Here is a 67579-nt window from a genome sequence, read left to right on the forward strand (position 1 = left end):
CACTGTCACTATTCCTTGTGCCAATTTTGTTTGTGTGTGGCAGTGGGATTGTTTGAGAGCAATATATTTTGTGGTTTTATATTTTGATATTGTTCTGTGAACCGCCCTGAGACCTCCAGGTATAGGGCAGTTCATATATAAATTCAATGATAAAATAATATAAACCAGGGATGTCCAACTTCCAATAGACCGTGATCTACTCACAGTATTAAAAAACTGGCAGTGATCTACCCATTGTCGTAAAACAACAACAACAACCTAGCAGTGATCTACCCAAATTTTTGAGCTTTTTTGGGGACGCAAAAGTTGTTGAGCTTTTTTAGGAAACCAAAGTTGTGGAGCTTTTTTTGGAGAAAGCCAAAGTTATTTTTTTGTTTGTTTGTTGTTTGTTTGCTTTTTTCTAAGGAGATCGCTGGGGGGCCAGAGATCAACCAGGATCTACCAGGAACACCCCGTGATCTACCAGTAGATCACGATTTACCTGTTGGACATGCCTGATATAAACAAACAAACAAACAAACAAATGCTGCTCTAGACAAGCAGAAGCCCTTACGAGTTGCTTCCATTTCTAGAATTGGCACATGCCTACAAGGTGACGCCTGCAGAAAAACAAAGAATTGTTTTATTTAATTTATTTTATTCATTTTTAAATTCTGAACTTCCTGCCATCCTCATCCTCCAAGGTGGGAAACAATGGGGATGGGAAGCCGAACCCAGAGCAGCCTCCCCGCAGAAGTACATGTTGGCACAAATAACTTTGCCATTCAAGAAATGGCCGCACCCAAAGTAAGGGGAGAAGTTGGTAGCAGGGTGGAGTGAGCTAAGCAAAGGCCTGGGGCCCCGGGGGGGGGGAGGAGGATGTGTCTCTTCTAGGGATACGCAGATGGCTTCTGTGCTTTGTGGAGAAGAGAGGAAGCAGGGCAGGGGTAGGCTGAAAGTGCACTGGTCCTCTGGTGAACTACTGGAAACTGCTAGTTTACGAGATTCTTGCAAAAAAATGCTGCAATGGATAGCTCTTACGCTCTTAAGAAAGAGTGTTCGGTACTCAGGATAACTTAAAACAGAGAATAAAGGTAGTTCTGCTGGCCCATAAGGGGGGAAAAAATCCAAGGTCCATGTTAGAGCAAGGCCTTTGTTAGACCAACCAAAATGCCATAAAGTAATGTGTCAGCTTTGGATTTCCCCAGAACTCTTTTGGTTGGCTTAATGAAGGCATTGCCCCAATATGGACTTTGGAATTAATACAGGGGAAACTATGCACTAACCGTTAAAAGAGCCCGAGTACAGTACAAAATTAGAATACAGCGGTGCATTTGAACAGGACAAAGTGGGCACATGAAGTGCACCACACATGCCTGAAATGAGCCCTCTTTCTCTCGCATGCGCACACCATAAATCTTTGATCTTCACAGGAACACACTTTGGGGAAGGCAACTACTGCGAAAAGGATTTATGACTGAGGTCCAGGACTGCTGGGCAGCACAGAGTATGTGACTCAGCGCTGGACTGAAAGACCAAAGGAGGCACCTACGGGACGGGGCTCAAGGCAGCCTCTGAAGACTCTGGCTCTTTGCAGCCGGCCCCAAGCCTGCGCAAGGCCCTTCAAGATGCTGTCCATAAATAGAGAGCGTTTGGTGAAGGAATTGCAGGGAGGCCGCTGGGGGCAACAGTGCAGGTAGGGGTGTAAAGAGAGAGGCACCAGAAGTTGGACAGAACAAGTGACATTTCATGAGCATTTTGAAATATTTGGTACTCATCCTAAAGGCGATGGCCACAGTTTTATCCTTGGTGTGGGAACACAGCACTTTTGGCACTGAACTTGGGTTCCTCTGTGCTGTTTTCAATGGATGTTTTAACAGGAGGTTGGGGTGGGAAATGGCATGGTGGAGAGACACAGGATTTGGGGTAGGGGTTGAACATACCGTAGAGGTGCACCAACACACTTTTTGCTCTGATTCTGTTTTTGTTTATACGGTAAAAGGTAAAGGTAAAGGGGCCCCTGACCATCAGGTCCAGTCGTGTCCGACTCTGGGGTTGCGACGCTCATCTCGCTCTATAGGCCAAGGGAGCCGGCGTTTGTCTGCAGACAGCTTCCGGGTCATGTAGCCAGCATGACAAAGCTACTTCTGGTGAACCAGAGCAGCGCATGGAAACGCCGTTTACCTTCCCGCCGGAGTGGTCTCTATTTATCTACTTGCACTTTGATGTGCTTTCGAACTGCTAGGCGGGCAGGAGCTGGGACCGAGCAACGGCAGCTCACCCCGTTGCAGGGATTCGAACCGCCAACCTTCTGATCAGCAAGCCCTAGACTCTGTGGTTTAACCCACAGTGCCACCTGGGTCCCTTTGTTTATACGGTACATCAGTTTAACTCCCCCGGCTTCCCTCAAAGAATCCTGAGAATTGTAGTTTGGTGATGGTGCTGAAAATTATCTGTTTGAGATCCCAGCCTTTCAATGGCCTGCACATCCCAGAACAGGCCTCTAGTACTGTAGAGATTTGTAAGGAAGAGAAATTTCTGCAAGTGTAGCCTCATCATTCTACAGGGCTGAGAAAAGCTGCATTTGCTGAAACTCTTGTTGTTAGCCAGGCTAGTGGTTCTTTTTGCTGTCCTGCATGAACCAACACACTGCATGAACCTCCCCTTGTATCTAATTCTATAGTGAGAAGCATAACAATATAGCACATTGTCTGACCTGAGAATTAACTAGTTGGTTGGCATCCATCTGTCTCCGGAGACAATGGAGGAGTGTGCCTTTGGAGGTGAAGTCAAACCATTGGAGAGTTACCAGGCCTGCTGTGCCTGTACACACCAATAAGGGAGAGACATGTTTTGTTGCAGGTGAGGCAGATGAAGGCATTGGATTGTGCCGATACATGTTACCAAGGCATTTCTTCTTTCTGTACTCCTTCCATGGTCATTCCCCCTCTGGTCATTGTTGTGGCTACATGACCTGCCTGTGTCCAGGCACTGCAGATGTCTGCAAGGTATTTCCACAAGGCAGGGTTAATGTTACCAGCCTTCATGGCATCTTTGTAATTTAGACTAGGTGTCTGCCAACAGGCCTGGGGCCTGAAGCCAGCACATCCTTTGGGTCCTGCCATCTTCCCTTCTGTGGACATGACCAAGCCAGCAGAGACATCACTGAGACAGGGGTGTGAACATGCTGGAAATGTGGCTTGGGACAGCACATCTTTGTTTGAGACTCTGTCCTGTTGTGTGATGCAGCACATGTGAAAGCCGTTGAAGCATTGCTCCAGGCAGGTATAAGTTGCCCACATCTCATTCCCATAAAGCAGCATGTTCAATACACAAGACTGGTAGATCTTCATTGTGGTCGATAGCATCACAGTCTCCCATACCGTTTTGGAGAGGCAAGTCATTGCTGTAGCTGCCTTGCCAACATGCTTGTCCAGCTCAGAGTCGATGGATAGGTTGCTAGTTATGGTGGAGCCCAGGTAGACAAGATCACCTACCACCTCAAGCATGTGGTCACCAATGCTGATGCGTGGAGTGATGGTGACATCTTGACCCAGGATGTTGGTCTTCATCAAGCTGATGGTGAGGCCAAACTCCATGCAGGCTTGGGCAGAACAGCTGGTGAGTCTCTGTAGAGCTTCCTCAGAGCACGCTGTCAAGGCTGCATCATCTGCAGACAACATCTCACAGGGCCCACCGCACTTTTGTCTTGGGTGGAGACGTGCCAGGTTGAACAGGCCTCCATTGCTCTTCGAATGGATGTACACACTGTCTTCTGTTGAGCTGAAGGCATCTGAGAGCAACAGGGAGAAGAACATGCCAAAGAGAGTTGGAGTGAGAACACAGCTCTTTATAAGGAAGGCGTCCAAGGATGAGCCATCATACTTGGTGCCGTGCATGTTTTCGTGGAAGGGCATGATCATCTCATGGGGTTTAGGTGGGCATCCTATCTTATTGAGCAGGAGCAGTGTGAAGAGTCTTTTTCAGCTGATGAGGTCAAAGCCCTGTGTCAGGTCTATGAAGGTGATTTACAAGGGGCGTCTCTGCTCTTGGCACTTCTCCTGCAGCTGATACAGTGATCAAATCATGTCAACTGTTGACCTCAGAGCTCAAAAGCTGCCTTGTGACTTGCACAGGAGCCAACTCCTAGGAGCCAAGGTCCCTTCGCCCCCCCATAAAATATTTGAGGGACCCTGCCCCCCAAAGTTAATGGCCATTGCCATTCAAATTGTGTGTGTGACATATTGTGATTAATTATTTTTATTATTATTGATATTTTATTCAAGTTGGCACCCCTGGTGACTCAGGATAGACCCTGTCAGCGAGTGAATGTAATCTGTTGAGAACTACATGGGTTAAGGCTTTCCCCACAGTACTCAGCAGGGAGATTCCATAGTGGTTGTTACATGCTAGTAACCTTTCTTCTGGAAGAGGACCACAAGCTGGAGTCGAGCATGTCTTGTGGCATGGATTTTGCCTCTCAACACTGTAAGAGAAGGCTGTGGAGCTGAGAATTGACTGGAATATTATTTTCTCATTTTCATTTTAAACTTCCTTCCCTTTTGCAGCTGAGTTTGGGCTCCGGGTGGAGATCAGAAGGTTCTTGGCGATGACCCTTGAAATATGGGAAGAAGCGCTGTGAATTTGTCACGATCACAGCTTGCCAGACCCTGGGAGACCTTTGAAATTCCTGACACTAGGGATACTGGGATGCAAGACTCACAACTTTGTCAAAAACTATCAATTTGTGACGGTTTCATTTGGTAACGACCACAAGGAAACAGCAGTTCACAACTTTTCTCAGACTTGCTACTGATGTCTTGGAACGAAACTAGGGGTGCTGCCTCCAAGCTGTGGGCCCTACAAACTGATTCTGAAGTAACACAACAGAGCTCTCAGGGTCAAAGGCAGAAAAGATTGTTCACAAAGATCCGTATCTGACTCATGAACCTGAACTTGTTTCAGCTCTACATCCTCTTGCCTGTACCCAACCCCAAAAGTACATGCCAGATGGCTTCAACCAAAGGCGGCTCTTTGGATTGACTCTCTGAACAGCCAAAATACGTACAACCAAGGGAGCACATAATCCAGTAAGAACTGGTTCTGCACAAGCTTCTTTGAAATGACTCAGAGGTGGGGCTGCACCCATAATTAGCGCCAATCCTTAACTTTGCATCTTGATGACCCAGAAGAGCAGTAAATTCCACGAAATATGAACTGGTTTTGTTCATATTGCAGCTGCTGAGTCCTGGGGAGCAAATTAGTCTCGCTACACTGGACCATACCAGGGGAAGCATGTCTTGGTTACCTCTAGCCTTCCTTATCTACACAATACTGAGGCTCTGGTAGGAATTCAGTATGGGCTGGAAAATGTCTTTAACCGTCATTAGAAAACAATCAGACCAAGTAAAGTCAAAAACTGGAAAACTTAACTTTTTGACAATCTACTCGCAGAGTTCCTCAGGACAAGCAAGCAAGGCATATTAAACGCACATTTCTCAGGACGCACCAATCATTGGTCCCAGAAGTGGCTGAGACCTGGTTCCCACAGAAATGGTAAACCAGTAGCTAATCTTTATCCCCTTTAGATTAGGCATCCCCAAACTTCGGCCCTCCAGATGTTTTGGACTACAATTCCCATCTTTCCCGACCACTGGTCCTGTTAGCTAGGGATCATGGGAGTTGTAGGCCAAAACATCTGGAGGGCCGCAGTTTGGGGATGCCTGCTTTAGATTGTCCAGATGGCAGAATTATTTTTGTATTGACACACACAGTCCTTGCACATGGAGAACTAACATGTCAGGGAGGAGGTTAGGCTAGAAGTGAACCGTTTCCTCTCACATCGAATTTTGTACATGCAGACAATTTTTTGAACAGTGAAACCATTTGAGGCATGTGAACCCCCAATGGCAGCCAAAAGTGCAGGCCAGGCCCAGATCGACGGCCTCTGTGAGAACCAGGCCTGAAAGACAGGATATGCAAAATTGCGTTCTGTCCCAGGTCAAAAACGATCCTTTCTGGGTTTCAAAAGGAAACACGGTGGAAAAGAGAAAACAATACAGTCGGCACCCAGTCGTTTTGGGATGAGAATCCAGCTCCAAACAGCATATGCTACGTTCCAGCAGTCCACCCTAGAGACCGGCAAGTCTCCGTGTGTCCTAGAATAACCTTGATTTCCCCCTCCCCTTGAAACCCAGAATCATTTTGACTCCCTAAATACCGACGGCCTCAGCCCCAAATACCATGAAGCAGGAATGTTGGCTGCCAGTTTGCAGACATGAAAGGGTGTTATTCCTATTCCACACACACACACATTACAGTAAAGAGGCCCCTCCTACGTCCTGTCTCATCTGTCTGCCCTCACAATTACTGGCCTGGGAGGGGCTAAGGTTTTAAAAAGGATTTCCCTTCTTTGACTAAAAGTCAGTGACTTTCGGTGGTAAGTTCCCAGCTCAGACTCTTGGCAGCTGGATACTCTCTCTCTCCCTCTCTCTCTCTCCCTCTCCCTCTCTCTTATCTTCTTGCCCTTTCTCTCTCTCTCTCTCTCTTTCAAGGAGGAATTATACAGCAACTGGGACCTTCCTACCAGGAACATTCAGATTGCTAGGTAAGCGCTAACTTTTTTGTGGTTTTCTCTGTGTTTTGCAAACTGGCTCTTCAGCTACAATTTGAAAAAAAAAAGTATTTCAGCATGTGTTGTGTGTCATCTAGAAATTGCTCCCCACGGCGGCAAAATGTTCTTGGATGGTGTTTGGTTTCATAATGAAGGGGATTTGCGTCATAAATCTCATTCACTTTCTTTAAAAACTGTAATTCAGAAGGCAGCTCGGGGAAAATACGGTGGGGGAATTCTTCTACTGGGGGCCACGTTTAGGACTTGCTGCTGGTGAAAAGCGGGAGTTTATCACAGTTCTGGGGTCTTCCTTTGACCGTGGACTGGCGTAGTTGAGAACCATGCCTGACACACCCCAAATCCCCTTGAAGTGTTTCATTAGGGAGAAAGAAAGAAAGAAAGAAAGAAAGAAAGAAAGAAAGAAAGAAAGAAAGAAAGAAAGAAAGAAAGAAAGAAAGAAAGAAAGAAAGAAAGAAAGATGGTTAAACTGCATTCTTGATCTTTAAATCCTAACCGAAGCCCCTTCAGGAAGAATGACTTTAGCAAGTGCAAGTTTCCTCTGCTAGGCGCGTATGTGAATTTGCTTAACCCCACATTGTCAATTGCAAGTACAGCTGGTATAGGCAGAAGGCACCTGCCCCTTTTTACAGCAGGCCTTTCTGGCCACTTCCAAGTGTGCTCTGGCTTTTGTAAGGCTTTTGTAAGTGCCTGTCCAGAGCAGGCATGCAGCAGAATGTTCGTCCTGCAGGAAGATTCTGCCTGGGCGGAAATCTGCATTGATGATATGATTGATACGGTACAATTTCCCCTTAACCCGGCGTGGCAAAATACAGTAGGGGGTTGATGCGGACGTTCCAGACACCGTTTGAGAGGACAGACCTTCTCCTGGAACATGCTAGTTCCCAGAACGCGCATGGTCCTTGTCTCAGTGATAAGCTCCTTTCCCGTGCGTATGTGCATGAGATGTGGGGAATTGTGGTATGTTGAGAAAACTTCATGAAGAGACGTGGTAACACGTCCCCCCACAAGCAGCAGGGTGCAGGTAAACAATTCTTGGTGAATCTGGCAAACAAAGACAAAAGAGAGAGAGAGAGAGAGAGACATAACTTTGGCTGGGAATGTTGAGTGGCTTCCCCCTCTGTTGAGTCTCCTTTGAGGTTGTATAACCGCCCACAGCTAAGTTATATAAGGACAACTGGAACATGATGAGACATCATTTTTGGGTGGGGACACTTCCTCGTCAGTGGTACCCTCAAAATGGCACCAGTAGCACACTCTGCCTGGCTCACACACATCGGGGGGGAATGATTCATTCTTTCCCTTGTAGATTTTACTTCTCCATTTTCCGCGTGAAATCGCTTCTGCCGGGACGGACGTTCCTTTGCAAATTTCAGGGCCACTCCCTTTCATATTTTCCATTCTTGAAGCCCAGACATGCTTGTTGATAGTAGACTTGTGGCATTGCTGGTGTTTGCCCGGGGACAGGCAGAGAAGTTTCACAGAATGGCGAGTTTATATATCGACGCTTTTCTTCCTTTCGTTTTGGTCTGCAGTTAGTCACATAACGAGGATCCCCCAACTTTTCACTATTAAGGGTGGCCAAAGACATTTGGTGCCTGGAGGGAGGAATTGCAAGCTTGAGCAAAATGACTTCCCATCAGGCTTGCGTAGGGGAAAGTGTGCCCCATTGGGAGACAGATGTGTATCAGATCTTTCTGCCACCCCCCACTTGCCTCATTGAAAGACTCCATTTGTTCCGTTTAAGATTATTTCATTACCCCTCTCTCTCTTATTTATATAAAAGCTGCCTTCCTTTATATAAAAAAGCCTTCCTTTGCACAAATTCAGTTTGGGGTAGAGTAGCTGTACTGGAGGGGAGGGCTGTTTAACCCTTTCCCTCTGGGCTAGCATCCCTAGGCAAATATATATATACAAGTACGTTTTAAATTGTGAGCTTTAAAACGATGGCGGGACATCCATTCATGGCTCTTACTGCGTCACATGCGTTCTGGCCCTAAGCATCTTGGAGATGATTCCTGGCCGCTCGGGTCACTTCTTACCGCTAATTCACATTCCTAGGGAGTCTAGTTTCAGAGGTAGAAGCTACAGCCAGGTTGGAATATGGAAGAAATCTAGGATTCCCCTCCTAAAAGAGGGGGAAAGGAATAGGTGAAACCCTACAAGCCCTTGTGGAAACTTGTGAGCATGTCAGGATGTGAGCATGATGTACTTCGATGGAGGCTGAAGCGAGGAAGCGGATTTTAGCAGTGGGGACACCTGCCATGCCGTCCCTTTTCCAATTGATCGGCCCTCCTCCCATCACCACTGCTAATCGAATAACACAACATTGTGACCGGCCGGATCCTTGTCTTCTGAGCTGCATGTGTTTAATGTCTCTTGAGTTTTCCGATCATGGGGGAATTATTAATGGACAGTATATGTGAAGGGCCTTCTCTTTTGCAAGAGGGTAAGGATTCAGGCATCAACACAAGAGGTGCCGTTCCTCTCTCAAGGCACAACACTTTATAAAAGGAGGAAGGGAGGGGGATAAGTGTTTGCCCCCTGGTTGCCCATTCCTTTCCCCTGATGGTTAACAAGTAAAGTGTAGCACTATTATTCTTACTATTGCCAACAATTACTTACTTATTGATTCGTCCATTTATTTTCAAGTGCCCATACCCACAAGGCACTATGCAAAGTTCTTTTTGCATTTTATATAGTGTTAAACTCCAGTGCAATGCTGTGGCAAACGCGACACCCGTATAATTCTAAAGCGGCATATCCTCAAAGTTTCAGGCTAGAGGAACAATTGCTAGCCAATGAATGCAAGGCAGGGCTGCAAGCTTTGCTCAGGTTAATTGGTAGCTTCCCCGTCAGCTTGAGCTTTTGTCAATTAACTGGTGGAGGACAATTTACATTGGTGAGGGTCAAATTTTAATTGGCGGGGCAAAGGATTATTGGCAATTCTCCCCCCCCAAAAAGCCCCACACTTTTTATTTTTCAAGTTTTACACTACAGCTTGGACAAATAAATACATTGCAAACTGTACAAAGAGATGAAAAATTACTATATATAGGTTCGGAGTGGTGGGAAATTACAGCAATTATATTTAAAATGACATTGTTCACAATTTTAAACTGATTAAAAAGATTTCAGAATAATGTTTTTGAGATTTTGATTCTGGTGTATTAATGTAATAGGGCATAAAAAAATTGGTCTTTGTCTGGTTGATTACATTGTAAATTATGTCACAATTCCTTCAAAATCCCCAAAGGAAGATTTTATTAAAATACAAGTTGATTTGAATTTACTGAATCGATTGGTTTTAAATGACAAATAAACAGTCATCTACAAATTCTTTTAATGACTGGACAGCCCCCATACAAGGGTACCGACCACATTGTCATGCCGAAGGATGGAAGTCCGGCCCCTGCTGGCAAAGGGCTCGCGTTTGCCACCCCAAATTGTTTCTGCTCTTGGGAACAGAATTTTCACGTCCCGCCCTGCTTGCTAACATCAAAGTGTCGAAACAAGCATGTACGTCGAGAACCCAGGCCGCGGCTGTTGCGGAATCACCATGTATGGGTGTGTTGCACATGGCGGAACGGCTTGTGTGCGTTGTGGTGCCGTTGTTGTTGATGATGTTTGATTCCAGACACCATGTGGAACCACAGTGGGACAGCATTTCTGTCATCTGTTTGATGCCACCCTAAATACCTTATATGGTATTGAATATTACAAGAAAAACATGGACTTGAGAATATGCCTTTCCTCCCAATAATTCCCCTTCCCTTTGCCCTGCTCCTAACCTCTCCAACGTATCCCCTCTTCTCTTGATGCCTGGGAGGTGTTTGCAAGATAAGCTACTCATTCACCTATTTGCTCTGGAAGCTAGGGTGTTACCTTGAGATACCACAGCGACTGGCACCATTAATAACATATAGGTCAGCGTACCAAGATCATTTGCCCGCATTTGTCTGCATTTCTTCCTCTGACCCTCTCCTCCGGCCATAACCTTTCTCTGCAGTCCGTTAGATGGGCTGTGTGTGTGTGTGTGTAGACTGCTTTTTGACACGGGTGCTTCATATTTAGAACCAGGGCCTCTCTGTGTGAAGGGGGACAAAGGAACCCCTGCATAGACCTTCAGATCGTGTTGGAAAGTTGATCCAGTAGGCTGACAATTGGTGCTTTTAATATACCACTGCCCAGCTTATGTGTCTGTCTTATTGCTAAAATCTTCAAATTGGTCATGCCAATCAGAGAGGGGAAAACCAGGCATGGGTGCAAAGAAGGAAGCTAGTGGAGGAGAGCTGTACATGCGTGACCCAAGTAGTACTCGATGACTGTAGAGAATCTTTCAACGGCCCTTATCCATGGCAGAGATGGGCCATTGCAGAGACGCCAGGATTAACTGAGCATTCACAGATGTACAGGCCGGTTCCTGCAACTGGCCAGCCTTGGGTTGCAGAGGTAGTACAGTATAGGCAATAGGCAAAATGAGGTTTCAAAATCAGGGCAGGCTGGGAGGCAGGTTTCAGTGGGAAAATAAACCACAGGGAAAATTTCTTGCAAGCTCCATAGAAGTAGACCGCAGCTGGGCAAGAGCACAGCAGTTCACTCCAGTGGGGCTTGGGAAGGAGAACTCCGCCATGGTTTCTACCCCATTGTCAGTTCGTGGGAAGGGATTTTTTTGGATTTGGATTTTTTTGTTCCAGGCACTTAAACGCTTTCGCTTGTCCTTGTGCATATGAAGTGGCCTAGTGGTCTCTATGCAGACCTTGGGTGTGGCAGATCTGGTATTTTCCACTGGCTTTGGCACTCAGCGAGAGCATGAATGAATCACCACGGCCCTGCCTTCGATGGCTGTTTCCCCCTCCCTACTCCCAGTTAATTCCTGCTTTGCATAATATCATTGAGAACGGGTGTTATACAACACGCTATAGACGCAGACTTGCCCATGTAAGGTTCACAGCCCAAGGGCTCGGGGTGGGCAAAAACTAGCAGCGCCCCACCGAAGCCATGCTCAAGTCTACAGCAGCACCAGAGGTGTGGCTCTCCATGTTGGCATCCATCTGTCTCAAGAGACAATGGAGTGCGCCTCCGGAGATGCAGTCAAACGGCAGTGTGTATGGAGGTCCTGGGCTGCCCAGGGGACAATACCCAACTCTCGGCGTTGTTGATGTGGTCCAAAGGCAAGTGTCGAGTTTTGCTGCTTTTCTTTTGAGGAAAATTTATGTTGGTGGATCCTCACCCCCTTCCCAAGTCAGTTTCGACAAGACCCTCTCTCCCTAACACCCATCATTTTGTTAGCAATGGTAGAGCAAATTCCTTCCCTTTTCTACTACTTAATGACTGCATTCAGCCAAAATCTGGGCAAAATCTTTAAGGGATCTTCAGAAGTCCAGGAAAGGGTGGGAAGAATGGTGGGAAGACCTTCTTTGTGCTGAGCTCTGTGTGTCTTTGCTTACTGTTGTACATTGCTGCTGGCACAGATTTGTGGGGTTGTTTTTTTGGGGGGAGGGTGTAAGATAGCCGCCACCATCTTAGCTGATATCTGCTTGTTGAAAAATGATGGAGGTTATCGGAGTTTTGAATCTGTTTTTATTTTCACGAATTTTGTTTATTTGTTGGTTTTAGTAATACCATTTTTAAAAATATACTTACGGTTTTTATTGTTGTTAAGTCACTTTGTGAGGCTTTCCTCGGAGCAGCGGCACATAGATATTTTAAGATAAATGCAAAATAAAAATAGGCAAAGGGAAGCACAAATCATTGACTCGCTTGTCCCTTGCCGAGTCCCTTTTGGGCTCAGCGGGGATTGTAACTTGAAGAGGGTGATCGTCTCATCTGCTAAAAAAATGTCAAAAAAAATGTCCTTTTCTGGTTTCCCATTCATCCCAGCATTTGCCGATTGCCCAAGCGTGTGCACCCCCACCCCGACCCCCAAAGCTGGACACCTCACAGCCACCAACCAGGCTATTAGAAATACAGGGAAGTCCCAGAGAGAGTTTGGGTAAAGATTAGGGTTGCCAGACTCAATAGAGGACAGGACTTCTGTGCCTTTAATTGCCCTGCTCTCTTTTGAGTCTGGAAACCTTAAAGAGAAACCAGCAGACCCTTTGCATGGAAATTAAACAAAGGGTCTGCTGGTTTCTCTTTAAGGTTTCCAGACTCAAAAGAGAGCAGGGCAATGAAAGGCACAGAAGTCCTGTCCTCTATTGAGTCTGGCAACCCTACTAAAGATTGGGAAAATGTGGGGATGAGCAAACAGCTCTCGTTTGGGAGATCCCAATTGTGTGGCCCTGAACACCTCAGACAAGCACGTGGTGCTGCTCATACAGCTGTTAGGGGTTTAGAGAGGGGTTGTAGCATATCAGTCGAGTGCAGGCTTTGTGTGCAGAACGCCCTGGGGCTCACCCCCCCCCCCCCCCGCTGGCTCCAGCTGAAAGGATCTCAGGCAGCAAGGCTGGAAAGACCCCTAAAGAATAATAGCTGCCAGTCAGAACAGACAGTACTGGGCTTGATGGCATAATGGCATCTGTCCATGTGCACAGGACCAGCCAGTTCTATTTAGTATACAAAGCTGGCTCTCTGCACCCTTGGTTGTGAGTTTTAGTGCCCAGCTCTAGTAAACGCCACTCGTAGTTAGGGGTGCGGGCTGAATAATTTGCACTTTCAAAAAACAACGCAGGAACTGAAGCACAACCAACCCTTCTCTCGCCTCCAGATTTTGCTGTGCAGTTCTTCATCCATTTAATCAATAAACTAGGGGAAAGTGTCCATAAAAGAAATCCACATTAAATGCTAATGCAGTTTCATTAGGACTTTAAAAACAACAGCAACTAACTCACAAACTGATTTGGAGGAAGGAATTTAAGATTGGAGAAGGGAGTAGCGGAATGAGAACTGACAGATCGGTTCCTCCCTCTTCTCAATGTCCCTGAATCTGCTTTGGGGGTGATTTATGGCTTCCAGTCTCTTGCCCCCGCATGCTTGGTGCTTCACTGGTTGCTACGTCTAAAATAAGGTCTGTCCTTACGGTTGCCAGACCCAATTTCAGGTGGCTTTTCAAGATTCAGAATAGCACAGGAAATTCAGAAATGAATCATTCGAGACATTTTCGGCCTTCTTTTTGATCATGTCAGTAGTTTTCTCTGCCTTGCCCTGTTTGTGAAAGGAGAACATTAAAGATAATACTTGAGATAAACGTTGGCAAGAGGGACTAAGAGCCAGGGTTCCATCCTTCCTTCTTTTCAATAATGAGGCTACTTCTGACTTGTGAAGAAATGTCTGAAGATGTAAAACCCAAAAGCTGTAAGACACATCCAAAAAAAACCCCAAAAACTGAAATGGACAAAAATGAAAAAGAATGTAGGTTATAAAATTAAAAGGGTTTTTTTTTTAATAGTTCCATAATATTTGGAAGCAAGAAGAGCTTGTGTATGCGAGCCTCATTAAGCATTATAATGAAAGCACGTTTAGTTCCTGCCATTTCAGCAGCTATGTCTTAGAAGCCCCACCTAAAATGGCGTGTCTTGTGTGTGAGCGACTACAATTATTTATTTCTCGAATGATTCAAAGCAGGGGCTGGATTCGGCTGAATGTGCGCAAGCGTGCAAGTGCGCCATGCGAGATTGACCGCTTGAAGAAATCAAGAGGTCAAGTTCATGGGGGAATTCGGGCATTTTATGGCAGTTTTGTGGTGAAAGTGAAAAACAATGAGTTGGTTCCTTGGGCGATGCGGCAGACGGATCTAGCAAATAAATGCTCCAACATGAGGGCGGTGACTCACTATAGCCTGGAAAACCTGCAAAGTGTGGCTTGAAGCAGGAGGAAGCCAGTGGAAGCACATGTTGAAGTTTGTCTGAGCTTTCATAACTGTCCTAGGGTGAAAAACAACACCCTCAACCACTGCATAACCATGGGTCAGGTGACAGTCTAGGAGAAAAATGTGGGGGAGAAGGAAAGCAAGAAGAAAATATGGTTTGTTCCCAAACTGTAAAACAGAAGGCATTGCATTTAAATGGAAGAAGGGGTTTAAAATGCTGACCTGCTGTCAATGAATTTCTTCTAAAAGTGGGTGGCTGTTTGTGAGTCCTGTAGATGGTTGTGCTCTTTCAAGAAAAAGATGTGATTTTCTTAGTAAGCATTATCCTTTATACATGCACACATAATTTTATTTGTGTGCCGTCTTTCCACACTTCAAACCATGTTCAAGGCGGCTTACAGCACAAGAAGAATAGCATAGCTACAACATAGTGAAAGTAGTTACAAACAATAAATGAAACATTTAAAAATGCACAACCAAACTGAACAATTTCCACATAAATCCCAACAAGATCTAAAATAAAGATACCAAAAAAACCCAACAGCAACAATCCCTCACCCCAATACCCCAGCTCAAGAAATATAAGAAATAGTCTCTGCTTTGGTGATATATAGCTCATCCGCAGCCTCCTATCTCTCTGTTCTCTCAATTCACTGCATAGCCTGAAATTGGGGAGTAATCAGTTTAAAAGCTGGTTTCGGGTGAACATGGCGATTGGTCAGTTTTCTTCACTGTAGTCAAATGCCAAAAGGTGACAGCAGTCGTCACCACAATGGCTTTCTTATGTATCGGCTCATAAAGTGTCTCTCTGTGGTGTTGGTGACGGCGTATGAGGCAGGAAAGAAAGAAAAGTATCCAATGGGAAAGAACATGGGATTTGAAGATGAGTCGTTTCACTCCGCTTCTCCCACACATGTCCTGTGCTGTAAAAATTAGATGCCACCCCCTCACTTAGTAGATTAACTGGACAGGTGCATTTCAGACCCTCCAAGTGCCCCTATTTTCCAGGGACGCCCCTGATTTAGAGAAGCCGTCCTGGTTTCTGATTTGATCCCACTTTTCCTTAGCCTGTCCTTATTTTCAATGGAGAAATGTTGGAGGGTATGGTGTTAACCGACCCCCTGAGCCGTCTGAAGGCAATCCTGTATAGGGAAGGGTGGTTTTTTTAACGTTTTATGGTGTTTTTATATATGTTGGAAGCTGCCCAGAGTGCCTGAGGCAACCCAAGAAAGATGTGTGGGGTATAAATAGTGAAATTATCATTTTGGAAGGGGAGAAATGTTGGAGGGTATGGCATTTACATGGCTGCTGTCGCTGTTAGATCTTATTTTGACCCTCGGATGCTAGGCACAGGAAGAATTGACACTGACAAAAGCCTCTGCGCTAACTGGAGAGTGTGGCGTACGGAAACAGGCAAATTCACATGCCCTTTGCATATGTGGAAGCCTCCATTTTGATAAGCTGTTTGTGCCCGTGGGTCTCGGAAGTAAAAAGGTAAAGGTAAAGGACCCCTGAAAGTTAAGTCCAGTTGCTAAAGACTCTGGGGTTGCGGAGATAATCTTGCTTTACAGGCTGAGGGAGCTGGCGTTTGTCCACAGTTTTTCTGGGTCATGTGGCCAGCATGACTAAGCCGCTTCTGGCAAAACCAGAGCAGCACACGGAAATGCTGTTTACCTTCCCACCGGAGCAGTCCCTATTTATCTACTTGCATTTTGACGTGCTTTCGAACTGCTAGGTTGGCAGGAGCTGGGACCGAGCAACGGGAGCTCACCCTGTTGCGGGGATTCGAACCGCCGGCCTTCCGACCAGCAAGCCCAAGAGGCTCAGTGGTTTAGACCACAGCACCACCCGCTTTTAAGCAAATGTACCAGGTGGCGCTGTGGGTTAAACCACTAAGCCTAGAGCTTGCTGATCAGAAGGTCGGCGGTTCGAATCCCTGTGACGGGGTGAGCTCCCGTTGCTTGGTCCCAGCTCCTGCCAACCTAGCAGTTCGAAAGCACGTCAAAATGCAAGTAGATAAATAGGAACCGCTACAGCGGGAAGGTAAACGGCGTTTCCATGTGCTGCTCTGGTTTGCCAGAAGCGGCTTTGTCATGCTGGCCACATGACCTGGAAGCTGTACGCCGGCTCCCTTGGCCAATAATGCGAGATGAGCGCGCAACCCCAGAGTCGGTCACGACTGGACCTAATGGTCAGGGGTCCCTTTACCTTTACCTAGCAGTGGCAAAAGCTAGAGTTGGGCAGGGAAAGTATTTGCGGGAAACTTATCAGTGGCTTTTCAACTGTACAGCCAGGTTCTAGAAGTGTGTGCCGAACTTGTAGCAGGAATCAGATCTCCAGCCAGGTCACTAAGCAGCAGCATTCACCTTGTGGTTCAGGGCTAGGGATGGGGCAGGAATCGTTTCTGTTTTCATTTAAATTAGAGACCACCTAATTCACACTTTGTGAACCCGTATGAATGTGTCTGCCTGTGAATTTTGTACTGCAGTTCTCCCAAATATGTACGAATATGCATAAAATGCATAAAAATGCATGTATTGCTGAAAATAAAAGTAAAAGGCACCTGGGGAAGTTGCTGCAAAATGATGTACAGCTGTCAAAATTGCATACGAAAGTGGTGTATGTTAGGGGGGGGAATGTACTAAAATGTTGAGGAATTTTCATGAGGATTTTTTAAAATTGCCAACAACTGTGGAAATGTGAACAGCTGAATTTGAGATTGGGAAACTGATTGGAAACTGAAAAGGACATAGTTGTCCATCCCTATTCAGCGCCCTCCTGAAGTGCCCCTCCCCCCATCTTCACCTCATTGCTTGCCCTTTTGTGCAATCGCCATTCATTGCAGCCAGGTACATGCAAGGGCATTGCTACTAGCTGTTTGCACTTCTGATTGGGATGAAACCTTTCTCCCTAGTCATCCTTTCCAGAGACTTTGGGAGGCTGGCAGGAATTGGGTAGCATTGTTTTCAGCTCCCAGGTCCTAGAGTGGGAGGACCCATGGAACTATGCATAAGAATCACACATCTGATTCTCACTTGGCATACTCCAGCTTTGTGGTGTGTCACTTTTTATATATATATAAAAAAGCAACTCAAATGTATTTAAAATAACCAGGAACAATCGGCAAGGCTGATCATCCTATCACGCATGCAGTTTGTAGAATTAAGGTGACAGATCTGAAATGAAGCATATTGACTGTGCAGTTGGCACACTACACACTATCCCAGGGGTCCCCAAACTACGGCCCCCGGGCCGGATGCGGCCCAATCGGCCTTCCAATCCGGCCCGCGACGACTCCCGCCGCCCGCTGCCACCGCCCGCTCTCACGGCGCGCGGCGCAGCGACGATCTAAAAAATCGGCAAAAAATCGCCGAAAATCCTTTGTGCGCATGCGTATGGGCCTCTCCCGACCCGGAAGAGGTCATTTCTGGTGCACTTCCGGGTCGGGGGAGGCCCATACGCATGCGCACAAGCGATTTTTGGCGATTTTTTCCCGCCCATGTGCGTGTGCGCATGCGCACGGGCGCGCACTCCCCCGCCCTCCGGCCCGCTGCGCGCGCACTCCCCTGCCCTCCGGCCCACCGCGCGGCCGGCGCGGCGGGCACCGGCCCGCCGCGCAGAAAGTCTGGGGACCCCTGCACTATCCAAACCTGGGGTTACGGTTAAAGATCTGTCCACCTTAACTACAACCTAAACCATAGAACCCCTATTATCCCTGATTTGGACAACATGCTAAGTCAAAGTCCGGCTTAGCTGCCATGGTGTGCTGACTTTGGGAGCCAGTGTGTTCACACTAAGCCAATGGTTCCCAAACTTCTTCTCTGGGTCACACTTTCAGAATAAAAATTTGCTCGCACCACACTGGTTGATGATGATGATTATGATGATGATGAAGAAGAAGAAATACATTGGAAAACAAAAAGAAACAACTTCTAGCAGTGCTTGAATTATAACATAGAACACAACTACAGTACTTTGTAATATGTAATGTGACATCCAGAAAGTGTAAAAAAACAACACAGCTACATAAGAACATGAATCATTCCTAAAATATAATTATAAATGAGTCTTCTCCAGCACTCTGTTTGAATGGTGATTCTGGATCTCAACTAGGATTGTCCTCAGTATCACTAGATGCTCTTGCTGTCATTTTGAAAAGGTATCTGTAAACACAGGGACCCAGGTGGCACTGTGGGTTGAACCACAGAGCCTAGGGCTTGCTGATCAGGAGGTCGGCGGTTCGAATCCCTGCAACGGGGTGAGCTCCCGTTGCTCGGTCCCAGCTCCTGCCCACCTAGCAGTTCGAAAGCACATCAAAAAAGTGCAAGTAGATAAATAGGGACCGCTCTGGCGGGAAGGTAAACGGCGTTTCCGTGCGCTGCTCTGGTTCGCCAGAAGCAGCTTTGTCATGCTGGCCACATGACCCAGAAGCTGTCTGCGGACAAACGCCGGCTCCCTCGGCCTATAGAGCGAGATGAGCGCCGCAACCCGAGAGTCAGACACGACTGGACCTGATGGTCAGGGGCCCCTTTACCTTTACCTTTTATCTGTAAACAACAACAACAATTTATACTATAATATACTACACTGAAATGTTTAGACGTTTCTTTGTCTTTGAATCTTCCCACAAAACTCGCCATCCTCTCCTGCCGCACCACCCTTGAGAACCGCACCACAAAACCATGACTTGGGTTAGTTTAACGCTATGTGCAAATGGGCCAAGGTCAGAATCTGACTGTTGCCCAGTCCAGTGTGTGTAGCTAGGCCATCCCACAATGGGTTGTCTTGATGGGTTGGTGCAAGAGAGAGAGAGAGAGAGAGAGAGAGAGAGAGAGAGAGAGAGAGAGAGAGAGAGAGAACAAATTATTGGAGAGCAATACAGTTGTTTTGGCCTTCTCTCTCCATCTCAGACTGGCTTGCAGTCAGGAGCAATAGAAAATAAATCAAGACACCCCAGCTCTAGTTCCCTTGCTTGGATTGATGTGAATTTAACACGTATCTGTTCTGGGCTGTGATATTTCCCCAGTCTGCATTCAGTTACTAGGCCAGCCCCTGAATTTTTGTAATTAAAACCTTCCAATGCTGAAAAGAGCTTTGCTTCTTCTGGCGTAAAAGGTGTCGCAGGCAGAAATGTTGTATTAACTGCAGGGCTCTGGCCGCTGTGGTTGTTGCATGTGCACAATCTTGTGGATTGGTTTAAGGCTTAAACCATTTCACAGCGTTGGGTGTAGTAAGGCTTTTACAAAGGGTTTCCAAATGTGTTTCTAGAATGAATGTGATGGAAGCCAGTGAGCAGGGGCTCACTTAAGGACTTTAAAGAGAGAGCACTCTCTGTGGGCAGAGAGGGAGAGGGAGTTGATTGAGAAAGTCTTGCCAGCAGCCTGGACAAAGCAAGTCCAAATATTCCTAAATGTATGTGTTGGGACATGTTTCTGTGAGGTTTTCCCCTAGCCGTGCAATCTGTCTGGAGAAGAGTAATTAATGTAACATTTTTAAAAGATGGCAGTGTCTGGGCAGAAATCGCTGAAATGTCTGGGGAAATCCGGACGTACGGCAGCCCATGTTGGTAGTGTAGATTTTGACGATTTCCATTAAAAATAGCTCAAAAACTTTTGTTGTTGCTGCTGTTGAGATTTCACCAACTTTTGTGTCCGGATTTCCACATTTTGAAATATGGCAACCCTAGTTAAAACAGCTCCACTAGCTACCAGTATGTTTCCAGACACAATTCAAAGGGCTGGTTATGAGCTATAAAGCCCTGCATGGCTTACATCCAATCTATTTGAAAGAGCGTATTCTCTTCTTTGAAACTGCCCGGTTCTTGAGGCCCTTCTCAGTCCTGCCACCCTCTCTCCAGGAGACGACCTACTCGGTGGCTGCTCCCAAGCTTTGGAAGTCCCTCCCTAGAGAAGTTAGACTGGCTCCCTCTTTGTTGTCCTCCACTGGCCAGTGAAGAGCTTCTTATTCTAACAGGTTATTGGGAATTGACTGCTTTATAATGAAAGGGTTGGTGTCGTGCTGGTTTTTTATTGTAATTTTTTTCTCTGTTTTAAACAGATTTTATATATGTACATAATTTTAATTCTGTTAATGCATTTTAATGATTGGTTTTTCTATTATTTTAGTGGCCGTCTTAGCCACCTTGAGTCCCGTCAGAGTAAAAGGCAGGGTATAAATTGCCTTAATCCTACTAATATTAAGAATAATAACACTGGAGCACAACTTCATTTGTCCAAACTGAAAAACCGCCCATGCCACTGTGAGCTGTTTAGTTCTATAAATGTATCTATAATAAAGTCATACATACACAGTTCTAACAATTAATTAAATCAAATACCTAATCTGAAAAGGAGGCCGACCCGACACTCTCAGTGGGGGTGGTGATTGTTCCAATTTGTTCCTCTTTAAACACACACACACACACACACACACACACACACACACACTTTTCCCTTCTGAGAATAAAGAGTTTGCTAGTGTATACCACATGTGGATTGATAGAGAAGGAAGCATAGTTCCAAGATGTTCAGACAATCCCTTTAGCGACTCAGATGCTTATTAAAGGAAGTGGGGGGAAACCTTGTATCCATATCCCAAGAGTAGCTTTAGACATTTTTAAATTGCAAAATATCAAAAGCATTACAAAAAAATACACTTTTAAATAATGGACATAATGCGCATAATGCGCATTGGACACTTCAGTGAGTGAGGAATGGCCATCAAACCCTTCAGCACCAGACTCGCTTCTAGAGGGCCAGCCTAGTATGGTCATTATTTGCTTCTTGGCAGGGAAGCCTAAGACAAGTGACACACACACAACCAGAGAGTGAGTGAGTTAACAATCTGCGCTACTTAATATGAGTGACAATCCGGGAGGAGGATAAATTCAATTCGGTTCACATTTAAAGGTGAATCCACCGGATTTGCAGTTTTCTGAAACAACAGAAGAACTAAAACACAGTTCTCTTGGGGAAATTCCTGCTTCTCTGAATTTTGCATTGCAGTTCGCACGCCAAATAACGTGTGCAAAAATGCATGAACTTGGGGGAAGTGTGGCTAAAAACGCACGTATTACAGAAAGCAGGCAAAAACGTGTTATGTTAGGGAGAAATGCTTTGCGAAAATGTGTGTTGCCTCCAAATAGGTATATGGTAGGAGAAATTGGCACTGATGAATTTTCGTGAGGGTGTTTTTTAAAAAAAATAGATTGGAAACTGAGGCGGACATTTGGAGAATTGAATAGAAGATTGGAAAATGAGAAACAGAGAAAAACTGAAATGTACCCCCCCCTCCCTACTGACAACATACTCTGCTGCAGCTCTTGTTTGTTTGTTTCAGTGGGGTGGGGGGCACCCACAAGAGACTTTCCTGACTGGTTGTGCCTTGTATTAATTAGTTAGAGGAGGGGCCTGACATTTTAATTTTCTTCCGCAGGCACCAAAATGTCTTGGGCCAGCTGTAGACAAGCCACATTTATATTTCACCGGCTCACTTCCTCTATGCCTTTAACTTTGTTTCCAGTCCTGCAGACAACTGCCGTTCTCTTCCATTTACAGCTCCCCTCCTCTCCTAATTCCCTGCTCCGTCTCGTCCTTGATCTCAGCCCCTCTTTTTTTTAGTGTAATGCCATAACCCCCTTTTTTCCCATATACAACTATAATACAAAACGCCTTTTGTGTGCTAGACAGCCCAGGGCAAGCGTGGGAAGCTGTAAGCCAGCTGGATCCATTACCACTGAGCAGAGCGTGCAAGATCTGAAAGTCCCAAAAGCAGAGACTGCTTTGAATCCGACCCAGTCTGAATTGGGTGTGTGCTGCTGCCTTGGGGAAGGGGGGGGGACTACTGAAGCAGGCCCCCTCCGACCAGCCTGCCATGCTCACAAGGAGGAGAGGGGCTGGCAAGCTGCTCCCAAAGCTCCCTCAGCAGAGGTTTCTCAGTCCTTCGCATGGCGCACTCGTGTCTCCAGTTCCAGGCTTCCACATTTCCTCCTGGGACTTCTTCTTTCCTGTGCTGCTATATGTAGGAACAGTCTCTGAATATCCCTTCAAAGATTCCATAGTCAACGTAAACTGTAGCTGTAGTTTGAGTGAGATAGGATTGCCGGACAGTGCAGGCTGTAGAGCAGGCACCCCCAAACTTCGGCCCTCCAGATGTTTTGGACTACAATTCCCATCTTTCCCGGCCACTGGTCCTCTTAGCGAGGGATCATGGGAGTTGTAGGCCAAAACATCTGGAGGACCGCAGTTTGGGGATGCCTGCTGTAGAAGCTGGGGAGATGGAATACTACCTAGAGCAGGCATCCCCAAACTTCGGCCCTCCAGATGTTTTGAACTACAATTCCCATCTTCCCCAACCACTGGCCCTGTTAGCTAGGGATCATGGGAGTTGTAGGCCAAAACATCTGGAGGGCCGCAGTTTGGGGGTGCCTGACCTAGAGCCTCAACATTGGACTCCTTGCCCAGCAAACCCTACTGTCCTGGTCTCCTTTGGGAGGGAAGGTGTGATGTAAATTCAATTAATAGTAATAATTTACTATTTCTGTCCCGCCCATTTGGCTGGGTTTTCCCAGCCACTCTGGGCGGCTTTCAACAGAGCATTAAAAACAGAATAAAACTTCAAACGTTAAAAAACTTCCCTAAACAGGGCTGCCATCAGATGTCTTCTAAAAGTCGGATAGTTGTTTATTTCCTTGACATTGGTTAAGTTAATAACCAAAAAAATAAAATGCTTTCCAACCAGACGCACCACTGTAACTTGCGTGGAGCATCCAAGAAAATCAGAGTCGATGCGAGGGAAGATTTCTCCATCTGTGCATCCCAATGGATCCACTCAAGGGGATCCACTGCGGGTGCTTTTGCTTAGCCTTATCCTCCCATTCCGCCGCACCCAAATTCTACAGCTGGTGTTGCCAGTTTGCAACCTGGGGAGCATGTCTTTACCTTTCCTCCCTGTCTTGTGGAACTGCAAGGGGAAGAGATCCAACAAAAGAACCTGGAAAGAAAGGGAGGGAGCAGGCACCACCCCCTGGACTCCTGCTTGGTTGCAGCATCTAAAGGTAACCACCTGGTCATCCAAGTTGCAGCCTGGCAGCTCTAGCCTGGGAGCATCTTAGGGCAAAACTACACATTATATCAAGTATAAAGGGACATGCCACTGAAAGCATTGCTGTGCCAAAGCTGATTTCATTCGTAACTTGCCCTTCCAAGTCTTTTGCAACTCATTGCTTTTGGTGGGACAGTAACTAGACTAACATTTACAAAGAGGCAGAGCGTGACATCCAACCTGGATGGAGCAAACGTGTGTGAGCATCGAGGGTTGAAGGGATTGTCTGGCATTACAGGATGCAGAAAAGCTGGAGATCCTGTGGGTCCATAGCTGCCAAGTCTCCCGTATTCCCCGGGAAACCCCCGTTTTTCCAGCTGTCCCCAGCCGAAAAAAATGGATTTTTTTTTGTTTTTTCCCGGTTTATTCTGGCGCGACGGCCATTTTGGAACTGGGCGGACGATGCTCAGAAGCGACTTTTGATGCTGCTTTGCCCAGTTCCAAAATGGCTGCAGTGTGACTTCTGGTGTGGCGGCCATTTTGGAACAAGGCAGAGCAGCATCAAAAGTAGCTTCTGAGCATGCTCCGCCCAGTTCCAAAATGGCGGCAGCGCTACTTCTGGTCTGCTACTTCCGTTCCAGTCTCTTATTTCTCAGGCCGGAACTTGGCAGCTATGTGTGGGTCAGGCATGGCTTTGGAGAAGAGCTGGGACTTTTAAGATGTTGCGGGGGCTGATAAAGAGGAGCTGGGAGGAACCAAGAAGACTGGACCAGCAAAAGGGAAGAGGTGTCCCTTCCAGATTTATTAGGGTCCCTTTGGGTGCTGCCTCAGCAATGCTCTGTCACAGAACCTCTTTCAGGACCAGGACTTGTGAAGTAAATAAATAAGACCTTCTGTAGCTCCTGTTCATTTTAATGGAACTTGCACAGGCAAATTCCCAGACGGATTGTGCCCCCGTGGGGGTCAGAACTGGCACTTTTAATCTGCCAGCGGAGGCAGCTGCTGCGCTGTGTCTTGCCTGTGACCATGACTGGGATAGCTGCCATCTAGAACAGTCCTAAATATATACATATAAAAAAGGAGGGAATCCCTTGGTGTCTAGATGGGGCCTTTGGGTTTATACCACAGCTTCAATGTTTGGTGTGTTGTTTTTCTCTATTAAAAAAGGTTAATAAGCTAAAAAGACAAATACCATCTTAAAATAGGCTTTCCCCCTTTTCTCCAGTGACTCTGGACTTCATAGTCTTAGACCCCCCCCCCACAACTTCTTTCAAAATATGGTGAGCCAGCTGTGTTGTGTTGGTTGACCCCGTCAGGCTGCTTCTGCTGGCTGGGCCCCCCAATGTCTGCCTCAAAGTCCTGCTCACACACCAGAAGAACGTGTCTTCTAAGAAGATGCCTCATGACGTCATCTAAAAATAGTGTGCCTCTTGCTACAGGAATATAGTTTTCCCCATATGCAGATTTCAGCAGTGCAATCCTATACGTAAGCATGTCTAGGATTGCAACCTGAGACTTATATGGTTAATCAGTTTACATGCAGGTTGCAGCTCTAGTTGGGGTTGCTTGGTCCTAGGGCAGGTGTTATTTGGAGATGCATGGACAGAAATATCGTATGGTGGTGGTGGTGGTTGTTTTCAAACCAAAAGACCAGCTGCCAAGCTAATAGTCCTGTGATACTTCTGTGCTGGTTAGGTCTAAGTAGGAGCCCTCCCTTCCACGCTTTAAGAATGATACAAATAAGCTAAAGAAGATTTAGAAGAGGGGGAAGGATAAATAAGAAAATGGATTGGAACAAATCAAATGTAAAGCAAAGAGGAAGGAACTGAACTCTGGAGTATTCTTATATTACTGTGATGATGTAGTTGCCACTTCTGTGTGGTCTCTTCCCAAGCTTCCCATGATGTTTGAGATGGGTTAGGGTCATGCACGAGGACTTCCCTCTTGACAGCAGCCCTCCCCCTTGGGACAAGAGGTGCCCAAGCAGAAAATACAGTGGTACCCCTACTTACGAATAACTCTACTTACGAATGTTTCTACTTACGAACGGAGCTCCATCCGCCATCTTGGATGCGGTTTAGATAGGATTTTTTCTACTTACGAATTTTTAGATAGGGTTGCTTCTACTTACGAATTTTTTTCTCCCAACGCATTCCTATGGGATTCGACTTACAATTTTTTTCGGCTTATGAATGTGCGTTCGGAACGCATTAAATTCGTAAGTAGAGGTACCACTGTACTCCTAAACCTCATTGCTTCCATCATTCAACATACCTTGATGCAGTATGCTATCACACAGATACAGCAGGGACTAGGCTAAAGTTGTATCAGAACAGGCCCTTAGAGAAGACTTGTGGAGGACAGGATAATAGGGTTTTTTGGAGGGAGGGGACCAAACATCTTCCAGTGTTGCAATTAAGGAAAACAGTTGTATTTAACAAAGTGTATGTCAAGAAACGTTTCCAAACAGTGAAAAGAGCTGGGTGATAAAAGACCATGTGGCAAGGGACGGTCGAGATGTCTAAAATATACTGTATATTCATCATGCTGGTTCAGAAGGGTTCGGGGGGGGGATTGGTGCTCCTAGAAATGCTTTCAAGTGACGACCCTGAAATTCGTAATTACCAGGTTGAGCACACAAATTGGTCCAGCTCCCAGTGCTTGGCTTTCTCACGAATTCAGCACCGTTAATCAGATGCTCAAAATCATGTGCTTTGTAGCTGCTCCCTCTTGATGAAGATTGGGTTGACTACTTGTGGGCCAGGTGGACAGGCTACCTGACAAAGCCGCCGTTTGTCCAGTGATTTGTCTTCTCTCTTTGGGTCAGTTCACTTGCTTATTTTTATGTGATGGTCTTCTTCCATCTGGGTCCGAAACCCTGGTTGTGTTTCTGCGAGATCAAATGTCCAAATGGCTGTCATGGCTGCTGCTGCACGGTGACTACAAGGCTGTGCTAAATAATCTCCACCTTGAGCTTCGAGATGGCAACTGGTGATTTCATTGGGGTGTTCTCTTGTGTGGATGAATATTCACTCTTTTAAAGCACCGTCTCGTTTCCTCCGGCCACTGCTACTGCTTCTTTCCTGCGTTAGTCACATGAGTGAACCCACCCAAAAGGGAATCATGCAGTAAATGGGGTGATATCATGACGCTGTTTCAATCAGATTTGGCTGCACATTAGTCTCACTGAAGGCAAATGAGGGTAATTTAATAAATAATGATTCTTTTTTCACAAGGTCGCTGAAGAAAACATTATATACAGATGTTTTTGACTGCTTAAAATGTTGCTGAAAAAATGGCAAGTAGTTTTGGTTCTCTGCCCATTCATTTTGTCCTATACAGTGGTGCCTCGCTAGACGAATTTAATTCGTTCCACGGGTCTTTTCTTATAACGAAAAATTCATCTAGCGAATCCCATAGGAATGCATTGAATTTATATATATATATATATATATATATATATATATATATATATATATATATATATATTGCCCATAGGAACACATTAATTGAATTTCAATGCATTCCTATGGGAAACTGTGATTCGCTAGACGAATTTTTCATAAAATGAATTTGTCTAGCGAGGCAACCTCCGCTCGAAAAATCCTTTCGTTAAGCAGGGCATTCGTTAAGCGAGGCACCACTGTACTGTAAAATGCTCAGTGCTGGGATGAATGGCTTTTCAGAACAGGAAAGAGAAGACCCCCACTCATATTGGTCAAGGCATGAACATATACGAAAAATTAAGTCATATGAATGGCTCTCAGTTTTGGTCCCAAGACAACCACATCACATGCCTCAAGGTTGGTATGCTATGATTATGGGGTGGGTGGTGCTGTGGTCTAAACCACTTAGCCTCTTGGGCTTGCCAATCAGAAGGTCTGCGGTTTGAATCCCCGCGACAGGATGAGCTCCCGTTGCTCTGTCCCAGCTCCTGCCAACCTAGCAGTTCAAAAGCACGCCAGTGCGAGTAGATAAATAGGTACCGCTGGAGCGGGAAGGTAAATAGCATTTCCGTGTGCTCTGGTTTCCGTCATGGTGTTCTGTTGCGCCAGAAGCGGTTTAGTCATGCTGGCCACATGACCCAGAAAGCTGCCTGTGGACAAATGCCGGCTCCCTCAGCCTGAAAGCGAGATGAGCGCCGCAACCCCATAGTCGCCTTCGACTGTCCAGGGGTCCTTTACCTTTTTTTACCTTGCTATGATTAAGATCATCATGAAGTTGATACACTTAACAGTTTCAGAATAACACTGGCATGGATCTGAAGGCATAAAATGCAATGTTTTAGGAGGTGGAGAATTAGAATCCATTCTTTGTGGTTTGCCAAAAGTCCTGTACTTTTTGCTTTTTGCTTTTTTTTTTTAAACTGCCCAACCCAAAACTCATTACTTGGAATCAACCCTCCCTGATTATAACAAAACCTGTCTGAATCCTCCATTGCCCTAGGACAAAATGTTTTGGTGGCTGAGTTGGCTAATCCAAATGTCACACACCCGCCCACTCATCAACATGATGTGCGACTCACTGGAAAGTTCTTCTACATGAAACCTTGTTGGAATTAATGGGAGTTCCGTATAAACATTACTTTGCTTTTGGGCATCTCACATTCATTTCAGTGGGTCTTGGGCAGAAAAATGTCACGGTGGATTATATCCCATAGGGTGGTTCTGTCACTTCCCCACTTTGCTGCTTCTGATGACATTCTGAAAGCCACCCAAAGGAGCCACTCCACCTTGCCTCACGAAAAGGCCATTTATATCTTGCTCTCTACCTGATTCTCCTTTTTGGAGATCTGGAATCTCACCTGGAAGAAACTGGTGTCAGCCAGTGCTCAGTGAGTGATCCTAACAACTCCTTTCAAAGAGGCTTTTCAGGGCAATATTTGCACAATGGGGTGCTTTAGGAGCACTGTCTAGATCAGTGTTTCCCAACCTTGTGCCTCCAGATGTTTTGGGACTACAACTCCCATCATCCCTAGCTAGCAAGACCAGTGGTCAGGAATGATGGGAATTGTAGTCCGAAAACAGCTGGAGGCACAAGGTTGGGAAACACTGGTCTAGATTATCCCTCCCAACTCTATGATCCCCATCTGCCTGCCAGTGAAGGGAATGAGAATCTTCCTCCTTGTTTCACATTCTTGTCTGGAGTAAGGATCTTCCTCTCCTGCCCCTGCATCAGTGACACTCTTCGTAATTGCTCTCTGTTCTCTTCCTGACAGTCACTCATGAAAGCTAATGCCACAGCAATACAGTTGTTGGTCTTTAAGGTGCCACAGGTCTCTTTGTATTGCTCCAGAAGATTAACATAGCTACCTTTCTGAAGAGATCATCACTGCTGGTTTCTGCTTACTTGCCCACTATTGGAATGCTAGCATGTTTGCCATACATCCAGATATTACTGGGATTCCTAAGGCGGAATTGACATCTGTGAGGGTTTTCCTTAAAAAGCAACCCTGGGTAAAGGAGAAGCACATGGGTTCACCACCATGGTTGCCATCCTTGATTGGAGAGGTCATTATCCACACTTGGTCTTCCATGTCCTTCCCAAGCAATGTCTCCAGACCATTAAAGGGCACATATTATTAAATTATTATTTTTTTCTTGGCCTGTAAATCACTTTCAGATCCTATAGCAGTGCAAATTGGAATATTTAGTAGTACAAGATGGGAAATTATTTAAATCATAAGAAGTGGGGGTTGGCATTAAAGCACTGAAGTATTTCGGGGAGAACTTGGGGGTTTGTGTAAAAAAAAAGCGCCACAGTTTTGAGGTCTTCTTTTAAAAATTCTCAAGAACTTTCAGGGTGTCCTGGCTTTTACTTTTTGAAATATGGCAACCCTAAGTACCAGGTTTCTAAACTGTGAACCAGGTGTGTGTTTGTGTGGGTGTGTGTCCAACCAGCCTCAACCCCAGTTAGGCCCATCATTGCTATCCAGTCTCCCTTTTCTAAGGTCATCTCTACCACTATGAATTGTGATACCTGAAAAGATTTAATCACATCTGATTATATCCGTTGGATTTGGTCTTTGTAAATGCAACTCATGAAGAGCCAGGGCTATGTTGGTTGCCACCATCTTTATGGCTCCACTGAGCCTCACCACTCCAGCCTCTCCTCAGATGTCTTTTCTCTAGAAGGTGACAACGCAACCTTTCCAGTTTCCCCCGGAACACCAACTCACAATGTCTTTGTGTTCCCAAGCTTATTCGTTGTTAAGCCACATATTGTTTGGTCTCCTTCTGCCCTTCCACTCTGAAGAACAGTTGCCCATAATTACCATGGATACAGTGGTGCCATTGAGGAGGGTGGGTCTTAGTGGTCTCCACAAGACAAAAATCAAGCCAGTTTATCTGGAATTAAGCCATATCTGTGGAATAAAAGAGTATTTGTGACTGACAAGGTTCTGGGGCTTGGGAATTCAAGCAATATTTGAAGAGGAACTGGCAATCAGGGTGGGTGGGTTCCTTTCCTGGTAAAGGGAATGGAGGGGAAGTGGGGCAAAACATGCGAACTTGGACCCAGAAGTCCTGTGTAGAACTGGATTCAGTTGATTTCTGGGCCATGGAAGAAAACCCACTTAACTATTTTGAGATGGGGTAGATGTATAGTTATGTATAAGGTCCGTATAGTTAAAGCTATGGTTTTCCCAGTAGTGATGTATGGAAGTGAGAGCTGGACCATAAAGAAGGCTGATCGCCGAAGAATTGATGCTTTTGAATTATGGTGCTGGAGGAGACTCTTGAGAGTCCCATGGACTGCAAGAAGGTCAAACCTATCCATTCTGAAGGAAATCAGCCCTGAGAGCTCACTGGAAGGACAGATCGTGAAGCTGAGGCTCCAATACTTTGGCCACCTCATGAGAAGAGAAGACTCCCTGGAAAAGACCCTGATGTTGGGAAAGATGGAGGGCACAAGGAGAAGGGGACGACAGAGGACAAGATGGTTGGACAGTGTTCTCGAAGCTACGAACATGAGTTTGACCAAACTGCGGGAGGCAGTGCAAGACAGGAGTGCCTGGCGTGCTATGGTCCATGGGGTCACGAAGAGTCGGACACGACTAAACGACTAAACAACAACAAAGATGTATAGATTTTGAGGCATGAGAACTGAGAGAGTACCTTAGAGTTCATGCTCTCTTAGGATGTGGTTTCTAGTCAAGCCCAGTAAGGGGTCAGGAACTACCCGCTTCTGTAGCATTTTTGAAGCTAAGCAGAGCTTGGGTGGAGACCACTGGGCATCCCTGTAGGCTTACTAAAAAGGGGACGGCTGGCGGCCTTTGACTCCCGGTGGGTTCCTTAATGGATCTAGGCTTTGGCGAGTGCCCAGCCCCACCCAGTGATTGTGCCACTTCTGTCATCACGTGGCTGTGGCCGTCATCAAACAGCCACAGCATACGGGTGGCCACTTCTTTCCAGCCTGAACTGAATCACCGCTTTGGCAAACCACTTTGAAGGTATTTAATTTTGATCCTGTCCTCCTTCCAAAGGAGCACAAAGTGGCATTTTTAACCTCGCAGCATCTGTGAGCAAGATTAAAAGCAGAGAGGGTAACTTGCTCAAGACCACCCAGAGAGTGCCGCACGCTAACCACTGCACCAGTCAGTCTGGTGCTCAGAACATCACTGCGTGCGAATTAGACCAGTCACCTAAGGATTCTCCCCGGGGCATGTCTAGAATAACACAGACTTCCATCGGCTTAACAGTCATTCCCTTTCCCCAGGGATGCTGGGAGATCTGAGAGGGAGGGAGCTTAAAAGGAGAATCCACAGCCCTTCTCACCAAATTACAATTCCCAAGATTCTTTGAGGGAAGCCATGACAGTTAAAGTGGTACAAACCCCAAATAAGTTTTCAGCGCAGTGTTGCCCTTCATTAACACTGCCCATTTGTCTGCTGGGCCAGCCAAGCCATCAAAGCGTCATTTGAAGTGTTCGTCATGGGTACGGCATGCATATTTATTTTATGACCGCTTAGCCAACTTCAGAAAGTTCGAGCTGGCACATCAAATTGCACATAGTTATATGACAAACACGTCAGGTGTCCCGGTTGTGTGAATTGGTCATGAAAGCTGATCTGGCTCTTAAGGCAGTAGGACAATGGTATTTATATAATAGCAGGAATTTCATTCCCCCCCCCACTCCACTTCTATGCAAAATCCAAGCCCTACTCCCCCCAAAAGAAGTTTTTGCTCTAGGGACAGAGACTAGCGCCAGAAAGACTTTGCTAGAGAAGATGTTTTTGAATGCCAAAGTCAGAAGCAACTGGATTTACTCTTTTTAGAGAGGAAATTAAATAGCTGCACATTCCTATAAATATTGCCGGTTTTAACCAGTGTTTGTGTGTGTGCCTATGTTACACATGTGGGCCAAGACTATATCTGCAGTAAATATAGCTCCGAAAGATGTATTTTTAATGCATCTAAGGCAGGGGTAAGCAATCTAAGGCCCAGGGGCCGGATGCAGCCCAAACGCCTTCTCGATCTGGCCCACGGATGGTCCTGGAATCAGTGTGTGTTTTATATGAGTAGAATGTGCCCTTTTATTTAAAATGCATCTCTGAGTTATTTGTGGGGCATAGGAATTCGTTCATTCCCCCCCCCCCCAAAAAAATATAGACCAGCCCACCACATGGGCTGAGGGACGGTGGACTGGCCCACAGCAGAAAAAGTTTGCTGACCCCTGATCTAAGGCGTTAAAGGCATGCTTGACTGGAAGTAAGCCCTGTTGGATATAATTGGACAGACATAGGATTGTGCTGCACATCCTATTGAATTAGCAATTAAATCAGTGGCTCAAGCACACCCTGAGGGAACTGAAAAAAGCTTTGATTTTCAACAAGATCTCACCCATCCTTTTGCACTGACTGCTCAGGACAGGTGTTGTATTTGCAAGCCAAGAATGTCCCAGATTTTTGTATATATATATATTTAATTTGGAGGGGGGTGTCTTCAAACTGGGAAAGTATGAGAACTTGTGGCAGAACATAACTTTGAAAACCTAGAATTCAAGAAAGCATGTGAAAGAAATACAGTAAACTTAAAGTCTTGGTCCTCAGACAAGCACACCTGTAATTAAAACTGAGACGGTACACAAACGAAGGACATATTGCTCACGTCCTATAAAGCAGCGTGTGTAATTAGATCTGATGCTTTGTATACCTGTTCATCCAGCTGAAGAAACCTTAGGGCAAGAGATGTCTCTTTCTTCGTTGTTGTTGTGGGGTGGGTGGGGGGGTTGTATCATGATGAGAGCCCCAACTTGCATTGTGAAGGTTTACGTAGGTCAATATAGGTTTACCACCTCAGTGACAACTAATCAGTGTTTCTGACTATGAGTGCATTTCGCCAAGAGACCATCTAATTGTCTTCTAATGCCCTTTTGCACATTGCAGTCAGCACACTCCTTATAGAGCAGAGTGATGTGCTAGTCATAAGCACAGGACCGTGAAGAGGTCACTTTTTTAGGATTGCCCCTACAGGAACAGGCCAAGGTCAGTCTGGCTCAGCAACCTGTTTCCAACCAGAGAGCACTTGGGAATGGAATTAATGGCCTTCCCCCTGACTAATATTTGTTGGTAGCTATGGCCCAAATCCTTTCCCAAGGCCATCACAACCACATATTGTCGATTAGGCATGATGGAGCCAGTGGCAGAGGAAGCCGCTTGGGCGCCTGGGGCAGCGCACCCAAGGACAGGGTGAGCTGCTCATAGGGGTGGGGTGAGGGTGGGGCGCACCGCAGGGCCTCCTGCCCTACAGCTGGGGGGGGTAGCAGGCAGGCCCTTTGGGCAGTGCGGAGCCTGTGCACACCCAAGCCACCATGTCACTCCCAAGAGAGACACGTGGCTCGGGCGTGCTGCAGGCCCCACGGTGAGTGCCGCCCAGCATTTTTTCCACCCCCTCAGTGGTGACACTCGGGGCGGCCCGCATCCACTACACCCCCCCTTCCTCCACCCCCGGAATGAATCACTTCTGCACTGTGTGGGGAAATGTCCTTTCTTTAGTCTGGCCTCCTGAGCCTACTGCCAGTTGCCTTCGGTGGGCGACTCTGGGTTTGAAGAGCGAGAAAGAGGACACATTTGCCAACTTCTACTTTTAACTATGGATCTCTATGGCGGCTCTCATTTTACATATGTATGAAAAAGAGGGCATGTCCTGGAAAAAGAGGACATGTGGCAACCCTGCTCCGAGTCCCAGGATTAAGAAAACGTTCACTAAAGGATGTTGCGAGTGAGGAATGTTTTAGCCTCATTTGTTTTCAAGCAGGCTGCCAGGGCTAGGATTAAGGAACAGGACTGTTTTATGTAAAACAACAAAATGGGAGTCATTCTAGGGCTAAGCATTCTGAATGTAGGAACAGTCATTGTTTTCTTTGTGGAAACGATGAGGGATGTACCGTTGTGTTTCTGTTACATCCTCTGGCACTGTGAGGTTGTGGCAGAAGGAAATGCATCACTGAGGCACTTTTTTAAAAATAAAATAAAAATAAAAGTTATGTTTCTTAGAAGGAGGGCAGAGGTGGACCTCACTTTGGTTTTGGTGGGATTGCTGCAGGACTCTGACAAGGCAGGCCCAAACAGAATTAGGTGGCTGAGGTGAGGGGCTGTGTTAATACCAATTATATGTGCAGCCGTTCCCATTAAACTACAAGTGGTTTGTAAACAGAGAGCATCTGAACGGATTGTCCCCTGGTCTCTGTCTCCCACAGACTGAAGGACATCTTGTTTGCTTCAGTCACCCCAGTTTGATTCCCACCTTGGTCCCCTGCCTCTCCCTCATGGGCATAACATTTAAACTTTTAATACTCAAAAATCTACATGCCAGCATTAGGCAGGCTACACCTCTCACCCTCCCTGATCATTGCCCATCCTGTCTGGGGTGGATGGGAGCTGGGAGTCCAACAACATTGAGAAGGTCCCAGGCTCTCCATCCCTGCCCGGGTTTTCTGGGCTGTCCTCCTCTTGTCCAAGGCTTCCAGGGGCTTCCTCATTATGGCCATGCTGCTTGAGGAGTCACTTTGAAAATATCTCCTTCTCCACCCCTAATCGCCCTCCCCATACTGGGCCGGGCACCTGGTGAAAATCTGACAGGAGCCCCCTGGATTTACGCCACAGTAACTGAGCGCCTTATGCTGGCTGTGCCTCAATATTTGTACAAGCGATTTTCTCCCGTGCAGGTCACCTGCATCTCTTAACTGCTGGGTGGAGTTTGGCACAAGGGGAGCAGCGCACACTTGCTCTTGTTGCTTTGCCATGGCAACAGCGCACAACAGTCGCCGTTGCTAAGTCATCACCTGCCTCTCCCTGAAGGCATCTGGTTGCTCAAGCTGTGAGAGGCCCACCTAGTGGAGAAGCGTGAGCCTGCATAGGGGATGGAATGGCTGAAGCCTGTTCAGCCAGTCCTTGTCGAGTGTGAGGAAGGAGGTCAGCGTTGCACCTGCTGACCCTGACTTTTGCGTGTTCATCTGAACCTCTGTGCTTCTGTGCTCTACGCTTCCTGCCTGCGTGTGAACAGGCTTCCGTCAGCGCTGTTTGTACCCCGGCAGAAACACAGGATACAGCTTGTACGCACGTAGGCTCTGTGTAGAACATTGGTGATGAACATTGGGGTGGGGTGGGGCCAGGAGAAGGAATCCCACCCTCCTCCCTCCATGTGTTCATTGTCTGCAGATCTGGCCAGTTGGACATAGTTTTAACAGCACACTTGCTGGAGGACGCGGGGAGTGTTTGGGGGCACACAGAGGAAACAGATTGGCCTGGAAAATGGCAGGTGATCAAAAATGTACGTGGACAAAAAAACCGTGGATAAGTACACCATGCCACTTCCCAAGCAAGAGCCCTGTTTTTGAAGGGTGCCAATAAAGGGAGAGGCTCTATAACTGGGCCCAAGTTGGATACCCTGCTGGGTTAAGACAGCGTTGCCCAGTCCCTGTGCCAAGACCTGGCAGGGCCCTGAAAATGTGTGCCATGTTTTCTGTCTGCCATGCAGCACAAAAGCGATCAACCCCAGAGTTATTTTTACTCAGGCAGCTCCATCGACACCGTACAGAGAGGCGCCTGGGATGAGGCCCTACTGCACAATCAGGCTGCAGAGGAAAATTGTATTTCCCAGCCTTGCTACCCGATATCATTTTTGCTGGAGATTTTGCCAGTGATTGAACCGTTTGGTTCTTCTCAGAACAAGTCGTGTGCTTGACTGCTGAGCTGTGATTCCACATTGTGAGAAATCTTGGGGCACACCTCTTTAGATTGGGCCAGCCCTGGCCTCAGGGCAACAGCCAGGTGCCTGAGTTGGCTGAAGAGGAATGCTTAGAGAAGCAGGAAGCTGTTGCAGAAGCAACCAGGCTGATCTCTCTCTCTCTCGCTCTCTTCACTTCCACCAGATGCTGGAAAGAGAGTTTGGGCTCATCCATACTGCCGTTTAATGGGGATGATGAGCTTCCTGTGCCTCCATTTATTCTCCATTTTCCATATGGCATTCTTCTCCAAATGAGGGATACTCTGAAAAGGGGTGTGTGAGATGAAAATCTGGATTGAGGGAGGGGGAGGTATGGGAAGGCAGTGATTTGGAGAATACTGTTATGCAGACAATGGAGGGGGGCCTTTGCTCTGAACCAGCAGGTCTCGTCTTATGAACAGAATACCTGGGAGGTGGTTGTCTGATCAGAGCAGGAAGAGTTTCCCGGAAGGGATGCAAGGCCTATGTGGCCGGGTTCCCAGGTATTCATGGGAGAAATGGGAGCCAGGTGGACGGGGTTTGGCTCCCAGTCCTGCAGGGAAAGGCAGTGGCTTCCAGAGAGACCTAGAAACTCCGCAAGCTCCCCCAACTGTGAGATGATATCTGATCATTTTGCCCACTTGCAGTCACCGCTCGCTGCATGCAGAGGGCAGGTCCACTGCAAAACCAGCGTCTGCAAACTCAGATCACACAGACAAATCAGCCAAGCTAGATGCTACAGGGAAAGGGGCGCAGCCCGATCTACTAGCTAATCCTGGACTGGCAAGAAAAGGGGTTTTCAAAGAGATCTGAAGGTGTTGTGCAAGATGCGACATTTTCAATTATTTATTTTGTAGCATTGTTGTTCTCTGGCTAGACAGTTCTTGCGAGTTTTTCAAGCGCGCACAAACAAAACCAACTTGCAGAAACAGAGGAGAGTGGGGGAGAAGAATGCATACCCCAGGCAATCCCTTCTTCCCGACTACAAAAATGGCATTCAGAACCTGGATACATAAAAATCCACCCACAGAGCCAACCTTCCTAAGGGGAATTCCACAGGGGTGCCTCAGGTTGGCCGCATTCCACATTCTGTCCCTGAAATGAGCAATCCTGCAACACCTTGAGTTTCTTTCTGATCTTACGAGGGCTCTTCCAGACAACCTGTATATTCAGCATTGATCCTGATTCATTTCCGCAAAAAAAAAAAAATGTGCAGAGTTTATTTGGCATCACAGTTTATATTGAGCATTCATTTTAATTGGTTTGGACAAAATTTTGCACGGGTGTGGTGCAATGTTGTTGCTTATTGTGCATTCACTCTCGGAGGTTGTATGACATCACCTGGCATGGTTGTTATCTCACACTAGAACACATCTCAGTCCACTTTCCCATCGCTTTTCTTACCATAACAATTCCACGGTGGTGGCTGCACAACCTAAATTTGCTGGCATGTGATTTATGTCTACCTGGGGGGGGGGGAACAGTGACAGTTTGGAAGCGGCTGCAGTCACAATCCTTCCGCCTTGTCGAACAGTGCCCCACATAGATCTCGGAGAGCATAACCACAGGGCTGCTCCGTAGGCAGGGACCAACAGAACTGGGGGGTTTGTGGCAGGGGGCCCAGCATCCTGTAGGGAGGAGCAGGCTTTCGGGGCTGGGGAGGGGAAGGAGGGGAGAGCTGGCTGTGCAACCCTCAGGCAAGAGGGAGCAAAAACTATGTGCTCACACAAACACACCACAGTCAGTCTCTCCCTCCCTCTCTCTCTCTCCTTCCCGGACGGACGTGGTTTCCCTATTTATCCACAATGACTCAACCCTCCTTCGGCCCTTGTGACTCTCTTCCGTAACCTTCAAGGAAGGGAGAAGCAGAAGCAATGCAACCGCAGAAGCTGCCAGCTTTGATCTGCCAATTCTTTGCGCACGACCCAGGGGTGGGGCAGTGGAGGGATAGGTGCGATTTTATGCTCCTTAGATCAGATGCTCCTCTCCCACCCCCACCCCACTTGTTTTCTGGGGGAGACCTGGTTTAAAAATATGTGCTTGTTGTTGCTATCATAGTTTTTTGTTTACTTTATTCATAGGCTTCTGTTTAGGACACTCCACTCCATCTTCCCTCTCCCCTCCAAGTTTTCTTTCCTTCTTTCTTTCTTTCTTTCTTTCTTTCTTTCTGTCTGTCTGTCTGTCTGTCTGTCTTTCTAAATACATTTACAGTGGTGCCTCGCTAGACGAAATTATTTTGTTCCAGGGGTCCTTTCTTATAGCGAAAAGTTCGTCTAGCGAATCCCATAAGAATGCACTGAATTTTTTTCGACTTTTTTTTTTGCCCATAGGAACGCATTAATTGAATTTCAATGCATTCCTATGGGAAACCGCGATTCGCCAGACGAATTTTTCGTAAAACGCATTAGTCTAGCGAGGAAAGCTCCGCTCGAAAAATCATTTCGTTAAGCGGAAATTTCGTTAAGCAGGGCATTCGTTAAGCGAGGCACCACTTTATATCAAACTTCTTTACCCCAAGGAGTTTGAGGTGGCATATGCGAGTCTCTCCCTTTCCCGTTTTTATCTTCACAACAACCCTGTGAGGTAGCTTCACTTCAAGGCCTGGATTTGAATCTGGATCTCCTCGGTCCGAGTCCAACACTCTGATCAGTAAACCAGAGTGGAATAACACTTGCTTTAACACAGCAACATCTAACCTCCCTGCAGGTAATTGCTCTTTAAATAGCCAATGTCATCTAATCCCCCTGCAAAGGAATTAGGATGAATGCTCAATAAACAGTCCGCCTGGAAATGCTCTGCTTTTTCTAGCTGCACCTACGTAGTTTGTAAAACGCGGTGAAATGTTTTTCCCCCCGCATGAGATCTCACAGTTTTTCTTGACAACATTTGTTTATTCTTGTTTAGCACGATCTCAATTTAGGATGTAGCTCTGTATTACATGATGTGGGGAAATGTACAGATTTGCACTTACATAAATAGAAGCGACGGCATATTGCAGTACAGTGGTACCTCGGTTTATGAACACAATTGGTTCCGGAAGTCTGTTCATAAACTGAAGCGTTCATAAACTGAAGCGAACTTTCCCATTGAAAGTAATGGAAAGTGGATTAATCCGTTCCAGACGGTCTGCGGAGTAACCGTTCATAAACTGAAGCGAACTTTCCCATTGAAAGTAATGGAAAGTGGATTAATCCGTTCCAGACGGGTCCGCGGAGTACTTAAACTGAAGCGTTCATAAACTGAAACATGGGTGTAATTGGTTCCGGAAGTCTGTTCATAAACTGAAGCGTTCATAAACTGAAGCGAACTTTCCCATTAAAAGTAATGGAAAGTGAATTAATCCGTTCCAGATGGGTCCGCGGCGTTCATAAACTGAAAATTCATAAACCGAGGTGTTCATAAACCGAGGTTCCACTGTATGAAAATGTTACGTCCGGGTGACTCTGCCGCACTCACGTTCCCTGTCTCCTTCCACCATGGGAAGGCCAGTGCCTGCTGTGAGCTTCTCTCACTGAAAGCTGGAGCCAGAGCCAGCTTAGCTGCACAGGCAACTGAAGTGGTGAGCAGTACTTTTAGGGCGCCCGTGGGAAAATGCAGGATGCCTACACACACCTGGATCCCTTGCTCACCCTCGACCAACTGCTCAGTGGCAAATGGGCAGCAAAATGCTTGGAGCTTCCTCTGCCGTGTCTGGGATGATGCCGTTGATGTTTGTCCTTCCTTAACCTGCATCCCCTAAAGTAATTATGGTCAGCGGAAGGGGGTAGCCAGTTCTGACACCCCATAACCCTGATTTTAAAATAGTGGGGTATTTATGCCGTTACTAGCAACAACTTGCTCTGGGCCTTTTGATTATACAAGAACATAATACGTAAAGGTAAAAGGTTAAGTCGGTTAATTCCAGTCAAAAGCGACTTTGGGGTGTGCCACTCACCTTCCTTCAGGCAAAGGGAGCCACTGTTTTTCCACAGACAGCTTTCTAAACAGCTTCTGGCACAACGGGACACCGTGATGGAAGCCAGAGCACACGGAAACGCCATTTACTTTCCCGCCACAGCGGTACCTATTTATCTACTTGCACTGGCATGCTTTCTAACTGCTAGGTTGGCAGGAGCTGGGACAGAGCAATGGGACCTCATGGGGATTCAAACCACCGACCTTCCAATCGGCAAGCCCATGAGGCTCTGTGGTTTAGACCACAGCACCACCCGCATTCCCACGAGAACATAATACCCTGCTGAATCAGGCCAGTGGCCATCTAGTCCAGTGTCCTATTCTCCACACAGAGAGAGAGATATATGCCTTCAAAAATGCTGGCGCTCCTGGCAGACTGCGCCTGAGCAAAAGAAAACTGAGCTAAGACACTCCTCTGAACGTATCCAAAATGCCTTACTGTCTCTGAGAATTCTCATTTGTGGAGGGAGAGCAGGAAGCAGACACTTTTTATAGTCTTTGTAGTCTTAAGAACTACAGGTGGACATTGTAATCAGTAGACCTTTCATGCCACAACTTGGGGTGGTCCTGCTTCAATTTCATCATGAGCTGTTGGGCAGCAACCCTTAAGGCATGTTTCAGAGTGCCCCTCCCTACATATTTATGAGACACAGCCTTCATGCTCTGGGGGCAAATGAAATACAAAATGTGACAAGGGACCTTTCCTCCATCACTGCTCAGGCTGCCTCTTCTGCTGCCGTCTTTCCCTTAACACAGTGGTTTTCAACCAGTGTGCCGTGGCACCCTGGGGTGCCTTGAATGATGGTCAGGGGTGCTGTGGGCTACGCTGGCTTCTGTCCCTCTTTCCTTCCATTCCTCCTCTGATGCCCCCTTGAGTCCCTGCCTCCCAAAGGCTTGCATGGCTGTTTGTTGCAGCAGCCCTGGCTACAAGCTCCGCAGGCGAACGGTGCCTCTGGGGCTGGCCAGGGGGTGCTGGTTGCCAGGAGCTGAGGTGGCCTCAGAGTAAGCAGCCAGCAGGTGAGGGAGTCCAGCCAGCCTGTCCTTCAGCTCTTGCTGTTGGGAAGTCCTAGGCCCCTGTGGGGCAGTGTGAGGTGGCACCTCTCTTTGGGGCAGGGGGCACAGCTCAGGGACCATGAACGGCAGCAGCAGCTAGAGGACTCCCAAGGAGAGGGGAGAGGAGAGGAGGCTGAGGGAACTCTCCACAAGGGAGGGTGTTCAGAAAAGGGCGAGAGGCTGCCAGCTCTGCAGGCAAAGGGTGACAGAACTGGGCTCCTGAGCCCCACTGAGTTGCTGCAGAAAGAAGGTACTGTACTTCATCAAGGGAGCCGTGGACACAAAAAGGTTGAAAACCTCTGCCTTAGCACATTTAATTTGCAAAGGGCCTCTGTCAGCAACCTTCATGGCGTGAGGCCCTCTGAGGCAGGGTGGAAATGTGACTTTGGAATGCAGGCTGCAGGGAGTCCTGCGACATTTTTATCCTTTAAAAGGAAATCTTCCAGCCTGGACTGAGTTCTGCTTCTCTGCTGTCCCCTAAAAGATGACCAGTCCAAGCAGCTGCTTGAGCAGCCAGCCTCTGTCCTCTGCAGTTGCTGCTCCATCTTTGGCTGCCCACCTCTTTCCTATCACCTCCACCTCTGCCTCTCGCCAGAACTCTCCCCAGACAAGCTAGCAGAGGCAGGTTGATGATGGGAGGGCACTCTGGGCTTTTGGATGACTCAGGTGGGCTGAGAGGATCTTTCTCTAAGACACCCCCATCCATAATAATAATAATAATAATAATAATAATAATAATAATAATTTATTTACCGGTGAAACTCGGAAAATTAGAATATTGTCGAAAAGTGCATTTATTTCAGAAATGCAACTTATTATTTTTTATTTTTCTTGTAATTTTTACAACACTTTCTTTTGGAAATTCCACAGTAATAAAACAAATAGTTACAATAATACAAAAATAAACATTGCTATTACATTTCATTAATTACATTCCATTTAAAATTGACCCACCTAACAACAAATCATTACAATTACAACAAATAAAGGCTTGACGTATCTTGCTTTGCATGTCATGCATCTATCTCATATATTGGTTTCACCTTTTAAGTTGCATTGCTGAAATAAATGCACTTTTCGACGATATTCTAATTTTCCAAGTTTCACCTATATACCCCGCCCATCTGGCTGGGTTTCCCCAGCCACTCTAGGCAGCTCCCAACATCATCATCATAGTAGTAGTAGTAGTAGTAATAATAATAATAATAATAATTTAAAAAGCGACAAAACACCAAACATTAAAAACTTCCCTAATCAGGGCTGCCTTCAGATGCCTTCTAAAAGTCAGGTACCGTAGTTGTTTATTTCCTTGACATATTGTGAGGGACAAGGGGTATCGCGAAGCCCCTCCCCTCCTGAGTTCCAGCCCAGCCCCGAGCGAGGCTGAAAAGAGGGAAAGCTCCAGCTCAAGTGGGGAAACAGGAAGTGGTGTCCAAGGCTCTGGCAGGGTAGAAGAGCCATCGTCCCAGGTGGGACAGGAAGGGGGAAGGAAGGGGAGCAGACCCGTCCCCCCAACTCCGGAATTGCGCAGAAAACGTTGGGGGAAGAGGATGGGTCTCCCCAAGTTGTTATGCTGGCGCAAGACGCGCCAAAAGCCACTTGGAGGTTCTGATTCAAGCTGAGCAGATGTGTCTTTGTAAATAGCACTGCCATTAGCACTGTAAATACTCAGCACCTATAAAAGATAAAATGCAGAGCTGTGTAGAGTCGTTACTCTGAAGTAGCCCACTCCGGCCACCGTGACACATATGATGGGAGGGTGTTCCACAGGGAGGGCGCCACCACCGAGAAGGCCCTGTGCCTGGTTCCCTGTAACTTTACTTCTCGCAGTGAGGGAACCACCAGAAGGCCCTCGGAGCTGGACCTCAGTGTCTGGGCTGAACAATGGGGGTGGAGACGCTCCTTCAGGTATCCTGGGCGGAGGCTGTTTAGAGTTAGGAAGCCCACAATGTTCCAGCTGACCGAGGCCCAAAAACAGATGTGGCATGGGAGGTCTGTGATCAGATCACCCTACTTTAAAAGAGCACGAGAACCTAAAAGCAAATGAACACCCCAGCTTCCCCCCGCCCCCCAGCAGGACTAAGAGCAGCTTAAGAGGGCAATCTAAACTGGTAACCTCCCCCCCCCCCAACCTCTTAAGATTGAAAACTTGGTGTGGTGGAGCTAGCCTTCCTTCTGAAGGTTTAGTTGTCCAAGCGCAGGGTTTTGTTTGTTTATTGGGGGGGGGCAAGCATTTCATTATGTGAGCCTTTACTTGTAGTGCGATCCCTATTTGCCAGAAGCAGTCCTGATTTTGCAAGGAGTTGGATGGTACCTGTTCTGGGCAAATCACTATCTCCTTTTCGACTTTTGGAAAAATTTGGTGGCTGCCTTTAAAAATAAAAATCCGGTCTGATTTTTAGGTTGCTGTTCTTCTGATTTCTACTTCCTTGCCAAGGGTGTATCATGTCCGCAATACACAAGGAGGTAAAAAAATGTCCCTGTGTATGAGGAACCAGCCTTCTGTGGCCCATTGGAGGGGAGAAGTCAGCAACTGCACAAATGACCTTTTAAAATTGATGTATCAGGCCACTGAAACAAATAGGGGTCCTGGTGGGTGAGGGGGGGTTCAATACATTGCCCCCTGCTGAGATCCTGATCCCAGCTGGACGCCCAAGACCTTTTACAAGCCGATTTTGTCTAGTTTGGCTCTCGATGGTTGTAGCTGGCGAACGTCACATTCAATGTTGCGTTTGACGTTTTTCTTCCTTTATGTACAGAATTTGTAGTCCATCTTCGAAAAGTTATCAAAGCAGACAAAGAGAAAAAAAACAGCACACCACGTATTCAATCATCCAAAATAATTATAAGATGGTTATGTGGTAATAGTGTATCTTTCACAAACGCTCTCTGTGGGGGGGGGGGGGCTGTTGGAGTAAATCAGGGGTCAGCAAACTTTTTCAGCAGGGGGCCGGTCCACTGTCCCTCAGACCTTGTGGGGGGCCGGACTATATTTTGGGGAAAAAATATGAACGAATTCCTATGCCCCACAAATAATCCAGAGATGCATTTTAAATAAAAGGGCACATTCTACTCATGTAAAAACACCAGGCAGGCCCCACAAATAACCCAGAGATGCATTTTAAATAAAAGGACACATTCTACTCATGTAAAAACAAGCTGATTCCCGGACCGTCTGCGGGCCGGATTTAGAAGGCGATTGGGCTGCATCCGGCCCCCGGGCCTTAGTTTGGGAACCCCTGGAGTAAATGAATTCTGTTGTACAGCAGGAATAAAATTTAAGAGCCATATATAAAGGGGGGGCAGTGAAGCCACTCAGACAGTCATTCTGAATATGGGAGGAGGGGTTTCTACACATACAGAAGATTGTTCCTTTTTTTTTCATTTGTGAAAAGGTTGCGAATAAGCTTTCCGAGTAAGAGCAAGCACAGATTCATTTGGGGGCCTGGTTTCGTGATGTTTTCCCCTCCCTCCTTCCCCCTTTGGGACTCCATTTCTTCTTTTGGCAACTGCTTTGAGAAAAATGGTTCTGCTTCAATCGAGTGATAATCTTCCCGTCTTCCCCGCACTTTTGCACTGCTGGAAGAGATACACTCAGCAATGTGAGCTCTCAGCCTCCAGGGAAGCTGGGAGGGATATATAAAAACTTCTGGAAAAAAAGTTGAATTATTTATGGGCAGCCTCTCCTCTCCTCAGATCCATCCCAGAGGCCTAATGAAAGGCAATTGTGTCTAAACCAAGAATAATCTTTCCCTTTATATGACATCTCTACCCCACAATGAGATGAGGCAGGTTTGTCCCCTGTGGTATTTAAGGGTTCCAGCCCGAGGCCTCTTGTGGTTTCTATGGCTGCCTCAGCTACAGGAGCAAATCCTTCGCTCCCATTGAGAGACTGTTTTGCAAATGAGTCAAAGGAAGGGCCCAAAGGCCTGCTCTTGGATCAGTTCAGAATTTTAAACCTTTTTGTATGTTATCTACTAGGACCTATGGCAGGTATCCCCAGACTTCGGCCCTCCAGATGTTTTGGACTACAATTCCCATCTTCCCCGACCACTGGTCCTGTTAGCTAGGGATCATGGGAGTTGTAGGCCAAAACATCTGGAAGGCCGCAGTTTGGGGATGCCTGACCTATGGGAAAATTAACAGCCCAAGGCAAAAAAGATGACCTGTTCAGCCAGAAATAGGAGTGCTCTTGATAAATTATCACAGGTGGTCCAAAATACCAGAGACTAGGGTGGTTGGTGAGGAAAACTGAGTGTTCATGTTTGGCTGTAGGACTGTCATGTCCTTGAGGTCTACGCTGAAGGTTTAAATGGCTAATGCTGCAAAAAAAAACAAAAAACAGTTGCAACTTCTCCTGCCTCTTGTTGCCCCAACCCCGACCATCCTGCTGTGTAGCACAGATGGAGTCAATGGGACAGGGTAGAAAAAAGCTGCAGCCTGTCTTATGCCTTGCTGCTCTGGGCTATTTCAACGTACAGCCTGGCAAATGTGCTCTGGCGCGTTCAACGAACCTCAGAAGGCTGAGACCGTGTGTCTTGGGGTTAAACCCTCCCCGTGGGTTCATGGCGTGGGCAGGATTTGAACTCGGTCCCGTAGCTGCAATACAGTTGGAAATTTGGGGGTGCTGCTAGGTGTCTGGGGAGAGCTTCAGTGCTGCGACTTGAGCCAGAGTCTGTGGCTTTTAGGAGCAGACATTTAGCATGCATGTCTCCACGCTACAGGGCTGCCTCCTTGCGAATCAGCTACTGAAAATACCTAAAGAGCTAGGAGCAGGCAAGCCATCGCGCGCAGTTGTGGGTGTACCCACTGAACCCGTATGCCTATCTCTGCGTTTTATCACAGATAACTAATTGAAAGAGGTACAGAGCATTTTCAAAAGTAAAACCTGTGGGAACAAAAGGTGTGTGTTTTCAATAGGCTAAACTAGCCTTCCCTAACCTGGTGCCCTCCAGATAATAATAATAATAATAATAATAATAATAATAATAATAATAATAAATTTTTATTTATACCCCGCCCTCCCCAGTCAAAACCGGGCTCAGGGCGGCTAACACCAATAAAATTACAATAAGACATAAAAGAAAAGAAAGCAATTAATTAAAATGCAGATTAAAATACAATTTTAAAATTTAAAATGCAGCCTCATTTTAAGTAGTCCATAAATCCAAACCATGAGGGAGGAAACCACAGGGGTCAGACTGAATCCAACCAAAAGGCCAGGCGGGACAGCTCTGTCTTGCAGGCCCTGCGGAAAGATGACAAATCCCACAGGGCCCTGTGAGAGAGCGTTCCACCAAGTTGGGGCCAATACTGAAAAGGCCCTGGCCCTAGTTGAGGCCAATCTAGCCACCTTATGGCTCGGGATCTCCAGAATATTGTTGTTTGTGGACCTTAAGGTCCTCCGCGGGGCATGCCAGGAGAGGCGGTCCCGTAGGTACGAGGGTCCCAAGATGTTGTTGTACTGCAGCTCCTATCATCCATATCCTCTGGTCATACTGGCTGGGGCTGATGGGACTTGTAGTCCAAAGCATGTGGAAGGCACCACATTGGGTGGGCAAGGCTGGATTAAAACCAAGAGGATTCTTGCCAGTGAAATAGTATAAGCAAGTTCAGGCAGTGGCAGACTCCACCAGGGAGTTATCTAGTGGCTCATTTCAGGGGGCTAAACTCCCCGGGTCAGTTCTCAGTGGGCTGTACGCTCCGTTTTCATTCTGGTGTGCCTGGCTAGCAGCACCTGAAGACTAAAGGCTGCGTGGGCAGGGGTAGGATGGGAAATAAGGTTGGAATGAGCCCGTTGCGTAAGTTCTGTGCGGTTGGGGTTTTGCAACGTTTTCTGAACTCCCTGCCTTGTCTCTTTAGCCCTGATGGCTGCTGGTTCACTTCGACTCAATGCAAACAAATGTCCCTCTCCACCCCCTGGCCTAGGGCACCCCCCATTCTGAACATTTGCCCCTCTCTCTCTCGACGCAGAGCGCTTTAGCATTTAGGGCTGCCCTGTCTGCTGCCTTGTGCCCAAAGAAACTCCGGTACCGGGCACTGCCCCACTCAGGAGGAGCTTTGCCCAACCAGCTGGTGGTGGCAGAGCCAGAAAGCAGCCTTCTGCCCCTGGTGTGCCAGGCCTGGCTTGAGGCTGCAGTGGAACAATTTGTACAAAACGAATTAGCAGCAGCAGCGGCAGGCAGGCCTGGAGGGAATATTCAGGCTGGTAAATGTGCCGAACCCTGTGGGCCCCACCCAGCTGGGAAGTGAGTTTCCGGAGCTGCCACATAATCTTGGTTCCCTTGAATGCTCTATTTTTAGGGCTGCTTTCAACTGATTTTGGAGCTGCAGCGCTTGCCCTTGGCCTCGCTGTCTCAGCGGGTCAGAGGAATGGGCAGGCCCACCTCCCCCAATTCTCTCCCCCCCCCACCCCCCAGCCCAGCAAGGATGTTTCAATCTGCAATCTCAGAAGCGAATGTCGGAGCAGGGGACTAATCACTCCATCACCTTCCTTGTTTTTCTGCAGAGACGCTCTCTGGCGACAGGACTGGGCCCCTCGAGGCATCGCAGACCCCAAATCTCCTGGGCCTCTCTCTCTACTTCTGGTGAGTCTCATCCTGCTTCTTCAGCTGCACATACACACCTTGCGTTTAAAGCACCAGCTGCACCAAAAATCCCGGAGAACTGTAGGTTGCTGGGAATTGTAGAACTACACTTCCCAGAATTCTTTGGGGAGGGAAAAGGTGCTTTAAATGTATGGTATGGACACACTCTTGGTCTCCCTTTGCCTATCAATCCTGAACACAAACGTTAAGGAACAAGTAGGTAGCCGTGTTGGTCTGAGTCGAAACAAAATTAAAAAAATTCCTTCAGTAGCACCTTAAAGACCAACTAAGTTTTTATTTTGGTATGAGCTTTCGTGTGCATGCACACTTCATCAGATTGCATGGCACACTTGTGTTTCAGTGTATCTGATGAAGTGTGCATGCACATGGAAGCTCATACCAAAATAAAAACTTAGTTGGTCTTTAAGGTGCTACTGAAGGAATTTTTTTATTTTGTTAAGAAACAAGACAGGCTCTGAGGCGGAGGAGGTGCTCTGCTGCCGCTCTGGCCTTTCTCGCCAAGCCAGCATGGTCAGCGGTCAGGGATTTTGGGAACTATGAAAATATCTGTAGGGCACCATGTGACAGAAAGCTGGTCTATATCCTTCTGAGTGCAAGATTGAACTGTCCCTCCAATTTTACCCCAGGGACAACCCCCCTATCTGCCCTAAATATCAAAAGATTAGAGAAATGCTGAATTATTTACAATAGCCCTCTAAGGTAGGCCAATATTATCATTCCCTCTTCAGCTCATCCTCATTCTTGCTCCAAAGACATAGAAACTGGCAGAGGACAGAGCTTGGGGAAAGCCCTAAACGTTACAGGTTAAAATGTTATAGACCTGCTGTCCTGCCTCAGGCTTGCTTTTAAGTGCCACAAACAAGATCCTAGTAGTACATGGAGCAGGCCTCCGGTCCTGAGGTGACTGAGACTCAGAATTGAGTCATGTATACACGCAGCTCCCACTTTGCAAGGGTTCACAATGTGAAAATTCACTTATCTGAACACGAAGAATTAGTACCCAGACCCCACTGTATGGACCGTAGATTCAGATATCCAAACAGGAACCATTTCCCCTTTTTGCCATTCCAGTATGGAAAGAGAAGTTGCTGAATTGGAACTCATTACCAAGCTTAAAACCATGGAGCCACCTGGGATGAACAAAGACATTGGATTCTTATCTCATTATGCATGATCAAGCTTTCTTTAGCGCCTCAGCCCTTGCTTTTCCCCCGCAGGACCAATTGCAGTCATCAGCAGTCGTTAACAGCCATCTACAGGTTTACCACTCCCATGAGCCCATCACCCATTCCCACCCACCCCACCCACCCTCTGTATATACATAAGGGTCTAACTCTTCTGTTTCAAGTGTATCTGAAGAAGTGTGCACGCACACGAAAGCTCATACCAAAATAAAAACTTAGTTGGTCTTTAACGTGCTACTGAAGGAATTTTTTAATTTCCAGGGAGCGCATCATGTTCGTAAAGTGGGACCTGTGTGGGAAAATGAACATGTCTTTCAGTGTTCCAACTCTTCTCTCCTGGCTGGGTCCCACTCCTGCGAACTCACTTCGCCTCTCCCCACTCGCATATCTCAACATTCAGATGACTCTTTGCTGAATGGGTGGGCTGCCTCCCTAGAAATGTCTTGCTTTTGAGCCGGCATCGAGGAATATGAAAAGCTGTCAGCGGTGCTTGTTATCTGCGATAGCTCATTCCCACATGCAGGTCGAGAGCCAGTGCTGCAGTCATCACATGCTAAGTGTGCATGTGAGAACAAAATCTAACACCGTTGGGGATAAGGGGTCCAGTTTTGGCTGGGTGGAAGCAAAAGGAAAAGGCTGGCTCTGGCAAAGTGGGGTTAGCTCTGGTTAGAGGGCCCCAGTATTGGCCCCAGTTTAGGCCAGGTTCTCTTCCTTTGCAGCCAGTTTGTGGGCCCTCCCACAAAGCTCTGAGGCACAGAGGATAATAATAATAATAATAATAATAATAATAATAATAATAATAATAATAATAATAATAATAATTTATTATTCATACCCTGCCCATCTGGCTGGGTTTCCCCAGCCACTCTGGGTGGCTTCCAACAGAAAAATGAAATAAAATAATCGATTAAACATTAAAAGCCTCCCTAAACAGGGCTGCCTTCAGATGTCTTCTAAAAATCTGGTAGTTGTTTTTTCTCTTTGACATCTGATGGGAGGGCATTCCACAGGGTGGGCGCCACCACCGAGAAGGCCCTGTGCAGTCCCATAGCCCTGCTTTCTGAGAATGAGGCCCAAAGGGCACGCTACTTTAGATGTGTTGCTGCATTTGAAGTGGATTGGGAGGGGGGTTGGCATCAGGGTCGTGTGAGGTGTTCCTGACTAAAACTGCTCCCTCAAAGCTGTGGGGGGTTTTTTTGCCTCCGCAGGAGCTTCCCTTCCAGTGCAGGGGGCATTTTTGTTAGGAGCGTAGCAAGAGAAGAAAGCGCCCCCGCCCCCCCCCCCTGCTTGTGCCCACCACAATCCCCATCCTGATGCCCCACCCGCCTTTAATGCAATGGTACATTTCGTTTGACGTGTGTGCCCTTTTGGTCCCCAGCAGTCCCCTTCTCGCCACATGACATGTTTCTAGTAGGCACTTAGAGGTCTTTTTAAGCATACATGTAAAAAATAAAAAGTGACATGTAAGGCACATCAAACATCTTGTGTCGTAGCGGCACCCTCACCAGGGAGCTGCAAAATGCCCCCCTCCCATGCCCATTTCCTGGTCCGGCCATTTTGTATGACAAATAGTGAGCTGGGGGGGGGCTCTACTTGTGTGTCTTGCTGCTTCTACTCCCCTCTTCCTGCAGCCGGCTCACAGCTGGATGCAGGGGGTGAGGTTTTCAAGGAGTGAAAAGCTCTCTCACCTTGTGACCTGCTACTTCTGCTGCTGCCCCTTGATTCATGGCTCTCTTTTCTCTTCCAGCTCATGCCCCAAGGTCTCTCCCAGATGCCTCCCCTCTCCTGCCGCCGCCACCGCTGCTGCCGCCAGTTGGGGTTCCTGGTGATGTGATTTTATCTTGATGCTCAGAATCACATTGCCAGGGATTTCCAACCGTCGGTGAGCGAGAGAGACCACAAACAACTGACTTGGATGGGAGGCAGCAGAGGCTCGCCAGCGGTTGTGGGAAGGTGAGAAGTCTGCCCAAAGCGTGGCAAAAGCGCCACCCGCCTCGTGCATTGGCTGCTGTACCTGAGGAGTGGGGGGGGGCGCATGCACTCATGTGTGAGTGGGGGTTGGGGGCTTAAGCGAGGGGCACGGGGTTCACCAGGAAAGACCTCCTGACTGCAAAGGGTAGGGCTTAGCCCACCTGTGAACAGTGTTTGGTTCCATCATGTTCACAGTGGCTAAGTTCCGCCACTTGGAGTCCATTCCCCCCACATGCAGGCGCAGGCCACATCCTCGTCCCTCGGCAAAGCCTCACCAAGAAGGGATGCCAGGGGAACCAACCAGCCAGCGTACTCTACCTTTAAAGCACCCCCAAGAATCCAGGGAACTGAAGTTTGCCGAGGGTGCTAGAAATAGTAGCTCTCTGAAGGGTAAACTACAGATCTCAGAATTCTTAACTGGGAGGGGGGGAGAGGTAGGAATGTACTATGGTGTCTACCCCCTTGAGCAGCTGATTCTGGACTTACTAGTTCATGCTGTGATTCCTGACATGGTACCTATGCTTGCTTTGGCACCCTCAGCCCCCCACTTGGAGCCTGACCCTCCCAATGTCTAATAGATGTTTTTGGGAGGGCTTGGCGTGTGGGGGTAGCCTGTTTGTGGGTTTGCTTTGGTTTGCTTTACTTTTTTGGAGAGGGGGGGTAGGCATTCCACCAGTTTGGAGCAGGGTAATGGCCCTGAACTTCATGAGTCTTTCTTCTGTTAAATGGACGCAGTGATACCTTGGTAGTCGAATGGCTTAGTTGTCAAACAAATCTGTTCCTGAACTTCGCAAACCTGGAAGTGAGCGTTCATGTTTGCAAACGGTTTTGGGAAGCCGAATGTCTGACGGGGCTTCCGTGGCTTCCAATTGAGTGCGGGAGGCTCCTGCAGCCAATCAGAAGCCGTGCCTTGGTTTTCAAACCGTTTCGGGAGTCGAACGGACTCCCGTAACAGATTAAATTCGAGAACCAAGGTACCACTGTATTTGGTTGGTGCCTACATTTCCTTAAGATTTCCAAACATGTCCCCCCGGGGCCAAAGAAGTTTGGAGACCCCCAGCCCTACTGATTTGTCCTGAGCAATTGAATATGTGACAAGCAGTGCCTGCTGTGTTTGCTCCTGTCTCTCCCCTGCCCCCCCCCCCCCGCGCTTCTTCAGAGTGGGGCCCTGGAATCTGCCCCCAAATCCTGCCTTAAGGGCACCACGGAAGACTCTGATATGGGACAGAAAATGCAGGGTTGGGGGGGGGCGTTGAGATAGAGAAGGTCTTGCTTGTACTGAGCTGGAGAGGGAAGGTGGGGCAGGGGCAGGTTAGAGGAGGGGCATGGAGACCCCAGGGCCAGCTTCCTCCGTGGGGCTCTGCCTCCCGTGCCTACTGAGCTGATACTCAGTTGCTTTAGATAAACTGGCTCAGTTCAGCAGGAACAGGAGTCTTGCCCAGACCTTACGAAGATTCAGCTGCTGGCTGGGGAACCCCCACACCTCTGAGGACGCAGGCAATGGTCACAGCTGGATTGTCATCACCCCCAACAACACTGTGAAGGGGCACAGCCTGAGCTGCACAAGAAAACAGCTGCCTCTGCTGGATGTCAGGAGTGCCTGGCCAAAACCTTCTCCCCTTCCCCACCAGACCTCATACAACTTCACTGTTCCTCTGCATCCCTCTGTGAGAGCATCTGCGCCATCTTTGGTGCACCCATGTAAATAAACACTTGCTGTTAAAACGGTTGTCGGCTCCTTGCTTGGATTTCCGCCTGTTGAATAGAATGGAAGCAAATAGTTTAAGGCAGAGATTTTCACCCTTTTCGAGTCCACGGCTCCCTCGACCAACTACAGTGGTACCTCGACTTACGAATGACTTGACATACGAATGTTTCGAGTTACGAAGAGAGCTCCACCCGCCATTTTTGATGTGGTTTAGATAGGATTTTTTTGACTTACGGGTTTTTTTTATTTTTCTCCCCGTTGGCTTCAACTTAACGATTTTTTTCAACTTACGAAGGTGCGTTCGGAACGGATTAAATTCGTAAGTCGAGGGACCACTGTACATTCTTTCTGCAGCACCCCAGTGGGACTCAGGAGCCCAGTTCTGTCACCCCCTTGCCTGAAGAGCTGGCAGCCTCTCGCCCCTTTTCAAACACCCTCCTCTCCTCTCCCCTCTCCCTTTGGGAGTCCTCTGGGAAGCTGCTGCTGCCATCCCTGGTCTCTGAACCTCCCCTGCCCCAAAGAGGGGTGCTTCCCAGAGGCACCATTCGCCTGCAGAGCTTATAGTCAGGGCTGCTGCAATGAACAGCTGGGAGGCAGAGACGCCAGTCAAGCATCAGGGGAGGGAGGGAGGGAGGGAGGGAGGGAGGGAGGGAGGGAAGGAAGGAAGGAAGGAAGGAAGGAAGGAAGGAAGGAAGGAAGGAAGGAAGGAAGGAAGGAAGGAAGGAAAGAAAGAAGGGGAGGGAGGGAGGGAGGGAGGGAGGAAGGAAGGAAGGAAGGAAGGAAGGAAGGAAGGAAGGAAGGAAGGAAGGAAGGAAGGAAGGAAGGAAGGAAAGGGGAGGGAGGGAGGAAGGGGAAGGGAAGAAGGGAGGGAGGGAGGGAGGGAGGGAGGAAGGAAGGAAGGAAGGAAGGAAGGAAGGAAGGAAGGAAGGAAGGAAGGAAGGAAGGAAGGAAGGAAGGAAGGAAGGAAGGGAAAGAAGGGGAGGGAGGAAGGAAGGAAGGAAAGGGGAGCGAGGGAGGAAGGGGAAGGGAAGAAGGGAGGGAGGGAGGGAGGAAGGAAGGAAGGAAGGAAGGAAGGAAGGAAGGAAGGAAGGAAGGAAGGAAGGAAGGAAGGAAGGAAGGAAGGAAGGAAGGGACAGAGGCCAGTGTTGCCCACAGCACCTCTGATCATCATTCAAGGCACCCCAGGGTGCCACGGCACACTGGTTGAAAACCACTGGTTTACGGGATTATAAGAGTGTGGCATCCAGGAGCCAGAAGGACTTTATTCTTACTGCCTTCAGTAGGATGGATGGCCTCCCCTCCCCGAACCCCACTGCCCCTGTAACGTCATGTGCTAAGACAACAAGGCGAGGCATTGTAGGGGGTGCAGCATTCTCCCTCGTGTCGTGAACACCTGAAGCCATCCTCCCTTTGTGTCTGCCCAGGCAGGGCACAGAGCAAGCCTTCCTGCTCTCCCCAGTGCAGCCACCCCATCATGCACTCTGCCAGCAAGTCCAGGCTTTGTGAGCAATTAAGGGATTAGAGGAGAGGAGTGGCGCCGGGGATCCCACCCGCTCTGAGTCATGCCAGGGCTCAGCCCAAGAGGCCCCTCTCCGCACACCCCTGCCTGTAGGTGTAAGGTGGTGGAGCTGGAATGTTCATGCTGGAGCGTACCAAGGCACAACAGGGGAGGGCAGCTGGGGTAGCAGGGGAGGTGAAACACAGAAGGGGTGGGGTCCAAGGATACCTTGTAGCACAGGGCACAGGGGTTGGGGAGAAGGGACTTGGGGATCCTTGGTGGCTGCTCAGCAGCACCTGTTATCAAGAGGGGGTGCATCCTGTCCATCGAGACAAAGGACACATTCTGTGAATGACTCCTGGGAACCAGCTGCCAGGCACCTTTACTGTCCCTGCCAATCGAATCCCTTTGTTTCTTTTATTTGCAAAAGCATTCATACAGCGCCAATTCATACAATATAACGTGGTGGTGTAAACAATATATACAGTAAAGCACGTTTTTAAAAAAATCATTAAATGGCTGGCTAATAAAAAATTAAGCAGCGATGTAGGCCTGTACATACAAAGGTCTTCAAAGAGGCACCTGAATATCAAAGGGAAGGGTGCCTGTTGTTTCTCGACTGGAAGATTGTTCCACAGCAGGCATGTGCTGACACTATGTGCCCAACTTCTGTCTGAGGTCTTTGTGCATGGGGAACAGATGGTGATCTCAGTGGTGGAGCTAGGGAATAAGGGCTTTGGCGGTCCACAACTTATCTTGGATCCAGATTGTTTGGGGATCTGTATATAAGGGCCTTGTACCTGGCCCAGTAGCTGATGAGCAGCCTGTTAGGGGACTGAGTATTAATCATAGCTGCCAAGTTTTCCCTTTTCTCGCGAGGAAGCCTATTCAGCATAAGGGAAAATCCCTTTAAAAAAGGGATAACTTGGCAGCTATGGTATTAATCCACACTCCATAGACAGCTGAGCATGATAATAATAATAATAATAATAATAATAATAATAATAATAATAATATATTATTATTATTATTATTATTATTATTATTATTATTTATACCCCGCCCATCTGGCTGGGTTTCCCCAGCTACTCTGGGCAGCTTCCAACTGAATATTAAAATACAACAATCTATTAAACATTAAAAGCTTCCCTAAACTGGGCTGCCTTCAGATTTCTTCTAAAAGTCTGGTAGTTGTTTTTCCTCTTTGACATCTGGTGTGAAGGCGTTCCACAGGGCGGGTGCCACTACCGAGAAGGCCCTCTGCCTGGTTCCCTGTAACTTGGCTTCTCGTAGCGAGAGAACCGCCAGAAGGCCCCTCGGCGCTGGACCTCAGTGTCCAGGCAGAACGATGGGGGTGGAGATGCTCCTTCAGGTATACTGGACCGAGGCCGTTTAGGGCTTTAAAGGTCAGCATGTCCCGATCCCCCTTTCTGGTCCATGCAAACGAAAACCATGGGCGCAGGGAGTTGGAGAATGATTTGCCTTGGATCCTGCCAACAAAATGTTGCGGTTTACTTCAGTCTCCGTCACTAGCATCCTCACATGCTGCCCCTTTGCTCCCAAGAGAATTTGTTCAAATCTGATGCCCAGCATTCATGTCACCCTCTTCTCATTGCGGATGGACTTTTTGCTTCAGGTGTGAAAATGCCCAAGGCAAGAACTGTCCAAAGTCCTTGAGGTCAACCGAAGACATTTCGGCACCTGAGGACCCAGCACAACCGACCAGGGAGTTCTCCCATGCAAACGCTACAGCAACTTCCGCCAGACTGTGTCCCTCTTGGGCTGATCAACCGCCTCCCTTCATTTTGCTCCAATCCACCATCTGCAGGAGCCACAACAGTGATGTAGAACAGAGTGCAAGAGTCAGGGGTGCATAGCTGCCAAGTTATCCCTTTTTTAAAGGGATTTTCCCTAATGCTGAATAGGCTTCCTCGCGAGAAAAGGGAAAACTTGGCAGCTATGGGGGTGCCAAATATTAGCGTCACTGAAATTTGAGAGCCCAAGTTCACCACTAGCAGAGCTGACTGCCCACTAAGTCCCCACCGCTCCATTTACCCAGATATATCCTCTCAAATATATGTATTCAGCTGGAGTTCCCTTGCCAGTCCAAAGCTGGAAAACAACATCAAACATCAAATTTATCTGACAGGACATTTAAACCAGAGGAATCTCAAGTATTAAAATTAGGTCTAGGTTTTGTTCCTACTCCTAAGTATTCCACATTTCAAACCAGGATTGATTGATTTAAACAAATTCGTCAGATCAAATTAAGATATTTTTTTTGGTAACACTCCTTGGACACTGGAACCTTTTAAACGAAAATCTACCTTCATTCCGGTTTCTCACAATCACCTTACCAGAACATTTCAGCATTTAGTACACCGTGACTTAAATATTAGAGAAAAGACGATAAGGAGTTGCAGGCAGTATAATTTGAGCAAGCTAGATTCTTTAATCCTGAACGATTTTACTGCTGATAAAAACTTAATTATAAAACCAGCAGACAAAGGGGGAGCTATTGTACTAATGAATAAGATTGATTACATCAAGGAACAAGAGAGACAACTAAGTAATTCAAATTTCTACTTGCCTATACCTAGTGACCCTACCATATCAGTGAAGAATAAATTGCAGGTGATTCTAAATGAAGCCATATCTTTAGGCTATATAGATGAAGGTTTAGCTGAATTTTTATGTCCCGATCACACCAGAGTGCCAATATTTTACACACTTCCGAAAATACACAAAGATATGCTCCCACCCCCAGGTAGACCTATAGTGTCAGCTTCAGGATATTTGTTGGAAAATTGTTCACAGTACATTGATACATTTCTACATCCCTTCACTAAAGATCCCCTTACATCAGGCATACAAAACATATTATAACCCTTTTTGAAAATTTGCATGTTACTCCACATATTATAATTGCTACATGGGATGTTTCGTCTCTATATACTAACTAGCTTGCCCTGCACGCATTGCTGTGTGTTAGTCTGTCAAATGGAGGGTAATAGCCCCCCTTCAGATCCCCCTGAGTCTCAGAGCCCCCCTGTTTTACAGGATCTCGTGGCGGAGGCGGGGTTTGTGGGTGTGGGCTAGACTCCATGGGGAGGGAGGAGGAGGTGGAGGAGGAGCTGTGGGAATAACGCCACTTGAGGGCGCTGTTTTAGTTTGTGGAAAAGCAGGTTTTTATCTGTGCAGGTATGAGATGTGAGCAATCCGAGGTTGTACAAACACTCGGGTAGTGGCATGGACCGTTGTGTCCAAATTCCAGGACAATCGGTCAAGCGGTTTCGGAGAAAAGTGGAGCCCACAATTTCACCTTTTTTACATTTTTATATATAGAGATGTACCTCTGGATATAGTAAAATCTCAAATCCAAGAACTGCTAGTTGATCACAATCAGTCTTCTGCACCAGTGCATTTTTAAATGGAGATTCTAGATCTAGTTCTATCTAATAATTTCTTCAGGTTTGGTTCAAAGTACTTTATTCAAAAACAAGGTGTAGCCATGGGCTCCCAATGTGCTCCCAATGTGGCTAATATCTTTATGAGAAATTTTGATTTAGAGCACATTGTTCATAATAACCCATACAGTGAATACATTTTATTTTATGGCCGATATATAGATGATTTGATATTTATATTTTCTGAGGATATTTTTGAACCGTTCAACCGTTGGATCAATAGTGTAAGTCCACATTTGACCTTTGAAGGAACATCAAGCCCACATTTTTTACCTTTCCTTGACCTAGAAATTTACGTGGATCAATTAAGAATTAAAGTGCGTCCTTATAAGAAAAGTACAGATAGAAACTCCTTGCTACATTATAGATCTAATCATCCCAAACATCTCCGAGATAACCTTCCTTTAGGTCAGTTTCTAAGATTAAACGCAATTCATTGGGCCCACAGGTCTTTAAAGCCCATTCAAAAATACTTTCTGCATCTTTATTAAAACGAGGTTATCCAAATTCTGTAATAACAACTGCCATACAAAAAACACAATTAAGAGAGAGGCCGGCTACCCTGCTTGGCTGGAGAGGACGAGAGGATCGGGTAGGCGAGAGGGGGTGGCAGGGCGGGCGAGGGCGAGGCAAGACACGGCCGCAGTCACGACGGCTCCGAGGCGTTGCTGCATATCAGCAGAATATTTCAACCATGTCATGGGTTCAAGCCCCACCTTAGGAAAAAATTCCTGCATTACAGGGGGTTGTACTAGATGACTCTTGTGGTCTCTTCCGACTACAATTCTATGATTCTATGATTCAACCCTTCTTACATCCGGTTCACATGTTAATACAAGGTCTCCGCGTATTTACGCTTCCCTAGAATACAACCATATGACTTTCGAAATTGAGAAAATTATTAGGCGACATTGGCATATTCTTAAGGACATCCCAGGGTGTGATACGATCCCCCCTTTTGCCAAACGACGCACAAAGTCATTAAAATATATATTGGTGCATACGGATTTAAAATCTACACTCACACAACACACATTGTCCAGTCCTCCACATGGTTGTTTTTAGATGTGGGCATTGTACCTCCTGTAAATACCGGAGGTATTACACACTGCAGGTAAAAGAGTTTACCAACAAAGAAGGTTTTAAGTTCGTTTTACAGGCATTTGCCACATGTGCTACTCCACGTGTAATTTACGTGATTAGATGTCCCTGTGGATTGTTGTATGTAGGTCATACTCTCAGACCTATCAAAGTTAAGAATATCAGATCACCGGTCTAGGATCAGGAACAATGTAATAGATGCTCCTTTAGTACAACACTTTATTGAAGCATCTCATTCGGGTGAGGATTTCACATTTTTTGTAATTTGGACATACTTAGGTTCTGTAAGGTAAAGGTAAAGGGACCCCTGACCATTAGGTCCAGTCGTGACCGACTCTGGGGTTGCGCGCTCATCTCGCATTATTGGCCGAGGGAGCCGGCGTACAGCTTCCAGGTCATGTGGCCTGCATGACAAAGCTGCTTCTGGCGAACCAGACCAGCACATGGAAACACCATTTACCTTCCCACCAGAGCGGTCAATATTTATCTACTTGCACTTTGACGTGCTTTCAAACTGCTAGGTTGGCAGGAGCTGGGAGCTGCTAGGTTGGCAGGAGCTCACCCCGTCGCAGGGATTCGAACCACCGACCTTCTGATCGGCAAGCCCTAGGCTCTGTGGTTTAACCCACAGCACCACCTGCGTCCCCACTTAGGTCCTATAGAATGAACTAAAATAATCCTTACGCAGAAAGAAACTAGATTTATTTTCTTACTTAATTCCTTACATCCTTCAGGTCTGAATACTGAAATTGATTATAGTTGCTTTTTATGAGTTTGTACTAATGTTTATATGCACAACACTTGAGCATGGACCAAGTTTGTTTCACTTCTGTGGGCCATATGGGTCACTTTAAGAAATAAATTTTGGATCTGTGGATTGGCAACACCTGTAACTGAAATCAATACTGTGCCTGTCTATATAACCCCACGTTGCAACAGTTGCTGTTCATTGCAACTACTACTATGCCCCAATCTTATTACATCACATATGGTATGTACAGTTGTTTATGGTATTTATATTATTCTTCCTGTTAAAATGTGTGGGACTACGGCATTGTATTTATTTGCATTACAGTGGTACCTCTGGATACGTACCTGATCCGAATGCACCCCGAAAAGTAAGCATCCAGAGCGGCGCTTTTGAGCATGCGCAAAGCGCCGATAGAGCGCTTCAGTGTATGTGCGCGCATCGAAACCCGGAAGCAAACACTTCTGGGTCCGCCGCGTTCTTAAGTTGAAAATACGCAACCTGCAGCTAATGCAACCTGAGGTCTGACTGTACTTAGAACTTGTACAACTGATGAAGCCCAGGACGGCGAAACAAGGCCAATATTCCAGAAATCCTTGTCTAGACTCTGTGAAAGGATTCTGTGGAACTGTAACAAGCTCCCATGTGGATTGTTTGGACTTTATGAACATACAAAGAATAGACACTAGTACATGTATGGACCTTGTGAATGAACTGATCTGTGAATGAACTGATCTTCTGGGCAGGTGCGTAGGAAGAGGCGGGTGATGGGAGTGCGCCGCCCCAGACAGCGCGATCCCGGTAGGGTACCATCGTGGCTGTCCCCGCCCCCAGAACGTGCGTCACGCCCCCAGAACATGTACCACGCCCCTGCAGATGGCGTGCCACGCCCCCAGAATACGTGCCACGCCCCCAGAACGTACGCCATGCCCCTGCAGGTGGCACACCACACCCCCAGAACGCGCGCCACAACCTGCGGGCGGCACACTCCGCCCCGGGATGCGTGCCAGTCCCGCCCCTGCCGGCTCCCCCCCCCCCCTAGTGCTGGAGCATGAAGCTCCGCCACTGCTGCCCAGAGAGGGATGAGGGAACACACCAAGGAGACATAGGCACCTATCACAAATAAGCTCATCAGGTTCAGAGAGGAAGTTGGGAGGGGGGCAGTTAGGGTTCCTTTGGGGGAGGGCTGCTTCAAGCATGAAGATGCCCCAGGCAAGGTCTACCCAAGACTAGGGTTGCCATAGGATTGACTAGGGTTTCAACAAATGAAAATACCGGTAGTTGTTGAGCTTTTATTGCGGGGGTGGGGGTGGGTTAGCAAAGGTACTGAGCTTTTGTTTGTTTTGCCCAAACTTTTTAAAAGCCATTTTAAACAAAATTCACCCAAATCTAGACTTCCAGACATTTCCGCAATTTCTGCCCAGACACTGTTTCTGACGGCCATATTCCGGCATTGTCCAGGGGATCCTGGCCGTATGGCAACCCTACGCCAAGAACCTCAAGTTAAGGGTATATTTTGATGTAAGACCCTCAAGTTAAGGGTAATATCTTGATGCGGGAGGAGGATGCAGAAGAATTCAAGCCCTACTCCAACAATAATTAACATGGGACATGTTGCCCATGGGACATTTGCCCATGGGAGCCACACTGCGTGCAAATCCACGAGGTCAGGGTAAGAGTTGTGGGGCTTTGTCCGCCTCTAGCCCATCTCTGGGAGCCCACGCCATTCCTGGAGGACCCCTGTGTCCCTGTGAAGACACTGCTGCTGTGTGGAGAGAAGGCAAGCTCCCTCTGGGCCAGCGAGCTCTGTTTAGCAGTTGTAAGCACATGGAGGGGGGGCAGGCAGGCAAGGGGGTGACATGAGGGCGCCCGGCACTTGAAACAACCCCGCCAGGAAGTCCTCGTCTGTCCAGAGCTTTTTGATGTATGCTCCACTATAAATAGGGCTGGAGGAAATGGAGATATCCTGGAAGGAGATCCTTCCTTTTCCACCCCCAGGCTGAGTGGGCTGAGCTGCAGTCTGGGCAAGGGGAGGGGGAGGGTGACCAAAAAGAGAGGGAAGGGGCAGGGAAGGGGCCTTTCACCAATGCAGCCTGGGGGTCGGGGCAAGGCAGCGGGGACCTGGGTCCCCTGGCTTGGCTGGGTCTTATCTCCACCCTGCAAAGAAACTCCCGCAGAGTCAAGAGGCCAGTGAGGATGTGGACTCAAGGCCAACAACCACCTCAGAGATTGCGGTTTTTGTTACGGAGGGGGAGGTCAGGCGCTCTGCACATGCTCGGAGGCACTCTCTTCACATACTCCAGGGCTAAGCAGAGCTGAGCCCATAAGGAAAGACATTTCAGTTCTCACGAGTTTCTCATGCAAAATAAAAACATTCCTTCAGTAGCACCTTAAAGACCAACTAAGTTTTTATTTTGGTTGGTATGAGCTTTCGTGTGCATGCACAATTCTTCAGATACACTGGAAACAGAAGTGTCAGACCCTTATATATATACAGAGGGTGGTGGGGGTGGGTGATGGGCTGATGGGAGTGGTAAACCTGTGGACAGCTGTTAACGGCTGCTGATGGCTGCAATTAGTCCTGGGGGGGGGGAAGCAAGGGCTGAGGCGCTAAAGAAAGCTTGATCATGCATAATGAGATAAGAATCCGATGTCTCTATTAATCCCAGGTGGCTCCATGGTTTTAAGCTTGGTAATAAGTTCCAATTCAGCAACTTCTCTTTCCAGTCTGTTCCTGAAATTTCTCTGTAATAAACAGCTGCTTTGAGATCTTGTATAGAATGTCCTGGGAGATTGAAGTGTTCTCCTACTGGTTTCTCTGTCTTATGGTTCCTGATGTCAGATTTATGTCCATTTTTCCTTTGGCGTAGGGTTTGGCCTGTTTGTCCAATATAGAGAGTTAATAACATGAGTTTCTCATGTTAACAGTTCTTCACATTTCCGCAGCAATGTGCGATTTGTTTTAATCATGAAAATCCGCTAGCATTTTTGAGCATGCAGTTTTGACTAATATATATATACACTTAGTTACCAATTTCCCTGATAGGCTTTTTTGTACAATGTTTTCTCATTGGTGTGCGAATTCGGTAGTTTCTTATTAAAATTTTAACGTAACGGAATTTCTCCTCCAACCTAGCAGTCAAAACAGCCAAGATCTGGGACAAAACCCAGAGGGGGAGCGGCACTAAAAATACCCCCCCCCAGCCCTTTTACAGCTCAGCAATTCTCCCTCCCTAACTAAAATACAGTGTCATCGCCACAGCCAGATGAGAGACATCACAGTGAAGCGACTGCTATTTATATCCCCTGGTGGCTGGAGGCTCATTTTGCTGGGAGCCAAATGACAGCATTGGTGGAGAAAAGGGAATCTTTCAAGATTTCGTGTGATCCTTGGAGACAGGACTCCATGCCCTGGAATAAATATATGTCAGCATCTTATTTATTAATCCCAGCGATACCCCAATCTTCCTCCAAGGTCCCCCAAGTAGGGCTAGCCTATTTTATTCTTACACTAACCCTAGGAGGATGTAGAATAGCAAAGTACCTATGTGGCTGATTTGAGCCCCACCCAAATGCAACATTTTATAGGAACATAGGAAGCTGCCTTACATTGAGTCAGAACTTTGGTCTATCTAGCTCAGTATTGTCTCCACTGACTGGCAGTGTCTCTCTGGGGTTCTAGGGGATCTAGGGGTCTTAGTAGATCACAAGCTTAACACAAGTCAGCAGTGTGATGCAGCGGTAAAAAAAAAAACCTAATGCTATTCTAGGCTGCACCAACAGAAGTCTAGGGTAGTCATAGTTCCGCTGTATTCTACCACACCTGAATTACCGTGTCCAGTTCTGGGCACCACAATTTAAGGAGGATATTAACAAGCTGAAATATGTGCCAAGGAGGGAGACCAAGATGATCAAGGATTCTGGAAACCAAGCCTTATGAGGAATGGTTGAGGGAGTTGGGTATGTTTAGAAAAGGGAGACTGAGAAGCGATATGATAGCCATCTTCAATTATCTTATGTGCTATCACATGGAAGAGGGAGCAAGTTCTGACAGTAAGACAGGGGAACAGACTCCCTTGGGAGATGATGGGCTCTCCTTCCTTGGAGGCTTTTAAGCAGAGGTTGGGACCTCTGTCAGGGATGCTTGAGTTGAGCTTTTTCTGCATTGCAGGGGGTTGGACTAGATGCCCTCCGAGTCCTTTCCAACTCCACAATTCTGTGATTCTATCTATTCCTCTTTGGGTCAGGTTATCAGAGCAAATTAAGCCTGCTCTCTTCTTTGCTAAGAACAGGCATCCCCAAACTTCGGCCCCCCAGATGCTTTGGACTACAATTCCCATCTTCCCCGACCTGTTAGCTAGGGATCATGGGAGTTGTAGGCCAAAACATCTGGAGGGCTGCAGTTTGGGGATGCCTGGCTAAGGACATGCCTACCAGGAACATTTCAGCTGATGTTTATACCACTTAAACTCCCCCCCCCCAAAGAATGCCTGCGGTTGTGGTTTGAACACAGTGCCATGAATTCTCTACTGAGGAATCTCTATCCCACCCACAATCCAAAACTGTAGTCCCTCCCCACCCGCACCCCCAATTGCTGGGGAGATGGACTGGGGGAAGAGCAAACAGGTCAAAGAGTATGATGTTCAGAGAGGTTTGAACGTTGACCTCAACCTCAGCTGCACCCAGCCCTGTCTCTGCCCCTCCCAGCAGCTACCCTTAGAGGCTCTTAGGCCTCTTGGAGGGGAGAAGATGCTTAATCCTCCTTATTCGGCCACCTGCCACCCCCACCCCACCCCGAACTTCCCTTCCAGGGATTTTGTGCTCCAACCCCATGTTTGCAATGCAACCACAGGGTTGGAAAGGTGGGTGGTGGGTAGCTGGCAAGGACTAAGCAGCACCCTTTGCCTACAAAGGTCCGTACAGTGAAAGCTATGGTTTTCCCCGTAGTGATGTATGGAAGTGAGAGCTGGACCATAAAGAAGGCTGATCGCTGAAGAATTGATGCTTTTGAATTATGGTGCTGGAGGAGACTCTTGAGAGTCCCATGGACTGCAAGAAGGTCAAACCTATCCATTCTTCAGGAAATCAGCCCTGAGTGCTCACTGGAAGGTCAGATCCTGAAGCTGAGGCTCCAATACTTTGGCCACCTCATGAGAAGAGAAGACTCCCTCGAAAAGACCCTGATGTTGGGAAAGATTGAGGGCACTAGGAGAAGGGGACGACAGGGGATGAGATGGTTGGACAGTGTTCTCAAAGCTACGAACATGAGTTTGACCAAACTGCGGGAGGCAGTGCAAGACAGGAGTGCCTGGCGTGCTATAGTCCATGGGGTCACGAAGAGTCGGACATGACTAAACAACTAAACAACAACAACAAGCAGCACCCACAACCCACCCATACTTCCTCTGTGGCAAGGATATGTTGCAAGTTTTTTTTAAAGGAAATGGGGGCTTAGGCCTGCACAGGACAGTTAACCAGCAGCTCAAAGGCACCCCAGTTCCCAGGAACTTTCCAAAGTAGGAGCAAGTGAGTACACAAAGAAGGAAATGAGTCTGGGCCCAAGCAGAAGTGTTTGAGGGGGCAGCCTCAGACTGAAAAGAGCAATGCTAAATGTCCTCGTGTTGAAGGTCCAGAGAGCCAGGGCCAGGGTCAGCCAGGGAGCCGCCAGCGCAAGAGAGGAGGGGGCCTGTTAAGAGAGGAGGGGGCCTGTTGGTGCGAGTCTCGTGTTCCCAGCCAGATGGGGCAGGGGCTCCAACACTGCCCATCAACCCCCACCCCAGCTAGGCATGATGGGCGTAGCCTAGGGCTGCCATACATCCGGAACTTCCCAGAAATAGCCACGATTCGTCCATCAAAAATGGCGTCCGGGCGGAATTATTGCAAAGCGTCCAAATGCCCAGGAAAACCCTGGCATATGTCAGTTCCATATTGGAACTGTTGGGTTTTTGGTTTTTTTTGGTGATTTTCCTAAAAAAAATAGGTTAACAACTTTTTAAAAAGATTCTGCAGTGTAGGGGGGAAGGGGGGCTCCCCTCAAATCAAGAAAATAAAATACTTAACTAACCCATTGCGTCACAGATACCCCGGTTCTGCCCCCCCACATAAAACCTGCCCCCCCCCAAAAAATAAATCCTGGCTACACCCATCCTTTTTTAACCTGGGGCCCCCAGATGTTGGACTGCAACTCCTATCATCTCTAGCTCGCAGAACCAGTGGCCAGGGATGATGGGCCTCCAGATGTTGTAGCAAAGCACACACAACTGGCGGGGGTGGACCCCAGGGTGCCTCGCAACGGGCGAGTCTCGCCTCCCTCGGCCCAGCCCGCCGCTGCTTCTGTCGCCGCAGCAGCAGCAGCAAGCGCTTCCCTCGCGTGCAACGGCGGCTTCCTCGCCCAGCGGCGGATGAGGCGCGCCCGAGCGTGGGCCGGGAAGGCGGGCGAAGCGGCTGCTCGGGAACAGCCGCCGGCGGAAAATCAGCCGCGCCGCCCGCACGTAGCGCACGGGCAGAGTATGCGCTGGGGCGCGGCGCCCTCTCGCGGCCGATGCTGAGCGTTGCTGCTGAGGATCCTGCGCGAGGCAAGGCGCGGCTGCCGCGGGGCGTCGCTGTCGGGATGAGTCGGTCACCCCGGATAACACACAACGCCCATTGCAAAGAGGGGGGAGTTTTGCATCTCCTAAACACACCCACCCTCGCCGCCCGCAGCGTTATCGGTGGCCAGAGGATCGCTAGTTTTGGATCCAGGTATGTGTGTATCTGATTTCAGCCTTTAGGTTCTTAATTGGCAACGTGCTTGGAACAGGTCTTAATAACACAACTGGAAATGATGGCTAAATTGATGTCGTATTAACAACTTGCTCGTATAAACCATGTTCCTCCGACTTGGAGTTTACAGCTCTTTCCTATAATCCAGTTATAAACTCCAAGAACGAGACTCCCCTTTGTTTCAAAGGTGTGTGCAGAAGAGGGAAAGCGCAGCTCTGGCTTGGCTGACTCTGGCAATCCTCCGTGTATTTCTGCCTGGCTCTTGCAATGCCAGCCGGGCATTTATATAGAAAAATATAAAGCGGTATAGGAATGAAATAATAATAATAATCCCAGGTGTGTGCGCGCGCTGGTTGAGTGGACTAGGGCACAGAGCCTAGGGAAGAACCTCACTGAAGCATCCTGCACACATCAGGAGCAAGTGAACGCAAAATGCCAAATGGCAGGCACCCCTTTTCCAGTTCGCAACTGGGTAAAGAGCCAGAGTCTCCCGTGAGCCCTTCGTTAACCCGAGTGGCCTCTTGAGAAGTCAAGTAATGCCACTGTGGATGTTAGCAGCCAACAGAGGGCAGCGTTACCAAGAGGTAAGGCAAGTGTAGGGACCCAGGTGGCGCTGTGGGTTAAACCACTGAGCCTAGGACTTGCTGATCAGAAGGTCGGCGGTTCGAATCCCGGCAACGGGGTGAGCTCCCGTTGCTTGGTCCCTGCTCCTGCCAACCTAGCAGTTCGAAAGCACGTCAAAATGCAAGTAGATAAATGGGAACCGCTACAGCGGGAAGGTAAACGGCGTTTCCATGTGCTGCTCTGGTTTGCCAGAAGCGGCTTTGTCATGCTGGCCACATGACCTGGAAGCTGTACGCCGGCTCCCTCGGCCAATAATGCGAGATGAGCGCGCAACCCCAGAGTCGGTCACGACTGGACCTAATGGTCAGGGGTCCCTTTACCTTTACTTTTAAGGCAAGTGATGGCAGATCTTGGACTGCCATCAATGAGGGCAAGAGGTGGTAGTGGGAAACTCTGAAGCTTTTGAAGCAACCCCGTTCATTTCAGTAGGACTTGCACAGAGACCTGGGGGGGGGGGTTGTGCCTGTGTTCATTAGTGAGGAGGAGGAAATGTCGTTTGGGTTCCCTGCCGCCCAAAAGAAGTCCAAAGACCACCACCAAGCTGATATATTTTGCTTCCCTGGGTTATTTCATCCTGCAGTCCCAAGAGGCATGCAACACCCTCTGGCAATGTTGTGCGCCACTGTCCAAACTTGTGATTCCTAGCAACTGATATTACAAATTAAAGGATCCCTGGATGGTTAAGTCAAGTCAAAGGCGACTATGGGGTTGTGGCGCTCATCTCGCTTTCAGGCTGAGGGAGCTGGCGTTTGTCCACAGACAGCTTTCTGGGTCATGTGGCCGGCATAACTAAACTGCTTCTGGTGCAGCGGGACACCCGTGACAGAAACCAGAGTGCATAGAAATGCTGTTTACCTTCCCGTCACAGCTGTACCTGTTTATCTACTTGCACTGGCATGCTTTCAAATTGCTAGGTTGGCAGAAGCTAGGACAGAGCAACAGGAGCTCACCTCATCATGGGGATTCAAACCGCCGACCTTCTGATCGGTAAGCCCAAGGGGCTCAGTAGTTTAGACCACAGCACCACCAAAATACATAGATAGGTAACAGAGAGATTGGGTATCCCTCAAACTCTACGATTCTGTGACACCAATGGCTACAACAGCACATGAAATCGGAACTGTGATACTTCTATCTTGATCCAAGGAGCTTAGTGTAAGATTTGGCTCTCCTGGTCAAAAATGTTGGAAAGGGACAGAGCCACAATGGCTAGTAGTCCTTGATAGCCTTGTT

The 67579-nt window shown here is 47.5% G+C and overlaps 1 long non-coding RNA gene across 1 annotated transcript; it reads left to right on the plus strand.

Moving 5' to 3' along the window:
• The first annotated feature begins 6374 nt into the window (after nucleotides 1–6374).
• LOC118097724 (uncharacterized) lies at nucleotides 6375–52758 on the plus strand. The gene is made up of 3 exons (XR_004694085.2): nucleotides 6375–6586; nucleotides 47184–47262; nucleotides 50215–52758. It is a non-coding gene; the product is annotated as an uncharacterized LOC118097724 (long non-coding RNA).
• The last annotated feature ends 14821 nt before the right edge of the window (nucleotides 52759–67579 follow it).

This window comes from Zootoca vivipara, chromosome 16 (genome assembly GCF_963506605.1).
Source record: "Zootoca vivipara chromosome 16, rZooViv1.1, whole genome shotgun sequence".
Lineage (NCBI taxonomy): Eukaryota > Metazoa > Chordata > Lepidosauria > Squamata > Lacertidae > Zootoca > Zootoca vivipara.